Here is a 72,089-nt window from a genome sequence, read left to right on the forward strand (position 1 = left end):
TTTTTCTTTTTAAATATGAATATAAACATGGTATCAAATCATTCCTGTATCGATATTTCGACATTTTTATAGATTTGACATTGATATGAAGGATAAATGATTATATTTTCATTATATCGTGAAATTAATGAAACTTGAAAAAAAAAATAATAAGCATTAAAATACACAATATAATATAAATAATACACATTTTAACTTGTTTAAAAATATAGAACACTTATTATTAGTTTAAACTTTTTTAATAATTATTTTAGAAATACCAATAGATGTCGACATTTGTTATAAAATCGCACATTGTGAAAAATCAAGAGATCTTATACTCTTTATTATATAGGTGACTACTTCTCTTATTGTCAATTAGTTTTGAAATGAAACCTTTTGAAATTTCTATTGACATTGATATTTTAAAGTTTGAATGGATGTGATATAAGTCAAAATTTGTTTACAAAATACACAACACTATTTTATAAAAAGAAAGATTAATTTCTTGGTCTACCATTTAAATGTTTGTATGTAACAATTTAGATTGTTTTGCATGATTCAACTTTTTTTTTTTTTATTGTTTTAAATGATAAAACTGATGAAAATATTTTAAAATATAGCAAAATTTTACTATTATATTAATAATAGACAGTAATAGACATCTATCAGTGTTTATCATTGACATTAATAAATGTCTATTAGTGTTTATCATTAATAGACAATGACATTTTACTATATTTGTAGATAAGTTCACTCATTTTTCTATATTTGAAAATAGATTTTTTTTTTTTTTGCCAAAATTGAAAAAGGAAATACAAACTATATTGACGGACTACAATTTCATACTTTATTTATATCTTTCTAATAAATTAAAGATCAAATAATAGAAGAAGAATGTCTAAAAGATACAAATAAAAAAAAAAAACCCATAATCTCCGTTGATATAAATAAAAAATATATTTGCCTAAATTTTTTAATATTTAATAAAAATAAAACTTAGAAAAATAATAATAAACGACATACTTGAATTGTCATCCAAAAGTTAATATACGAACCAATTCTTCGCTAGAGCCATTTGTCAAAGCTAATTTTGACTAATTCATAAACAATCTTAAATATTAAAATAACAGCGGTAATTAGTACAAAAATTCTAAAAGGGACTTACAATTTATTGGGGGAAAACTAAAATTGCAAATTATCTTTTAAAATATAACATTATATATTAATTTCGTATAATTGATTGAGAAAAATCTAAATTGAACAACATATTTTCGGTTAAAAAATTAATATGTAATTTTAACTTAAAGTAATTAAATATTAAAAGGAAATTTGAAAACAGAATAGAAAGAAAAAAAAAAAAAAAAAAGAAGGGTGATGAATTTGTTTTTGAAACGGAAATCGGTTTTTGAAAACTAGTTTATATGGTTTTTAGATTTTCTTTAGGATTTAAAGAAAAAAAAAAACACAAAAATGAATTAATCACCAAACAATACTAATTTTTAAAAATGAAAAAACAAAAACAGAAAATAGAAAACCAACCGATTAACAAACACGTTTTAAGTGGGAGGAACCAATACATTCAAAGATATTCACACGTTATTAAAAAGAATATTTTAATGGTTTGGTGAGAGAACTAATTTTCTTTTAACACACTTGAGTTATAAAATATATATCATCCATCATAAGTTAAAAGGTTGAATGTACTTAAAAAAAATAAATAAATAAAAGTTCAAATTTTTATTTCTTGAACTTCAAAACAATCGATAATTAACTTCATTAAAATACAAAGGTTAAACCATTATGGTAATTTTCTAATTGGTTCATATATTTTGTATCTAATAAGTTTCTATGTTTTAAATTTTTTTGTTTTAAATTTTTTTGTTTAATAGATCTCTAAAGTTTTACTTATGTAATTAATAGGTTTCTAATATATTCATTTAAAGTTAATTGATACTTTATTTATTAGATCTAAAATTGAAATTTATATTTAACGGAATCTTAAAATTTCAATTTTATGTTTAGTAGACCATGCATGAATTAAAAAAATATGTTGAATATGGTTAATGACTTATTATTTATATAATAAAAATTTAGGAATTTATTGAACAACAAATTAAATTTAAGGTTCTACTTATTCAAAGTTTAGGAACTTATTCGATATTTTTTTAAAAAAAAAAAAAACTATTTGATATAAATTTGAAGTTCAGGAATTTATCAAATACTTTTGAATATTCAAATATCTGATTGACACAAACAAAAAGTTAAGCTCAAGAACTAAACTAAAAAATTAACCCAAGAAAAACACGGACGTAATAAAGATAAACTTATTACTTAAGATGTGTTTGGTTTAACTTTACGAGTGTTTACTTTTGAAAATAAGTCATTTCAGAAGAAAAAAGGAATGTTTGGTAATCCCTCAAACTAGTTTTTAGAACACCTTCAAAGTGTATTTTAAACATTTTTTTATGGTTAAATTATAAAAAAAATACCTCTGAACTTTATACTTTGTGTAAAAAATACTCCTAAAGTTTCAAAAGTTTCAAAAATACCCTTAAACTTTCAAAAAATACCATTGTCGTTAGTTTTGGATGGAAGCTGTTAAAGTTTTGCTTCAAAATTAATACCCTTAAACTTTCAAAACGCTTCAGAAATATCTTAATAAAAGTTAAAAAATACCTCTACCGTTAGTATTTGAGCAAAACCCGTTAATTTCTCGTGACAAAAATGACTTTAAAATAAAGAATAAAAAAATACTTCTACTGATCAATTTGTTTGAAATTATTTTAAGTTTGAAAAGAACCAATTTTAAAATAAATTATAAGATATCCTCATTTATTTCATATAGGTACTCTCATATTTCTTTTAATTTTCCAATTATTAACTTATACAAAATTTCTCAACAACAAAAATAAAAACCAAAATTTGAAGGTAAAACATAAAATACCACAAAAATTCATAAAACTCCAAAATCAAAATCTCCTCTTGAAACATACCAAAACGACAAATAGTCAAATAAAAAAAAGTATTTGACTATTTGGAATGTGTGCAAATTGGAAGGAGTGCCTCTTCATGTGTTCATATCAAATGGAGATTGCTGCGGTACCGTAGGACAAGACTACAATGCTTGCCCAACAGATTGTCTCTGTGAATGGCGCGGGCATAATTGTCGTAGCGCTTGTGCAATGTCATGCTCCCCTTGCCCAATTTCACCGTTTTTGCCTCCCGTTGCTTTCTAATTGCTTCATTTAAGCCCGAATTGCATCTGAAACGTCCCGACAGCTTCCTTTGCCCGATAACCTATCTAAGAACTAAAATAAATATTAAATTCTTAAAAACCAACATGATTTAGGTTGATACTTTTTTTATTTGACTATTTATCGTTTTGGTATATTTCAAGAGGAGAATTTGATTTGGGAAATTTGTGAAAATTTGTGGTATTTTATGTTTAAACTTAAAATTTTGGTTTTTATCTTGGTTGTTGAGAAAATTGATGTAAGCTAAGAATTTGAAAATTAAGAGAAATATGAGAGTATCTATATGAAAAACATGAGGATATATATATATATATATATATATATATAATTTATTTCAAAATTACCTCTTTTCCAACTTAAGAAAACTTTAAATAAATTAATCAGTAGGAGCATTTTTTATTTTTTATTTTAATTTTTAAATTCATTTTTGTTACGAGAAATTAACAGTTTTTTTTTTTTTTTCAAATACTAGCGATGGAGGTATTTTTGAACTTTTATTAAGTTAAGTGTATTTTTTAAACGTTTTGAAAGTTCAAGGGTATTTTTGAAACAAAACTTTAACGGTTTCCATCCAAACTAATGACAAGAATACTTTTTGAACTGTTTTTTTAAGTTTAAAGGTATTTTTGAAGCTTTTGAAACTTCAGGAGATTTTTGACACAAAAGGTAAAGTTGAGGGACATTTTTTATAATTTAATCTTTTTTATCAAAAGAATTTAAAATAAAAATAAATTTTAAAAAATATTTTTTTCTCCTGTCAATTCTTAAGAATAGATAAATGCATGTAACTTTTTTTCTTTGTTTTTCTGTTAATTTTAATTATCTAATTGATTCTTTCAATGTATTCATTTTTTTAATCTCAAATTTAATTTGCAATTTCAAATATATAAATTACAACACACAACAGTAGATAAAAATTTTAAAATGTTACCATAGCTTTGTACGGAAAAAAGTTTTGTATTTCATATAGAGTTTATGTGAGGAACTTTTTAGTCTGTTATGGACCAATTTGAACCATTGGAAAAAATTGACATTTCAATATAAAATGTCAAAATCGGGACCTGAAATAAGGATGACAAGAGCCAAAAAAAAAAAAAAAAAAAAAAAAAGAAGCTCGATAAAGAAAGGTGGCATGGGCCTAGCTCATACCACCATGCTCGGCCTCATCCCAAGTTCGGGACCAAGGTCGACTTAAAGAAACCGTGGGATTGAAACCCTAATGAAAGCCAATTATGAATGAGGTTCAAGGTTAGGTCTGATGGAAAAAAAATTATAAATATATAATTATAGTTTCATATGAAACTCCGAAACTCACTTGCTTCCATATTCATTTATTTTTTGACTTAGACATCGGAGTGTGTGGCGAGCATCGTATCAGTATGCCATTTTTCTCTTTTACAAGTCACGTTCTTTTTTCCTTCAACAAATTCATTATTGCTACTACGTAGAGATCAAATGTGTTTCTTTTACCCAAATTTTATCAATATAAGTAATTTAAAAAAGTTAAAAAGTCATTTTATTAGAAAAAGAAAAAAAAAACCTTATTTGAGTTGTTTAAATTTTGGAAACTACATATACCTTGAAAGAAAAAAATTGAAAGAAAACACTTTTTGGAAATTCTCAAACAGGTTCTTGTGTGTCTTTTTGTAATAAAAACTAGGGATGACTTTTGAATAGATGGTCTTAATTATTGTAAACCAAAACAGTGGATTTTGTTTGCAATAATGAAATTAATTAAATGCAATTTTAGAAGTCAACACATTACCTATCAAATTAAGGATTGCTTGGAACTTTTGAACACCTTTTTGAGGTATTGCTTTAACTAAAGTAAAAGTGGAAGTTTTCTTTATAAATTTAAATTAATAACTATCTACAAGATTTATAAATTAGGTTTATTAAACAGTAAATCTTTTATACATATAAATATAAAGCTTGACCCTTTTATTTATTTATGAGTTGAGACTTGATTTAGTCTTTTTAAACCATAAATATATATTTTTAGCTAGCTTCAAATATCTATTAAAATCTTACAAATAGAATTGTCTAAGAAAGTATATTCTTATACTAAAATTATATATTACTTGTTGACTCTAATGTTTGTACCACTTTTTAACTCCATTTTTAATCATTTAAAAGTTTTATTTTGAATGGATCAACATTTTTTTTAATCCAATTCAAAATTTTCCCTGGGAAGTATTGAAAAAGCAGGATTTGGGGAGGGATCTTTTTCAAACTTTTTTTTAATGGGACTAATCTTCAATTTATTTTTGAAAAGAAAGAAATAATTTTTTTTTTTGAAAAAATTTGGAGTTCTTGTAATTAAGTTAAAAAAATGAATTTGTTAGTACAGATAATAAATGATCAATATTTTGATTGTTTTTCTTAACTATATTTTCATATCAGTAACTCTTATTCATATATGATTTCGATTCATTTATATATCTTTTCTCTACTCACATGTCAGTATATATAATATTAGTCCAATTAATATTATTTGAGTTTTGATTTGATTTATGTAAAAAAAAAATATTGACTTTATTTTTTAGGACGAAATAAAGTGCCAAGTGGGCTATTTGGGAGCCTATGCTAATTCTCTATTTTTTCTTGAAAAAAAAAATAACAACGATTTATAGATCAAACAATTTATTTTCATTTCAAATATAATGTCAATATATTCTTTTCGAAGGGTAAGACACTAAAAATCATCTAAAAAATAGATAGCTTGATCCATCGATTGTTGAACTTAAAAGGAAAAAGAAAGTATAAACCCACAAATAACTCAAACAATTAGATGTCCAAATCTAGCTATCAAATATATATAATTATAGGAGTTATATATAACATATAATTAACTACAGTAATACTATTTGACATTTCTATTTGTTATATTGTTTACTATTTCTATCAATCGTCCGTGATTCTTTGTTACCATGTTTACTATTTTCTACTCAGACTAAAATAATACGCACCTCAGACACAAACTATTAAATTTTATAGACTATAATAGTCAACTCAACGCCCCAAACGTCCCATAAAAGTTATGGATCACACACAAAATAGTCTCTCCTGATGTTCATATAATCACAAAGGGTCAAAGTTAAAAAATTGAAGATTTGAATGTGCCACTTTTGAGTTCTTTTACAATGTTCATGTGGTTCAATCACTTTTGAAAAATGTTGAATGTTGAATGTTAAAATTGATTTATCACCTAAATGGTGGGTAATCTTCTTTTCCAAAGCAATTCAGAAACACACACAAAATTCTAAAAGCAATGAACATTAGCTAAAAGGGGGAAAAAAAAGTCATCATTGCTCTTATTTTTTGGGGCCCAAAACTTGCATAGTTGTAATATAATGGTAATATAAGGTTAAACTAATTTAAAAACTTAAAAAAAAAGGTAAAAACTTAAAAAAGTGATTATATCCTTGGGATTAGAGGCAATCTTTCATTGTAAATTGTAATTAATAATACAAAACGAGTTTCACAATTTGAGAGAGAGAGAGATTAAGATTAGGCCAAAAACTAATGCAAGAGTTAATGCCGATTTTAAGGGAAAGATGTTCCCATGATTACCTTAGCCCTATGTGAAGGAACAAAAAAAAAAAAAAAAAAAGGGAAAAGAAAAGAAAGAAAAAAACTTATTTTTGCCTTAGAAAGTAAGTGGGAGTCAAATTCCTTGCTCCAAAAAAAGCAGTTTTTTTACAAATCAATTACATTCTTTGATGAGAAATCTCAATTTCAAATGGCCTCACTTTCCTTTCTCTCTTTTTTATTCTCTTTTGGAGTCAAAAGTGATATTTTTTCTTCTCATCAATCATGTAACTTGACCTTAATCATCATCTTCATTTCTATTTTCAAAGTTTTCAGTCCCCCCCATGCTTCAATTTTCCTTACATTACATGATGATCCAAATTTTAATTTTTTCCCCAAAGTTTTGAAACTTTCTATTGAATAATCTCATCAATTTATATCAATATTTCTTTTCTTTTCATGTATGAAATCTCTAGGCCCATTCTTCCCTTAGAAATTATTATGGTAGGATTGAAAAGGTAGATTTTCTTATAACATTTGATTTTTAGTTTTTTATTTTTGAAATACGATTTGCTCTATCGAATCCTTCAAGCCTATTTTAAGCCAAACCTCTTCAATTTGATAACAAGAGTTGGCATTAGAATAATTCACTAGAAGAAATTAGGCATTTAATGCTGGTTGAAAAAGAAAGACACACATGTACAAACGGAAATGTGTTGAGATTGGTGTCATAATTCTCTCAGAGTCTCGTTATTTGTAATTATACACATTGTTTATGAATAAAATAAGAGTTATTTCATTATGACATTTACTCATATCCAATAAACAAAACTCCATGGTTATCGTATGTAAACTTAAACATGTATTGAGATATACAAATAGATCATGTCTTAAGTGATAACCTAAATAGGTCTATAGTATGAGATATCCAAATGGACAGTCCATTAAAGTGTTTAAATGTGACTACTTGAACTTGTTCATTTTTCATAAACAAACGTTGTTTATGAGTAGAGCTTAAAAATACAACTTAGACTAAAATCAGTAGCCGGATTGTCTAGGTTAATGAATCCCTAGGTAGAACATTCGGTGGGAGGTACTTGGGGCATAAGATGCTTCACTTAAACCTTTCATGTTTCTCCTAAATAGTCCACACCGTGAGATTTATCTTCGGCCTCGCGGCACCTTTGGCGTGTCCCCCCAACGGATGGTGTTTGGGAAGGTCAATATCAAGGTGGATGGAGAGAGTGTTCATAGTAAGTGGGAGCGGGAAGTGCGACAACATATCCCTCGGTCTCCCTCGTTAGGTTGAATAAAGTTACTGCGTATCGCCTTGAGGCACCCTGGGAGTGTCTCCCTAAAGGATGGCAGTTTTGCATGTTTCTTTATTTGATCTCCTGTAAGAGGATAAGGTAACTTAGTCTCTTGTCCTAATCTGCTTCTTCCCTATGGTGGGCTCATTAGGGCAGGACTTTGACACCGAAAACGAAGGTTTACACTTACGTGGAATTGTTAGAGGTTAACGATTTTGGATTGAAAAATGGTGGCTATTAGGTTTAGTTTCAAGAGTTGGTTCTGCCTAATGGTTGAAAATGTCTCATCCCAGCGAAGGGGCAACTGATCACCCCACCAGTGATGTTTGTCTTGCCTCACTAAGGCATCATTGTAAAATAGAAGTCTTTAACTTATGGTACTTGAAACTGTTTTGCAAAACTGATTGGTTTAAAAGTGGTTAATTCTAATAAAATTTTGTTCGTATTTTTAGCAACATTTTCAAAATGGCAACAACCACGTTGGCATTGTTAGCGTCGAAAAACTTACTGGTGATAATTTTGCAACATGGAAACACATGATCACGATGATCCTAATCATCAAAGATCTCATGTTCGCTCTCATGAAGGCTTGTCCTCCTATTCCAGCTCGAAATGTTCGGAAGGCATACGGGCGATGGACAAGGGCGAATGAGAAGGCCCGAGCCTACATCTTGGTAAGTCTTTCTGAAGTCTTGGCCAAGAAACATGAGCATATGGTCTCAGCGCGTGAGATCATGTAGTCTCTGAAGGGGATGTTTGGACAACCGTCTGAACAGCTTATGCATGAGACTCTTAAATACATATTCAACTCCAAAATGGAAAAAGGCACCTCTGTTCGTGAACATGTGCTAAATATGATGGTCCACTTTAATATGGTGGAGTTGAATGGGTCTACGATTGATGAAGGCAACCAGGTTAGCATAATCCAACATTCTTTGTCGGAGAGCTTCCTGCACTTTGTTAGTAATGTGATTCTTAACAAAGTGAAATATAACCTTACAACTCTTCTCAACAAGTTGCAGACATACCAATCTTTACTGAAAAGTAAGGAGAGGCAGAAGGGTGAGGCAAATATTGCTTCATCCTCTAGGATGTTCCATAGAGGTTCGACCTCAGGAACGAAATCTACACCTTCTAATTCTAACTCTGCAAATGGGAAGAAGAAGAAGGATGGTAAGGGAAAAGGGAAGGCATCTGCTAACCCACCACCCGTCGCCTAAAGTAGGCATCCACAAATTGCTAAAAGAAAGTGTTTCCACTACAACCAAGATGGAACTACTAATGGGAAGCTATTGAGTCACCCTAGATCAAGATCGACTAAGGGAAACTAGAAGAGGAACTGTCCTCGATATCTGAAAGAGAAGAAAGTAGGCAAGGTTGATAAAGGTAAATGTGATTTACTTGTGCTTGAAACTTGTTTAGTGGAGAATGATGATTCTGCCTAGATAATTGATTCGGACGCCACTAACCATGTTTGTTCTTCTTTTCAGGGGATTAGATCTTGGTGGCAGCTAGAGGCTGGTGAGATGACGATGCAAGTAGGCACCAGGCACGTCATTTTAGCTGTGGTAGTGGGAGGACTCCAGTTAGCTTTACAGAATAGGTTTCTTTTTTTAAATAATGTATACATTGTTCCTAAACTAAAGAGGAACCTTATTTCTGTAAAGTATTTATTGCAATGTAAATATACTATCTCTTTTAATGTGAATAAAGCGTTTATTCATAAAGATGGTGTTTTTATTTGCATAGCAAATCTGGAATCGAATTTATATGTGCTAAGGACGTTAGCCATTAATTCCCTCCATAATACTGAATTGTTCAGAATTGTCATAACTCAATCAAAACGTCGACAAATTTCTCCAAAAGAAAATGCCCAACTTTGGCATCTACGTTTAGGCACATCAATCTCAATAGAATTGAGAGATTGGTAAAGAATGAGCTTCTAAATGAGAGAAGAAAATTCTTTACCAATGTGCAAATTTTACGTTGAGGGTAAGATGACTAAACGACCTTTTACTGGAAAAGGTTATAGAGCTAAGGAGTCTTTTGAGTTAGTACATTCTGACCTTTGTGGCCCTATGAATGTGCGAGCCTGAGGTGGCTATGAGAATTTTATCAGTTTCACCGATGATTACTTTAGGTACGGGTATGTTTATCTTATGCAACGGAAGTTTGAATCATTTGAAAAGTTCAAAGAGTTCAAGGTTGAAGTTGAAAACGCATTGGATAGACGGATTAAAACACTTCGATCGGATCGAGGTGGAGATTTTTTGGACTCAACATTCTAGGACTATTTGATAAAACATGGAATCTTTTCCCAACTCTCAACGTCGGGTACACCTCAGCAGAATTGTGTAGCGAAAAGGAGAAATAGGACCTTGTTAGACGGTTCGCTCGATGATGAGTTACGCTTCCTTACCAGACTCGTTTTGGGGTTTTTGCAGTGGAGACTGCGGTATACATACTCAACTGTGTTCCCTCCAAGAGTGTTGCAAGAATACCTCTAGAGTTGTGGAACGGGCGTAAAGCTAGTTTACATCACTTCTGCATTTGGGGTTGCCATGCACATGTACCTGAGGCTAATCCCAAGAAGTTGGAACCACGATCGAGGTTATGCCTCTTTGTAAGCTACCCCAAAGGTACACAAGGGGGTTATTTTTATGATCCGATGGAAAATATGGTGTCTGTTTCAATAAATGCTACTTTCTTGGAGGAGGATCATATAAGGGAGCACAGTCCATGAAGCAAAGTCGTGTTGCGTGAGCTTTCCAATGAAACTACTGAAACTTCAACATGAGTTGTTGATGGGAGTTGATCAAGTAGTTCAGTTCCACCTCAAGAGTTGAGGGAACCTCGACGTAGTGGGAGGGTTGTGAACCCATCCGTTCAATATCTGGGTTTCACGAAAATCCTTGCTATGGTAGCAGATGGCGACATTGAGGATCCATTGTCTTATAAGAAGGCAATGGAGGATGTTGACTGGGATGACGACGTTGATGAACCTTGTGCTTACAAGGAAATCATCCACGCTTCAGTAGACTTTTTAGTGTTGTATGTAGGCGATATCCTACTCATTGGGAATGATGTAAGTCTACTGGCTGCAGTTAAGAACTGGCTAGCGACCCAATTCCAAATGAAAGATTTGGGAGAGGCTTAGCTTGTTCTAGGTATACAAATCTTTCGGGATTGTAAGAACAAAGTTCTAGCACTGTCTTAGACATCGTACATTGACCAGTTGTTGCTCAACTACTCGATGCAGGACTCCAGGAGGGGCTTACTACCGTTCAGGCATGGGGTCACTTTGTCTAAGGAAATATGTCCTAAAACGCCATAAGAGGTTGAAGAGATGAGACGGATCAGTCTAACCCAGGCCATTTTAATGTTGCTGACCCGTTTACTAAGGTTCTCATGGCTATAGTGTTTGAGGGTCATCACGAAGCATGGATCTACAGGATAGCCCGCGATTGGACTAGGGCAAGTGGGAGATTTTCTTGTACTGGGCTTTTAACCCCACTTCGCTTTAGGACAAGTGGGAGATTGTTGGGGTTGATGCCCTAAAGTCTTGTGTCTTGTAGTTTGTAAATAGTTTGTACGAACACTTGTGTTGTTAATATATGATATTTACTTCGCATCTTGTATTTTTGCTCAGTTACTTGTTGATGCTTATTTTTATGAAGTGGAAATGTGGATGATATGCCGATGGTGAAATTGCGTTGTGTACTCAAGTTTCCTCAGTGGAATCCAAGTGTATATTCCACTGAGTTTCTTGGTAAGTCCAGGGTCGAACACAGGGACTTGTGAAAACAAGTTGCGTTGATAATTTTTATGAAAACTTTGCGGTGGCCAAATAAATAAATTATTGATTGCGTTAATGAGAAAGTAAACAAATGTGGCGGATTTGAAAAAAGTCAGTTGTGTGATAGATGCACTGAGTATGTGATGAACGGGCTGAGAAGATCCTTAGCTAGCGTTACTTGGGAATGCATCAGACTATGCGATCATGTTACCACCATACATAACAAGTCATTTTCCAATGCAAATGCGATGCTCCTAAATCTAAGACACATGTGTTGAATGAAAAAGTGTCCATAGATCTTATCCCTAAGTCTCTACTCTTGTCCTATGCGATGATGCAAAATGCATGAAAGCAAGATGATCACATACAATCATATCCTATCTCTAGGATGCATGCGATGCGTTGATAACAAATAGTGCTTATTCCTAAGCTCCTATCTTTTGTTTATGCGTTCTAATCTGACTTTCCCAAGCCTAGATTCTAACCTGACCTTCCCAAGCCTAGATCCTATCCTTAGACTACCCTCTCGAGTATCTCTAATGGACGAATGAAGCACTCATAATATAAGATAATCGCAGAGAGTGAAGATTCCCTAGTTGTGCTAGCTAAATGCTTCTCAACCCATTCAACTAATTTAGCTACTCATGTGAAAATAACAGAGAGTGAACAGATATAGAGAAAGAGATTCCATTTCGATAAATGAGTGGAGTACAAGATAACAATGGAAGTTAAAGATAGAGAGCCTGGTAGCAATTCCTTACTGACCGAGGCTTTTACATTGTAATCTCTATTCGGTTCTAAAGATGTTCCCGCTTCCGCAGGTGTCGGCTCTCTCTCTGTCCTTAAAGCTTTCGGCGCTCTCCCAAGCTTACCAAAACGATCAATCGACACAACCTCCTCTCTTGCATCTGCCTTAAAATGAAAGAAAACTATGAACAAAGACGTGTGAACGGAAGTATGAAATCTCTAACTGCTGAACTGGATCCCCCCTTTTCTGAAGGATGCCTCTGGTATTTATAGAACATCCAAGGCAAACGGCGGCTTCTCTCTCATGATTGTACAGATGAGACGACTTTAATTCCTGACTGATGCACCGAATATTTATCACCAAAAAGCTGAATGTACTTGTGATCATTATCGGCTGTTAACTTAATTCGGATTCGATTGTCATCAGCTTTCTATTCCATCGCGATTAATTAGTCTTTTACCCAGATGCGCCCACCATGTTGTGCTGACTAAGTTGCGGCAATCCTTCTCGGGCGAATGTTTGTGAACACAATCATCGCAAAGCCTTGCGGTGAAGTTGCGCTCGACCAATGATTTCCTATGATCACAATTCTTGTATCGCGTCAACGCATATTCTGCATAAAAACACTAAAATCAACTATTCCTATGCAATGAACGCATGTGACCACAATATTATAAAATTGATGCTTGATGGATGCAATTTAACAACTTTTATCAATGCAATCCAACATTGTTTAAGAACTTAGCACTATGATAACGTGCATTTCTGCCCGTTATCACTTGTTTTATTTGCTTTACCACAAACCAATAAACATAAAATCCCTGGTTATCTATATGTGACTCAAACATGTATGTGGTGAGATACAAATGGATCATGTCTTGAGTGATAACCAAAATTGTCTGTAGTATATGGATATATGAGGGAAACCTTATCTTGGTAACGCTACGGATGCGACCCGCTTTGTGGAATGGTCACAAGTGTTATGACTTGTCACAAATGGTCTGATCGTGATCATTCGTGTTGGGGACATGCGAGCAGGGGTGTCCTATACAAAGAGTTTGTATAAGACCTGACCACGGAGTGTTAACGTCTCTTTATATAACACCGTTAATGACAGAGACTTCACTTCGCTAGGATGACCATAGGTAACATGACCTTAATCCTGAGTGAGTTGGGAACTCCTGCCATTGAGGATGGTCCTTTGATTTGTATGGGTGCGAGTGGTCAGGTCGCCGATTCAAATCTACATTTTGGGGATTTGTCTGATTTGGGAGTTGGGAACTCAGCTACACAAGATGGAATTCAATCCTTCCCCGAGGCAGAGGTAAGTAGATAGATAGCTTCTTTAAGTGCTGATTTCGGGGCTTGAACGATGTGGCGCCACACACCTTCTCTTGGCCTGAGAGGTGTTCACACATAATTGGACTATGTTGTATTGTTCATTAGAGGAATCAGTAGTACTTAAGGAGTGAGATGTAACTACAGGGGCAAAACAGTAATTTGGCCTAACTATACTTACGAGCATATGTGAAGGGTCATCGTACTCATAATTGGTTATATTCAATGGACACAGAAATATATCTATGGTAAGAAGAGTTCAACTATTGGTCTTTAGTGAAATGCCTGACAGTTAACGGATGGTAGATCTCGTGGCTAAAGAGTTTAGTCAACTACTCATGAACTGTTGGAGCTTTGAGCCATAGGTCCATTAGGTCCCTGGGTGGCTTGGATAAAGTCGAGAACTAGTATTTGGGTTAATTTGAAATGTTCAAATTGACAAGAGAAAGTTCGATTATATATGATATAATTGAACTGGTTAATTATATATGATATAATTGGCTAAATGTATGAGATACATTATTTTGGAGGAAATTAGATATAAATAGGATTAATATCAAGTAGAGGAGAAAATACTATAGTAGATATGTGATATCAAACTATAGGATAAAAATATAACATGATTATATTAATTAATTAATTAATTGGTTAATTATATGATAATTAAGCCAATTTTCACGTTTGGACGTGGGTTAATGGGATCTGTCGGTTATTGTAACTGATGAGTTAAAATGAAAAAGGTTTTCATTTTGAATTGTCAGTCAATCGCCCAAAAAAAAAAAAAAAAAAAAAAATCAGAGAGCGCACATTGGTAGAAAGCAAAACGATCGCTTAAGAAAATCGAGAGCATATACGGTAGCTCTTCTCCGCGTAAACGATCGTCCACCTCACGCTAAATGATCGCACACTGTTTCCTACACGATTAGAGCTTCTCTAAACGATCGTATAAGGTGCCAGTTTTACTAAACGATCGTGTACCTTTTTCTAAATGATCGTTTAGTAAATCCTACATGATCGTGTAGCTCCTTCTAAACGATAAGCATTTCTGCTATGCGATAGCGTTTTCTTCCCTCCCACTTGCTTATCGCCTACACGATTCGTATTTCCTCCTTCCTCTACCAAATTCACCAAAGACCACCTTTTGGGTTTTCACTCTAAGAATACCCGGGGCTCTTTAGTGGTGGTGTCATCCCCGTCGCGGTCGTGAGTTCGTGGTGTTCGTGCTGCTGCAGTCGACATTTCCACTGGGCATTGGTAGATCGCTTGGAGGGTTCCACTGCATTGGAGTTCCAAAGATTGAAGATTGTCTTCAACTGGTATGGAACTCTGTCCCTTTGTTAATTTGTTGTTCATAACATGCCGTTAATTAAGATTTGTTTGCATAACTGTATGTTTGAATGTATATTGTTGTATTTCGGTCACTGAGATCGGAGCGATCCAAACGCGCTCATGGAACTCTTAGATATGAGATCCTTCAAAACACCCATTTTAAATAAGTTGAAATAGGTCGACATCTTGTAGAACACTGTTACAAACTCAACCGGTATATAATTCTGTCTAAGGCTGAGGTACTTAAGTTGACGGTCTATGGAACACCTCCTACCTGAGGATTATAGCCGAATAATTAAGTGTTTTTAACTTGTTTTATAAGCATACTGAGTGATGTGAGGTAATAAAATGGTTTATCACCTAGACATTGTAGGTTTAAATCCAATTATACGCGTTATACTTTGATAAACAACTTAGTTAGCTGAAAAGAACCTAAGTATAATTTTACCCAAATAGTAGAACACTTAAGTGGGAGTTCTATAAACTTATATGATAAAGTTATTAGAACACTTCAGTGAGATATTAATAACATATACGATATGTTATTTTTAGCTTTCATGTCTCTAAGAGATCACAATCGAGATTTAAGCGGTACTTCGTGTCACCCTAGGAGTGACCTTCATTCGGTAAGTATTTGCATAAATCTAAATTCTGGTGAATAAGGGGAAGTCATTCAAACATAAATCGAATATACGGTATATAGATTTCAACTGCCATGTCTCCACATAGTTCACGCTGTGAGATTTATATAATGCTTCGTATGACCTTGGGAGTGACCTCCATTCGAAAAGTATTTGTATGTGTCAATAACAAGGTGAACGGGGGAAGTAGTTTATAGTAAGTGGGTGAAGGATATGTGTCAATGTGTCCTGCGGTCTCTTCTGTTAGTTTGGACTGTAAGATTCCTATGTTGTGCTTGCTGGTTTGCTTTAGGTGGCATTTGCTAGTCGTTTAATGACGGCTATCCCCACGGAGGGTTTGTAACATAGGATTCGGAACAACACAAACTCCAGAAATAGATAGGATTTCTTAGGTCCATTCCCAACCTTGACTCTACATTTCGATAGCATCGTTGGGGCCGACCTCTGACGTCTGAAAACAGAGGGTTACACTAACAAAATTACTAAAGTATTAGTAATTTCTGACCGAAAACGATAACTAAACGACTATAAGAATAAGAGTTATTCTGGAGATAGTGTTTGGTCAAAATTGTTTACCTTAGTGAAGAAGTATCTGACTACCCTTCGGTAGCATGTATTATGACTCACTATAGTATCGTTGCAAATATATAATGGTTATGGGTACATTATTACTTGATTTGCTAAAACCCAATTTTGGATTTAGTTGCAATTTGCTAATTAGAATTTGTTTAAAAATTTTCAGCATTTTGAAATCTTCTAGAATACTTGCTGGTTAACGGTAAAATTGAATCAACATACAAATTACTAGTGGTTAATGGTTCTTAAAAGGTTTTAATAGAGGATTGTCCTCGATCTCCCAATTTATCTAAAGTTTTGAATTATATAGATGAGAATGCAAAATTTTGAAAACAAGATGAATATGATTTACTTGTTTTCAAAACATGTTTAGTGGAAAATGATAAGACTTGGATAATTGATTCAGGTGTTGCTAATCATGTCTGTATTTTCTCTCAGGAAACAAGTTCTTGGAGACAGTTGACAGAAGGTGAAACAATCTTTACGGTAGGAACCGGGGAGATTGTTTCAGCTAAAACAGTTGGAGATATGAAGTTATTTGTAAGATATATATATATATATATATATATATATAATCTTAAAAATGCTTATTACATTCCTTCTATGAAAAGGAATCTGATATCTGTCTCTTGTTTGCTAGAACAAAATTATAGAGTTTCTTTCGAAAATGATGAAGTGTTCATCAATTCAAGAAATAACAAAATTTGTTATGAAAAATTAGAAAATAACTTATATTTGTTAAAACCAACTGAGGTAAATACCATTTTGAACATAGAGATGTTTAAAACTACTGAGACTCATAAGAAAAGGAAAGTCTTTCTAAATTCCTATCTTTGGCACTTGAGACTGGGCCACATAAATCTCAACAAGATTGAGAGACTGGTTAAGAACGATCATCTAAATAAGTTAGAAGACAATTTCATTATCGCTTTGTGAATCTTGTCTTGAGGGTAAAATGACTAAAAGATGTTTTTTTGGAAAAGGTCTTAGAGCCAAAGAACCCTTAGAGCTCATACATCCTGACCTTTGTAGTCCGATGAATGTTAGAGCTAGAGGAGGGTATGAATATTTCACAGCTTCGTTGATGACTATTCGAGATATGGGCATATTTACCTTATGCACCAAAAGTCTGAAACATTTGAAAAGTACAAAGAATATAAGGCTAAGGTTGAAAACCAATTAGGTAAAAAGATTAAAACACTTCGATCAGATTGATGCATCAAAAGTCTGAAACATTTGAAAAGTCCAAAGAATATAAGGCTAAGGTTGGAAATCAATTAGGTATAAAGATTAAAACACTTAGATCAGATCGAGGTGGTGAGTATATGAACTTAGAATTCCAGAACTATTTGATAGAACATGGAATCTAGTCTCAACTCACAGTCCTTGGCACACCTCAGAGAAATAGTGTGGCAGAAAGGAGAAACAGAACCTTATTGGACATGGTTCATTCCATGATGAGTTATGCTCAGTTACCAAATTCTGGGGATACGTAGTTGAAACTATAGTGTATATTTTGAACATGGTTCCCTCAAAAAGTGTTTCTGAAACACCTCATGAGCTCTGGAGAGGACGTAAAGGAAATTTACGACACTTCAGAATTTGGATTTTCCCAACATATGTGTTGGCGCAAAATCCTAAAAAAGTTGAAACGCCGTTCAAAAGTATGCCTATTTGTAGGCTACCCAAAAGAAACGAAAGGTGGTTTCTTTTACGATCCTCAGGAAGACAAGGTATTTGTATTGACAAGTGCAACCTTCTTGGAGGAAGACCACATGAAGAATCATCAACCTTGCAGTAAGCTTGTAATAGAAGAAATGTCCAGAGAAATGATAAATACATCAACAAGAGTTATTGATAGAGCAAGTCTATCAACAAAATTTATTAATGATACTGGTATTTCACATCATTCTCAAGAGTTAAGAATGCCTCGTCGTAGTGGGAGGGTTGTACAACAGCCTGGCCGACACATGGGTTTAACTGAAATTCAAGTCATCATACCAGATGATGGCTTAGAGGATTCATTGTCTTTCAAACAAGCAATGAATGATGTGGATAAAAACCAATGTATTAAAGCCATGAACCTTGAAATGGAATCTATGTATTTCAATTCTGTTTGAGATCTTGTAGATTAACTTGAAGGGGTAAAACCCATCGGTTGCAAATGGATCTACAAGAAAAAACGAGACCAAGCTGGTAAGGTACATACCTACAAAGGAAGACTTGTGGAAAAAGGGTTTACCCAAAGAGAGGGGGTAGATTATGAAGAAATCTTCTCTTCAGTTGCCATGATAAAGTCAATTAGAATACTCTTATCCATAGCTACATTTTATGATTATGAAATATGGTAAATGGATGTCAAGATAACTTTTCTGAATGACTATCTTGAAGAGAGTATCTATATGTCTCAACCAGAAGGGTTTATTGAACAGGTCAAGAGCAAAAGGTTTACAAACTTAATCGATCCATTTATGGATTGAACCAAGCATCTAGGTCCTGGAATATGAGATTTGACGCTGTGATCAAATCTTATAGCTTTGAACAAAACGTTGACGAACCTTGCGTTTACAAGAAAATCGTTAACAAAACTGTCACTTTTCTAGTGATGTATGTTGATGATATTCTACTCATTGGGAATGAAGTAGAATTTCTAGCTGACGTTAAGAGATGGCTGGCTACGCAATTCCAAATGAAAGATTTGGGAGAAGCACTGTATGTTCTTGGGATCTAAATAGTTCGGAATCGTAAGAACAAAACATTAGCACTATCTCAAGCAACTTATATAGACAAGATGTTGTCTAGATATAAAATGCAAAATTCCAAGAATGGAATTCACCTGTCTAAGGAACAAAGTCCTAAGACACCTCAAGAAGTTGAGGATATGAAACAAATTCCATATGCATCAGTGGTAGGGAGCTTGATGTATGCCATGTTGTGTACACGTCCCGATATATGCTATGCAGTTGGAATAGTCAGTAGATTTCAATCCAATCCTAGATATGATCATTGGACTGCCGTTAAGAACATTCTTAAGTATCTTCGGAGAACGAGAAATTATATGCTCATGTATGGTACTAAAGATCTTACCTTACTAGATATACTGATTATGACTTCCAAAATGATATAGATTCAAGGAAATCAACTTTTAGGGTCAGTATTCACTCTGAATGGAGGAGCAGTTGTGTGGAGAAGCATCAAACAAAGTTGCATTGCTGACTCCACAATGGAAGCTGAGTATGTAGCTACAAGTGAAGCAGCAAATAAAGCAGTATAGCTCAGAAAGTTCCTGACTGACCTGGAAGTAGTTCCTAATATGCACCTGCCTTTCACCCTCTATTATAACAGCAGGGAGATTGTACACAGAGGAGACGTGATCGTCACACAGATAGCCTCACAAGACAACTTTGGTAATCCATTTATGAAGGCCCTCTCGGCTAAATTGTTCGAGGGTCACCTAGTAAGACTAGGTCTATGAGTTATTTATCATTAGGGCAAGTGAGAGAATATGTGGGTATTTAATGCCTTAGTTTATTGTATTTATACTTTTTGTTCTCTCAGTGTAACTCAATATTGTATATATTTGTATATATTGATCCACTGGAGTTTTAGTCCAAGTGGGAGTATTGTTGGGTTTTGTTTCCTAAAACTCGCAGTTTGTAAGAGTTGAACATATTCTATTATCAATAAAAGATGTTATCCAACATTTCTTCATCTTCAATAAAGGTATTGAATCTATTTCATAGAGTCTAAATCCAATAAACTAAAATCCATGGTTATTATATGAATACTTAAACTTTATGTAGAGACATAAAGATGGATCAAGTTCGGGTAAATAGCCAAAACGGTCTATAGTACATGATTAAGGTTGGTACCTTTTTTTGATAACACTATTGGACGCAGTCTACTCTGTAGCTATTACAAGTTGTTGTAAAGATACTACAAACGAAATGTTCTAGATTCGTTCATGTATTGACATGAGGATGGGGGCATCCTATGTATTGAGTTTTCATAAGATCGAACCGAGAAATAAGTCACTCTTACCTTTTAACGTTGTTTTCTGTTTAAGTCTGACTATTTCGCTTAGATAACCTAGGTAACTCGATCTTAATCCTGAGCTAATTATGAACTCCTATTTATTCGGGATTTTCCTTAGATTTGCATAGGTGAGGGTTGGCTCAACAGTGCCAGTTCAATAAGCCTCCCATTTTAGGGGTAAGACCGGGTAGATAGTTGGGGACATAGGGTAAAAGACAGAATTCAAGCCTACTCGATTTAGGGATAGGAGAAAGGTTGTTCTCTTAAGTAATGAATCCAGGTCTTGAACAAGGGGGTCCAATAAACATATGAAGTTATTTCTATATAAAAATTTTGGTAGATAAATTTATTTTTTTTATTTGCTTTACCATAAACCAATAAACATAAAATCCCTAGTAATCTGTATGTGACTCAAGTATGTATATGGTGACATACAAGTGGATCATGTCTTGAGTGATAACCAAAATGCTCTATAGTAAATGGATAAAGGAGGGAAACCTTATCCTGGTAACGCTACGAATGTGACCCATTTTGTGGAATGATCACAAGTGTTGTGACTTGTCACAGATGGTCTGGTCCTGAAGAGTTCAGTTGTTGGTCTTTAGTGGAATCACTGACAGTTAACAGATGGTGGATCTCGTGGCTAAAGAGTTTAGTCAGCTATTCATGTACCGTTGGAGCTTCGAGCCATAAGTCCATTAGGTCACCTGGGTAGTTTGGATAAAGTCGAGAACCAGTGTTCGGGTTAATTTGAAATGTTTAAATTGACAAGAGGAAGTTCAATTATATATGATATAATTGGGTTGGTTAATTATATATGATATAATTGGCTAAATGTATGAGATACATTATTTTGGAGGAAATTAGATATAAATATGATTTATATTAAGTAGAGGAGAAAATATTATAGTAGATATATGATATCAAACTATAGGATATAAATATAATATGATTATATTTATTAATTAAATTAATTGATTAATTATTTGATAATTAACGAATTTATCCACGTTTGGACGTGGGAAGTGGGCTGCGATAGTTATGGTAACCGGCGAATTAAAAATGAAAATCGTTTTCATTTTTATCGATCGTGCATTTGTATTATCGTGTGCGCCCAAAAGAATTCGTGAAAGCGATCGCGAGAGCCTATTTGATAGAAGCTCGTCCGTCTAAACGATCGTCTGCCTCATGTTTTCTTTAAACGATCGTACATGTTTTTCTTAAACAATCGTTCAGTCTTTCATACATGATCATGTAGCTCTACTATACGATAAATATTTCTGCTATATGATAGCAGAGTTTTATCTCCCACTTGCTTATCGTCTACACGGCGCGTTCTCCTCCATCCTCTACCAAACTCACCAAAGCCCATTCTTTGGGTTTTTGACGCTGAGGATACCCGAATTTCTCTTGTGGTGGTGTCATCCCCTCTGCAGTGTTCGTGTACGTTCTGATCGTGCTGTTGCAGTCGACATACTAGCCGGGTGTTGGTAGATCTGTGGGTGGTTTTCCGCTGCTTAGGGTTCAAACATTCGAAGAAAGTCTTCATCTGGTATGAACCCTTTCCTTGTTTATTATTGTATTCTGAGCATGCCGATAATGAGGTTTATATGCAGAACTATATGTGTTGAATGTATATCGTTTGTGTTTCGGCCACTGTGAAATCAGAGCGATCTAAACCCGCTCATGGAACTCTCGGTATGAGATCCTTCACATACTTCAGTGAGAGTTGAAATTTATATATTGTATATTTGATTTTACATTGAACAACCTTCTTTCATTCAGTTGATCTTGATTTATGCCAACCCTTTCTGAATGGAGCAGTCGAGGTTCATAATCGACACGAAGCGAAGCATGAATCTCGATGTGAACTCTTAGGACGTGAGACGTAAAATCAAAATGCCACTTTTGATTTAACTGTGAACAACTTCCTCTATTCACCTGATCCTTATTCATGCCTATACTTTCCGAAAGGAGCAGTCAAGGTTCATAATCGACATGAAGTGAAGCATGTATCTCGATGTGAACTCTTAGGGACGCGAGAGCTAAAAATAACATATCGTATACGTTATTAATCTCTCATTGAAACATTCTAATAAACTCCCACTGTATTCTAATAACATACCATATATGCTATTAAACTCCCACTGAAGTATCCTATTATTTGTTTTAGTATATTTTTACTCAGTTTTGTTTCGGCTAATTAAACAACCTAAGTCTAGGTATTTATCCAAGTATAATGTCTATATTTGGATTTAACCTACGATGTCTAGGTGATAAACAAGTTCTAAAACCTCACATCGCTCACGTTTTGTTCATAAAACTGGTTAATGAAGCTCAATTATTCGGCCATAATCCCCAGGTAGGAGGTGTTCCATAGACCGTCAACTTAAGTACCTCTAACCGTAGACAAAATTATATATCGATTGAGTTTGTAACCAAATTTTACAAAATGTTGACCTATTTTAACTATTAAAACGGGTGGTTAACCTATGTGAACATGCAACTTATCTTTGTTATGGCTTTTAAATTTTTCTAACCCAATTTTATAACAACTTACAAAATTTTAGACATATTAAGCATCTATAACAAACATCAAAGGCATACAACATTTAATATAACATTTATAATAAAACATTTGAAATCCTATATATTATAGCACTTTATAACATACTTCCAATGCATGTAACATGCTTCCTATGGTGGGATTTTCAGTCTACATGGAATACTTTATGCACATACAAGATTTTTTTTAATTATGACATACATTACATGCATAAATAATTAAATATAGACTAATATGGTTTTAGTTTTGGCATTATCAAGCGAACAAAAGCCTAATTATTACAAAATTTAGCAAAAATCGGCTTACAAATGCTTCTGAATTGCTCGAACCTCTTTAAAACGGACCGAAACCTCTCGAACCGGACCACCAATGCTCAAAATTGGGCTGAACTGGGAAAAAACCATCGAGTACCATCAAGCATCGAGTATGCCCTCAAGTATCGAGTATTTCACTTAAATACCATCGAGTGCATAGCGTACCATCGAGTATGGTATCGTGCATCAAGTATTTTACAAAATACCATTGAGTTGCATCAAGTACCATCGAGTATGGCATCGTGCATCAAGTATTTCATAAAATACCATCGAGTATGAGCATCGAGTACCATCGAGTATTTCATAAAAAACCATCAAGTTTTATCATCGAGTATGGGACATCGAGCATCGAGTATTGAGCAGTGGCTAAAAATCCAGTTCTTGCTACTCGAACTTCTTCACTTCTTTCTTCAATTACTTCCTAAATACAACTCTAATGACTCCAATCAAACTACAAACACTTAAACACACATTAAGGTCTATCAAACAAGAGCCAATTACAAGAATTACAACATAATTGAAGAGAAAACTATGCCAAAACTCAGAAAAACCATATCAGTTCATCATTTTCATACAACTTATGAAAAACACCCACCAAGACTCAAATTAACGATAATTGAGTGCTTAACTCACGCTCTGATACCAATTGATGGGATCTAATAGCATGCAACAAAAGCAAACAGAATCAGTAAGCATCCTAATTACATTTAATTTGAGTTCTAAAAACATGCTTAAACAAAAATTTAAGAAGAGGGTTTCTTAACAACATACCTTTGATGAATTCTCCCAATTCCAAGCTGCTCTTCACGTGATTTCATCTCTAATTGAACAGTGAACCAGCAAGAGATCTTCTCTACTATTCTCAGCCTCGAATTTGAGTGATGGAACTCCAAATTGGAGTGAATTTGTTAAGGGAAAAATGGGTTTTTGTCAAGAAGAAGAACACTGTAGCAAGAACATTTCCAATTGCAAAAACATTTATAATATCTTCAAATTGAAAAGGTTTATATATATATATATATATACATATATATATCACATGCAAGCATTGAAGTTCAGCAACATTGACACTTCAATCACCTGAAATCCAGTGGGCAAGGTGTGTAATTGGAGGTGATACACCTCCTACTTGATGTTTTGTGGAACTTTACACTAACTCCACCAATTTTCAATTTTGTTATTTTAAAATCAAATTTTAATTAATTCTAAAATTAACTAAAATTTAATTTAATTAATTTATAATTAATTAAATTCAAAATATAAAAATTTAATTTCTCAAATTGAATTGAAAATGGAAATTAATTTGATTTTTAATGAATTAAACATATTTAATTAACTATACAACAATTTAATATCAAATATTAAATTAATCACACACCTAATTTTAAACATGAATCCTATTCATATAATTAAGATTTAAACATTATAAACTCACCAATTCCGTTTTATTTCAATAAAATAAGCGTTAATTAATTATATCAAATATAATTATACAAGCCCTAATTTGAATTTTGAACTCTTCAAATTCAAACCCTAATTTCAATTTGAACATTTTCAAACTGAAATTAAATTTGAACAATTCAAATTGATATCATTCCAAATTCACTCAATTTATTAATTCAAGGTGTTCATGTTTTATGAGCTAGTGGAGGGACCTTATGAACCTACAGATCATGAGTTTCAATGATTTGAGATTAATTGGTTAAAACTCTTTAGACCAAATTAATCAGTATTTGTTATCTATCAAGTCACACCACTATAGCTCGATAGTTGCACTATCCTCACTGTAAATTAATTTGTGTCCATTTGATTTAACTATATCAGTAAGTCGACCTTTTATAGGTTATTCGTAATAACGGCTGGGTCAATATTCTGTTTTACCCCCAATGTTACATCTTGCTTCTTAAGTTCCACTGATCCTCTAATGAACAATTGGTTTGTGATCCAATCACTAAATTGGTTCCCTCTCGGGCCAATGAGAGGGTGGAGCCCCTTGTTCGAGGCCTGGATTCAGTACTTAAGAGAACAACCTTTCTCCTATCCCTAAATTAGGTAGGCATGAATTTCTTATTGCACCCTATGTCCCCAGTTATCTATCCGGTCTTTGGTCTTACCCCTGAAATGGGAAGCTTATTGAGCCGGTGCTGTTGAGTCAACCCTCACCTATGCAAATCTAAGGATATTCCTAAATAAACAGGAGTTCATAGTTAGCTGAAGATTAAGATCGAGTTACCTAGGTCATCTAAGCGAAATAGTCAGTCTTAGAGAGTAAACAACGTTATAAAGTAAGAGTGACTTATTTCTTGGTCTGATCTTACGCAAACTTATTGCATAGGACGCCCCCACTCCTCATGTCAATACATGAATGAATTAGGATCACTTCGTTTGTAGCACCTTTACAGCAACTTGTAACAACTATAGAGTAGGTCGCATCCGATAGTGTTACCAGAATAAGGCACCCGACCTTATTCGTATACTATAGACTTTTTTGGCTATTTACTCGAAGTTGATCCACTTTTATGTCTCCATATAAAGTTCAAGTATTCATATAATAGCCATGGATCTTTGTTTATTGGATTTAAACTTTATAAGTGCAATTTATAGATTCAATAACAACTTTATTGATGTAATGTCGAATAACATCTTTATTGATAATAGAATATGAACTTTACAAACTGCGAGTTTTAGGACATATAACCTAACATAAATGGTATGTAGTAGATGAATAAGGCTAGTGACACTACGAATACGACCCGTTTTATAGTTGTTACAATTGTTGTAAAGTGCTACAAATGACCTGATCTTGATCGTTCATGTGGAGACATGTGAGCGGGGACATTCTATACAAAGAGTTTGTATAAGACTAGACCACGAAATGAGTCTCTCTATATAACACCGATACTAGAAGAAACTTACATTTCACTAGGATGACCATAGGTGACTTGACCTTAATCTTGAGTGAGTTGTAAAGTCCTGTTTATGAGGGCAATCCTTTGATCTATATGGGTGAGAATTGCTATGTTAGCCGACTAAAAAAGCCTACCATTTTAGAGATTTGTCTGAGTAAGAAGCTGAGGACACAAGTACATAAGTTGGAATTCACTCATTCGCGTTCTTAGGGAAAGTAGATAAATTACTCCCTTAATTGCTGATTCCGCGTCTAAATTGCTCCATATCTTGAACAATGAGGCCTCAATCTCTCACTGGCCCGAGAGGTATTAGTTTATAGTTGGACTATAAACTATTTTTTCATTAGAGGAATCAATGGTACTTAAAGAGTTAGATATAACTATAGGGATAAAATAGTAATTTGACCCATCTGTAGTTATGCGTGATTCGTGAAAGGTCAAGTCACTATTGATTGGTTATATTCATGGACACAAACATAATCTACAGTGCAAATAGTGCAGCTATCTGTTGTTAATGATGCGACTAGTAGTTATTTAATATTGACTAATTTAATTAAAAAGTTTAATTAATTAATCTCATATCACTGGAGCTTCTAATCTGTAAGTTTTTAAGGTCCCCTTGTTAGATCGCTAAAGGACAGTAATGAGGAATGATTTGAATTGTTCAAATCAATTGAGGGAATTTTATATTTTTGAGATTAATATATATAGTTAATTATAATTGTGATCTATAATCCAAATTATGTAAGAGAAAGATATTTGAATGAGATTCAAACATTAAATTAAAGTGAATTAGATTCATGAAGAATTAATTAATTATAATGTTAGAGAAGTGGATATATCTACATATGTGATGTTTCTTTGTTAATTAATTAACTATATATTAAATAGGATATAATATATGGTTATTTAATTAATGTGCTAATAAATTAAATAGGTTATTTAATTAAAAGGGTATAAAAGGAAATATTTGGAAAAGGGGTTAACCTTTCTCCACATAAATATATCCTTATAGCCCATTTAGGGCAAGGGTTTTATTGTGCAAAAATACCTAGCCTCCACACTGAAATACTCTCTACTATTTCATCAATTTCTCTCAAACTCTTCCTCTTCTGCTGGTGTCTTTGATCATGAAGAGGTGTTTGTGATCAAAGAAAGATGATTTTTCGAGAAGTATGGGGTTCAACAAAAGTGAGCTACGTTTTCTCATTTCTCCATCTTCAATAGCATACTGAATATGATGTTTATTTTTCATTGTTCATTGTATGGATTGGTGTGATTTTGCTTCTTTTAAATGGAAAACCAAATGCAAGGCGGTCTCACGCTTCTACGGGAATTCGATTCTCTTAAATTCGTATAAGAGGTAATACTTGCTTTTCCTTTTCTTCGCATTTCAGAAACAATAGTCAGTGTAGAAAGGTGGGTGTTAATCTGTATTTTGAATGTGAGGTTTACAATATTGGATGTTTACATTTTTTGACACTTAGCTTTACGGTTTAATGCATATAAAATGTAAGAGCCCGTATTTTTTAGGAATTTAAAATTTTCTATCGAGTCTGTAAGTCTGTTTCGATCGAGAAGCAAAAGTTGCTGAAGAGATCGATGAAAAGTGGAGGTTTTCGGTCCAAGTTTGAAACAAAACGCAACAAAATGGAGGTTTCTAGACTACAACATTGCAACAATACTATTGAAGCATTGCGACACTACAAGGCGAGGCAAGGTAGATAGTATCCATAGCTTGCAACACTACCCCCCAGTGTTGCAACGTGCTGAACTTCACAGGCGTGCGTGAGGAGTCCGATGGTCGTGAGTTCGAGGCCCTTTCGTGGTGTTTGTAGTAGATTTCCTTTGTTTTTTTTCCTTTGTAATTTTGTTTATTTTTATTAATTAAACTAATATAAATTAGTTATTTTAATTTAATTATTTTTTTTTCAGGTGCCAAAATTTTGTCCAATATTTCTGTTTAATTTATTATGCATTTGATGTATGTATAAATGCATAATAAATTAATGGATGACTTTATATTGCATAATGTATGTCATAAAGATTTAAAATGCCGCCTTAGGATAAACATTTTGATGCATCATATTTAATATAAGTATGATATTAATTATAATTGCATGATTTTATTAGCATGCTCATGCATCATAATATAAGTGTTATATTATTTTGATGTATGTTTCATTAAGCATGTTGATGCATCATACAAAGTTATAATTGTTATAACATATGGTGGAATGATGAATATGTATGTTTTTTTTTTCATGGATCACAAATGTAAGTGTTATATATTTTTTTTTTAATGAAAATATACTTTGCGTTGAGCATGACACTACTTAGATAAATATAATTATTTGTTTTAATAGGATTAAAACGAATTCCATAAAAGATTAAATTTATAAAATAATTGACCATAAGGGACCTTTGTATTAGAAGCGTTCTGTCTAGACTGAGGTATTTAAACTAACAGAAACGGAACACCTCTACTTGAGAACCGACCTGGAAGGTGAATTGGGCAAATATTTTATAAGCATGCAATAAATGATTGAATTTATTAAAGAGTTTAATAATGAAATCACATATATTAAAATATTCAATATAAATGTTATATTGAGCAAATTAACAAAAGACTTAGTTAAAATTAATTAGCCGTTTTTTCTAAGTTAATGAACCCATTTTTGCAAAACATTTAGTGGGAGGAAAAAGACGTATGTGATGTGTCATTTTTTTCACCCACATTCTCCCTAAAAGTTCATAAGGTGAGATACATGCTTGGTCTCGTGGTGCCTTGGGTGCACCCTCTCTTAAGAAGGTATTTGCATGAGTTAATATAAAGGTGAATGGAGAAAGTGTTTATAGTAAGTGGGAGAAGGAGATGTGTCAACATATCCTGCAGTATCCTTCATCGGTTTGAAATGTCATTTCGATGCTCGACCTTGTGGCGCCTTAGGAGCGTCCCCCTTAGGAAGGTGTTTGTATGGGAAAGGGACATAACAAACTCCAAAAATGGATAAGATCGCTATAATCAATTGCACCAATTATGTTCTTTCTCGAGGCAGACTGATTGGCACAGGGTTATAGGGTTGAAAATGAAAGGTTACACTTACAAGAAAACATTAAGGTAGTTAATAGTTTCTTAACCAAATCGATGATAATTAAATATTATAGGAATAAGAGTTATTCTGGTGTAATATTTGATTGAGAATGTCTCAATTCAGTGAAGGAATAACTATTCACCCTGAGGTGACATTTATTCTGAATCACTGAAGTCTCATTGAAAAATAAAATGATGTTGGGTTCATGTTTTGCTAAACTAATTGGATCAAAATGAATTTTTTCATAAGTGTCTAAAATAAGTGATTTGTTTTTTTATTAACAGAATGACTAGCGTAGTAATCTCTATGCTTGGCACCGATAAACTAAAGAGCGATAATTATGCGATATGGAAGAATATGATTAACACGGTTTTAGTAAAAAACGACTTAAAATTCGTTCTGGTGGAGGAATTTATTAGGTAAAAGGATAAAAACACTTCAATTAGATCGAGATGGAGAGTATATGATTGAACATGGAATCACATATCAACTCTTAGCGTCCGGTACACCTCAACAAAACGGTATATAAAAAAAGAGAAACAATTTTGTTCTAGGGTTATGCAATGGAGATTGTAGCATACCTTTTGAACCAAGTTCCATCAAAGAGTGTTTTTGAATTGTCTTTAGAATTATGGAGAGATCGTAAAAGTAGTTTACGACATATCAGAATTTTGGGATGTCCAGCAAATGTGCTTGTGTTAAATCTGAAGAAGTTGGAACCACGTTCAAAATTGTGCCTCTTCGTAGGCTATTACAAAGAAACGAGAAGTGGCCGCTTTTATGATCCAAAAGAGATTAAAGTGTTTGCATTGACAAATGCAACATTCTTGGAGGAGGACTACATTAGAGAGGATAAATCAACAAGTAAAATCGTATTCAATGAACTCACCAAAGAATCTACTGATTGAAGAAGGCAACACTTCAACAAGAGTTGTTGATATTGCTTCATCGAGTCAAGCACATCCTACTATAGAGTTGTTGGAGCCTCGATGTAGTGGGAGTGTTAAACCCAACCCATTCGTTATTTGGGTTTATCTGAAACTCAAAGTATCATATAAAATGATAACGTTGAGGATCCATTGACCTACAAACAGGGAATGGTTGATGTAGACAAGGATGAATGGATTAAAGCCATGAATCAAGAAATGGAGTCTATGTACTTCGATTTTTTATGGGAACTTGTAGATCAACCTGATAGGGTAAAAGCTATAAGTTGTAAGTGGTTCTACAAGAGAAAAAGAGGTGTACATAGAAAGATGCAAACCTTTCAAGCTAGATTAATAACAAAAGGTTATACCCATGTTGAGAGGGTGGACCATGAGGAAACTTTCTCGCCTGTTGTGATGATAAAATCTATCCGGATTCTCTCATCCATTACCACATATAATGATTATGAAATATGGCAAATGGATGTCAAGACTGCTTTTTTGAATGGTAATCTTGAGGAGATAATCTACATAAGCCATAAGGAGTCATTAAACAAGGTCAAAAGCAAAATATTTGCAAGCTAAATCGTTCCATCTATGGATTAAAACAAGCATATCAATCTTTGAATATAAGGTTTGATGCCGTAGTCAAAACTTAACTTCAATCAAAATGTTGATGAACCTTATGTTTACAAGATCATTAACACTTAGTAGCATTCTTGGTGTTGTATGTGGATGATGTCCTACTCATTGAAAATGATGTAAATATTTTGACCAAAATTAAGAAATGGTTGGCTGATCAATTCCAAATGAAAGATTTGGGTGAAGCATAATTTATTATAGAGATCTAAATCATTAGTGATCATAAGAACAAATCTCTCTCAAGCATCATATATTGACAAAATTCTTGTAAAATATTCGATGCAGAAATTCAAGAATGGTTTACTACCTTTTAGGTATGGAATTATGTTTTCTAAGGAATAATGTCCTAAGACACTTCAAGCAGTTAAGGAAATGAGACTAATTCCTTATGCATCTGCAGTAGGTAGCTTTATGTATGCCCTACTCTGTACTAGTGTCACACCCCCTCCCAGATTACCCTTTTAGCCTAAGAAGAGATATGACTGCAATAGTTACCAACCCTTTTACTGGCACTTACTGCTTAACCAACCTGTTTAACCTATCTTATGAAGGAACTCGATTTACAAGATCCATGAGCAAGAACGGATTGTTCAAATCCTATTTCGATTGAAAACAAACGTTTACAGTAAACATACAGTTTATGCATCTTAATAAAACTTATAGCATGCTTTTGAACAACAAAAGAGTTCAAGTAATTATACCTTTGAAGAAAATTTCTTCTTGTACAACCCTCGAACTGTCACAAACACTTCGAACAATCACGAACCCCTCGAACATCAAGAAAACTCAAACGAAAAAGTGAAGACACTACCACTTGGTGACCTTGGTATTCTCAAAGTGAGAACCCAAGGGTGGTGGGCTCTGACTATTTTGGTAGGAGGGAATTTGTGAGCTTTAGGAGGAAGACGATTGAGGAAGAAGAAGACTATCGTATAACAAGATCACTCAATCGTGTAGACTAAAAAGTATATCGTATATGCTCTCAATCTATCATATAGATCCAATCACAAGTGGTGTAGCTTAGATATGGAATAATAAAATCCTATTTTATTTATTCTATTTACCATAAAAAACCAACCTACCTCCCACTAAGGTAGTTAGTGAGAAAAAGTGGATTAATTATCATGTTGAATATGGAAAACCTCTTCTTACCTTGTACATATGATTTTATTCCTTGTAATTTGGGTTTATTTTTATTCTTACCATATGTACATTTTTTGACCGTTACAAGTTTTTCCATAATTAGCTATCATAGTTGTATATATAAGGGATGCTCCCTCTTATAAAATGATCACAAGAAATAAAAGAAAGAGTTCTGTATTACAACATGGTATCAGAGCCAACTTTATGAATATTTCCTATAGGTTTCACATTCAAGACCTTAGAAAAGAAAACAGAAAATTTCAAACATACCTAGTAGCTGGAATCAATGCACCAGAAGAAACCTCTATCGATTCCTTGTGTGAAGCTTCACGTTCGAAGAAAAACCCATCAAGCCCAGTCAACAATCCAAAAATTTGAAGAACAAAGTCTTCGATCGACGAAACACAGCCTTTGACCGACGACCAAGAACACGTTCATCAACCGGAAGTCATCAACTGACGACCAAGAATACGTGGGTGCCTATTTCCCAAAATTGCATCTCCGCTCGTGAGTAGTCGGTGGTCGTGGGTGGAAAACGAAATCGCGGAAGTCATCGAGTGAACGGGTTAAGTTGCATCGGGTCGCATGAACAAAGTCGGGTCGAACCGGGTCTGTGTCTTCTGGGTCGGATTGGGTTGACGAAACCTCGAGTAAACGGGTTAAGTTGCATCGGGTCGTGTGAAAGAAGTCGGGTCGAATCGAGTGAAATCGCAGGTCTGGACGAATTTTGATCAGTTTTTTATTTTTTTTCCTTTTCCTATTTCCTTCTTAATTAATTGTTTTGCCAATCAAAATTTGTTTATGCCATTCATAAATTCTAACAATACTGAAGGGACCGTACTTCCAATTACTAATCACAAATTAAATGGAAGGAATTACCTATATTGGTCACAATCAGTTATGATGTTCATATGTGAAAAAGGAAAGGAAGATTACCTGTCAAGCAAAAATCCTATCCTAGACCAAGCTGATCAAAGATACAAGACATGGAAAGCGGAAAATAATATGGTTATTTCATGGCTAATCAACTCCATGACGACAGAGATTGGTGAAGGTTTTTTTACTCTTCTCAACTGCAAGCGAAATCTGGGAAGCAGCTCGTGAAACTTATTCTGACCAAGAAAATACTGTAGAGTCATTTGAAATTGAAGGCAAAATTCATGATCTACGACAAGGGGATATGCAAGTCACTCACTATTTTACTCAACTATCTCGACTTTGGCAGCAACTGGACATATTTGAAAGCCATAAGTGGGAATGCACTGTAGATGAAGCTACATTAAAAAAGATAGTTGAAAAGAAACGAGTGTTCAAGTTTCTGCTTGGCCTTAATAAAGAACTCGATGAGGTACGTGGTAGAATCTTAGCTATTAAACCATTACCTAACATCAGAGAAGTTTTTGCAGAAGTGAGAAGAGAAGAAAGTAGGAAGAAACTAATGTTAGAAGTGACTACCAGTTTAGAATCTGAAGGATCAGGCTTACTTGCTTGAAACCTTGGCAATGAGGTATGTACAAATACTCATGATAACTGTTACAATCGAAACCAGAACTACACAGGAACTGAGAATCGGCTATGAAGACCAAGACCATGGTGTGAACACTGTAAAAAACCAGGACACACTAAAGAAGTGTGTTGGGATATTCATGGAAAACCTCCAAATTGGAAGCCGAACAAAGGTGCAGGAAACAGATGTGGAAAGGCCTATTAAGCAAGTACATCATCAGAAGGTAACTTCAACCCTAAATATAATGTGTTTACTAAGGAGCAGTTGGACCTTCTCCAAAAACTATTCGGCCAACTGAAACCTACTAAAAAAAATATCAGAAACCAGCGTAGCAACAATGACACAATCAGGTAACTTTCTTTAGGCCCTTAATGCAACCAAAGAAAATTGTAGTACTTGGATTATTGACTCTGGTGCATCAGATCACATGACAGGTGACATCTCACTTTTAACTAACTACACACACTGTAACAGTCAAATTACTGTAAAGATTGCTGATGGTACCTATTCTAAAGTATTGGGAATTGGCAATGTGTTTGTATCTAAAGATCTAGTATTAAAGAATGTGTTGTATGTCCCAAATCCTAAATGCAATCTTCTTTCCATAAGCAAACTAATGGAAAACTGCAGTGCAACTTTCTACTCACATAATTGCATATTTCAGTATTTGAATTCGGGAAGATGATTGGCAATGCTAAGGAAACCTCGGGTCTCTACATACTAAATGCTCTTAAACCACAAGTCAAGGAGTTAGGTCTTAGCAAATCTCATTTTATTTCTAAAGACTATTATGATAGTATATCTAGTACATCTAATTTTGTTGTCTCTAAAGATAATTATGTTAGTACATCTACCTTTGTTGCTTCTAAAGACAATTATGATAGTACAATAATGTTATGGCATAATTGTTTAGGACATCCCAATTTTCTATTTTTGAAATGAATGTTTCTATATATTTTCAATAAAAGTTCTCAGGTGTTTCAATGTGAGTCTTGTGAAATGACAAAGTTGGCTCGATCCTCATATCCGGTAAGCACATATAAACCCTCTTATCCCTTTTCTATGATACATAGTGATGTTTTGGGACCTAGTAGAGTTCAGAATGTAACAGGAGCTAAATGGTTTGTTTCATTTATCGATGATCACACTAGACTTACTTGGGTGTTTTTAATGAAAGAAAAATATGAAGTTACTTCTATATTCTAGAATTTGTTTGCCATGATTCTCAATCTATTTAACACCAAAATCCAAATCCTTCACACTGACATGAAAAATTTTCTAAACGAAAAAGGTACTTCTATATTCCAAGAATCCTTCACACCAAAATCCAAATCCTTTTCTATGTACATTTTTTTATTGTTATAAGTTTTTCCATAATTAGCTATCATAGTTATATATATAAGGATGCTCCCTCTTGTAAAATGATCACAAGAAATAAAAGAAAAAGTTTTGTATTACAACATATCGAATAATTAATAATATAAATAAATATGATAACCAATTCATCATATTATATTTATAATCTATAGTTTTAATATTGCATCATATACAATATAAACTATAGTTATTTTTCTCTATTTTATGATATTTAATATAAATCATATTTATATTAAATTTAACAACTATGAATCTTGTTCATAGAAAATATATTTGAATCACATTCAAATATTTATTCCTCCAATTAAACGACAATGTATCAAATACATTATGTCAATTATATCATGTATAATTAAATCAATTTAATTATATAATATATAATTAAATTTTCTCTTATTAATTTAAACAATTCAAATTAACCCAAAATTTGATTCTCAACTAAAATCCTTTTGAGCTACCAAGGGGACCTTATGGACTTGTAGCTTGGAGCTCCAACGGTAAGTGAATTTTTAATTAAACTCTTTAATTACATTATCCACCATCTGTTAACTGTCCGGCACTCCAATAAAGACCGATAGATGCACTATTCGCACTACAGATATATTTCTATATCCATTGGATAATACCAATCAACAGTATGATGACCCTTCACAAATTGTTCATAAGTATAGCTAGGCCTGATTACCGTTTGGCCCCTATAGTTACCTCTATCTCCTTAAGTACCACCGATTCATCTAATGAATAATAGATCATAGCTTCACTATGACTAAACCCCTCTCGGGCCAGGAGAGGGTGTGGCGCCATATTGTTCAAGACCTGGAATCAGCCCTTAAGGGAGCAATTTATCTACTTACCTTGCTTCGGGGAAGGGGTGAGTTCCATCTTGTGTAGCTGAGTTCCCAACTCCCCAATCAGACGAATCCCCAAAATGGTAGGCATATTGAGTCGGAGGTATGGCCACTTTCACCCATACAAATCAAAGGACCACCCTCATAGGTAGAAGTTCACAACTCAATCAGGATTAAAGTCATGTTACCTACGGTCATCCTAATGAAATGAAAGTCTCTATTATGAATGGTGTTATATAATGAGACTAAACATTTCGTGGTCCGGTATTATACAAACTCCTTTGTATAGAATATCCCTGCTTGTAAAATTGAAAGCTTTAAAATAAGCATCATACATAAAACTGACAGTAAAACTGAAACCTTTAACTGGAAACATAAACTTAGATAAACAACATTCACATTAAACATTATAACATAACATATCATATTTGTACATAACTGGACTATTTCTCGGTTGAGAGCGACCCTCTTGCTCTGTTGGTAATGATGCCCTAAACTCTCGTTGGGTCCTGTAGTTTGTAAATACAGTATTGAACAAATGCTTGTGGTGTAATAATATATGATATTTTTCTTCACTATTGTCTATGGAACATTGGATGTTTTAATTGCTTTACCACAAACCAATAAACTAAGATCCTTGGTTTTCGTTGTAACTTAAGCATGTATGTGGAGACATACAGATGGATCATGTCTTAAGTGATAACCAAAAATGGTCTGTAATATATGGATATAGGAGGAAAACCTTATCCTGGTATCGCTACAGATGTGACCCGCTTTGTAGAATAGTTACAAGTGTTTTGACTTGCTACAGATGGTCTGATCCTGAATATTCATGTGGAGACATGCGAGTGGGGGAGTCCTACACAAAGGAATTTGTATAAGATCGGACCACGAAGTGTTATAGTCTCGATATATAACGCTGTTTTACAAAGACTTCACACCACTAGGATGACCATAGGTACTATGACCTCAATCCTGAGTGAGTTGGGAACTCCTAGCTTTGAGCGCGGTCTTTTGATTTGCATGGGTACGAGTGGCCAGATCACCAACTCAAACCTATCACTTTGGGGATGTGTCTGATTTGGGAGCTGGGAACTCAGCTACACAAGATGGAATTCATTCCTTCTCCGAAGCAGGGGTAAATAGATAGATTAATCCCTTAAGGGGTGATTATAGGGATTGAACGATGTGGTGTCACATACCTTCTCATGGCCCAAGAGGTGTCCACACATAGTAGAACTATGTTGTATTGTTCATTAGAGGTATCTGTGGTACTTAAGAAGTTAGATGTAACTACAGGCACAAAACGGTAAATTGGTCCAGCTGTACTTATGAACATCTATGAAGGGCTATCGTACTGTTGATTGGTTATATCCGATGGACACAAAAATATATATATGGTAAGAAGAGCGCAGCTGTCGATCTATAGTGGAATGTCTGGTAGTTAACGAATGGTGGATCTCGTGACTAAAGGGTTTAGTCAGCTATTCACGTATCGTTGGAGCTTCGAGCCATAGGTCTATAAGGTTCCCTTGGTAGCTCAATGGATTCAAGTTTAGAATCAGTTTTTGAGTTAGTTTGAAGTGTTCAAATTGACAAGAGGGAGTTTGATTATATATGATATAATTAAACGGGTCAATTATATATGATATAGTTGACATGATGTATAAGATACATTTATTGGAGGAAAAGGATATAAATTTGATTTATATCTAGTGGAGAAGAAAAGGACTATGGTTTATATGTTGCATTTGATGTGATATTAAACTATAGGTTATAAATATAATATGATTATATTTATTTTTTAATTTAACAATTAAGGGATAATTGTTGGCGGTTTTTTCTCCCTAATCGAATGAGATAGTGGGAGGTTGCATTCAGTTCTCGTAAATGAAGGATAAAATGAAAATAGTTTTCATTTTGCAAGACATCAGACATTCTCTTACCGATTGAGTATACTACCCATTGCCTAGCAAACCGAGAGCATACACAACAGCTCAAAGTTTACTAAACGATCGTGTACATGCGCACATTTTCTAAATGATCTCATAGTTTTACCTAAACGATCATCTAGCTTTTTCTAAGCGATCGCGTGCCCGAGCGTTTTACTAAACGATCGTTTATAAGATCAGCCCCAGTTTACTACACGATTGTGTACCTTTACCTAAATGATCAAGTAGCTGTCTATATGATAGACTTTCGATATCTCCCACTTGCTTGGTCGTGGTAAATGATCATTCCTTCCTTCTTCCCTCTACCAAATCCAACAGAGCGTACACCTCTTGGATTCTTACTCCAAGAATACTGAGGTTTCTAAGTGATTGTGTCCTTCATTGTTGCCTTTTTTCGTGAGGAGTCCGTTCGTGGGTAGATGAAAGCAAGATTTGGTGGACGATAGGCTTGGGATCTCAGCGACAGCGAGATTGGCTGGATTGACGAGAGCGAGATTGAAAGTGAAGAAGAGTTCTTCATCTGGTATGTATCTCGTTCCTTTGTTGTTGAAAGTTCAAAGCATGACGTAATTTGTTGTTAAATGCATAACTAGTATATTTGATTGTGATACTTAGTCTTTTATTTGAGAGTGAACCCTCTTTTCAGGTCTCTACCTTACTTTACTGCATTACTACTTAGCTGGGAGAAGAAACCCTTTTGTATAACTCTCTATACTATTCTAGGTTAAGGTGTGTCGCATTTGTCTACTACCTTTTACTAGTTTTCCTCATACTATACCAGGTTGAGGTGTGTCGCATTTGTCTACTACCTTTTACTAGTTTTCCTCATACTATACCAGGGAGGTGTGTCCCCCTCTTTCCATCACCTTGCCTTGTAGTTCCCTAGGATAAGGTTTGTCACCTTTATCCATCACCTTCCTCCTTGTCTTAGCTATCCTACGTGCAAGTAGATTGGATCCTATCATCAGAACTTATATCTAGAACTTAGCTCCAGTACCTTCACATTTAGTTCTTTAGTACTGAGCTATCATATCTAAGAATGAGCTCTAGTACCTTCACATTTAGTTCTTCAGTATTGAGCTATTCATATCAAAGATTGAGCTCCAGTACCTTCACATTTAATCCTTCAGTACTGAGCTATTCATATATTCTAAGGCACATTCTTACCTCTATATGGATTAGTTGCCCTAAGGCATTCAGCACTAAAACATACTCCTGATCATTGAAGTAATGAACATAACATACTTAGTAGAATTTTAAGACAATGCATAAACATGCCATAAAAGATAGATGCATTACTTTGGAAACTATTTGAGAATAGTTGTCATAAATAGCTTTCAATAATTATGAATTGCTAAACCATTCATAAAGCATTTACAAATCATTTATAGAATTTAAATTCACTCACTGTCTTTGGTAATTCTCTTAATGTACTCTTCCTTTTGATGTCAAACCTGTGGACATCACAATGCGTTCTATCCATTAGCATTGCTGCACCCCCCCCCCCCCTTTTGGGATTAACATTCCATAACTAGTTTACTTTGTCTTAGTGTGCAGCCTGACCTTCCAATGTCAAGCTCACTGTGCGTTGAAAACATTGAATTCTCTTATAGGTGCTCATCTTGCTACGTGACAGTCACACACACCATCAACGTATACCATGCGTCAATCGCATGGCTTAGGCATTCCCTTCCACCACACACAAACATGCAACTTGCCTCTTATGCGTCCAAGCTTTCAGCTCACGCCTATACAACCCATCGCCTAGCTAGCCTTTGCGTCAGTTGTTCAGCCTATGTGCCCAACTTGTGGCACATCAATGCATGCCCCATGCGTTTGTCTGGTCGCGTGCCAACACGCTCTAGCGCCCCTTTGTGCCTAAGACCTCGCGTGCTTGCCTGCACAGCCCTGATCACTCCATCGCACAGTCCAACGCCCACACATCACTCTCTTGTGCTTATGGCTTCAACATGCATTGCATGGTCCAACGCATCTCAGCCCGTCCTTGTGCCTAGGCCAACTCTCTTGCGCTCAACGCGTGTGTTCAACATCACCTTCTAGCCCTTCAAACTGCTTGCTTGTTCAACCCAAGCAGCTGCCTGCTTGTCCAGGATTTCCAAATTCAATTTATAATTCAAATAACTAATTTTCAGGCCTTTTCTCAAGAAATTTACTTCTATAAACTTTCTCTAAAATTTCTTAACAAGATTATCTTAAAATCTAAACTTAGAACTCCTCGTGGTTTGGTAGAAATTCTCAAATCATCAAGACTCCTCGTGTGTTCAACTTGAGAGCTCGACCTTCATCTGATTCTTCCATTGCCAGCCTGATTCCCTTGGAATTTCCTTCCGGCAACCAACCTTAGCAACTAGACACACTTAGGGTTTGAATGTCTTTGGAATCACTCCATTTGCACGATTGAATTGCTCAAACTCTCTCTTTGAAGCTAGGTTTGTCCTTTTATACTAACAGTTGCTTGCTAACCCTTAGTTGTTAAGCTGCCACCTCATCCTTAAGGAGATGACAACAATCCTAAGCATGACAGCTAGCTTAGCTAATCGGTCACTAAGCTGATCCTTTCGTCTTGGTCATTAATGTAAGGCTCAACTTCCAAGCCAATGCTTGCAATCACTTGGTCATATGCCTTCTTCAGACAGTGCATCGCCCAACCTTGGCCAATGCATAACTTACCTTGAGATTCTCGCGTCCCTCTACAGTCGCATGCTTAAGACCATTACATACCTCATCGCACAGCTTCCTAGCTTGATCGCATTTCTCTAGCGCACATCGCAGGCAAGCCTAGTGTACATCGTATACCCCATCATCTTGCGCCCAACCTTGTGCTCAGCTTTGTGCTCATTGCCGTGCAGCCCTGTGTGCAACCATGTGTTTACCTTTGCGCAACGCCCATACCATGCACCCAATAACCTTAAAAAGACTTGATTGCGGCATATCCTGCCCCAAGCCCCAGTGCATTAATGCTTCGCTTAGCACACTTAGCCGCATGCTCACTAACCTCGCAAGCCCCTCGACTGCCGCATGCCTTGTCAACGCATAGGGTTATAAGCGCTCACATGTCTTCCTTGGCGTGCATAACTCCAACACCTAACTCCCCTTCTCTTGGCCACACTTGGCTCCCCTAGCTCATCTAACGTTTAAAGGTAAGGTCAACGCATAAAAGCTCTCCTCCAACACCAACACAATTTTCTTTTAACATTTCCTTAGTCTTTGCTTCGCATGCCTATTACTCACTTATGTAGGAAAAATGGAGTACGAGGTTTACTACTAGGCTCGACATTTGCCATGCCATAGGAAATGTCAGCAGATACCAATGGAATCCAAGATTTGATCATTGGACAATGATTAAAGCGACTCTCAAGTATCTTAGGAAAACGAGAAACTATATGCCTGTGTATGGTACTATGGATTTGATCTTTATAAGATACCAACTCTTATTTTTAGACTGGAAAGGATTCTAGGAAATCCACATCAGTATCAATGTTCATTCTGAGTGGAGGAGCTATAGTATGGCGCAACATTAAGCAAGGATGTATTGTGAATTCCACGATGGAGGCAGAAGTTGTTTGGTTCAAGAATTTTTTGACTGATTTGGATGTCGATCCAAACATGAATTTTCCCATCATCCAATGTTATGATAATAGTGGTACAGTGGAAAACTCCAAGGAGCCTTGAAGTCACAAACGAGGAAAACATATTGAGTACAAGTATCATCTCATTAGGGAGATTGTGCAATGGGGAGATGTGATCGTCACACAGAATGAGCACAACGTTGATCTATTTACAAAGGCTCTCACAACTAAAGTTTCTGAGGGCCATCTAGAAAGCATGGGTCTACGAGATATGAGTCATATAATCTAGGACAGACGGGAGATGATGTTGGGTATATTGTATGCCCTAGTTTATTGTACTGTATTTGATATTTCAGTGCGATGATTGTAGCTATCAGTTTTTAATGGAGTGATCGGTAGTTAATGAATATTGATTAATTTCCACATAAAGTTGAAGTACTCATACAATAGTCATGGGTCTTAGTTTATTGAATTTAGACTTTCATACAATTTATGAGATCAATAACAAGTATATTGATAATAGAAAATGTTTATCATTTTACAAACTGCGAGTTTTTAGGACATACAACCCAACAATCTCTTAGTTTGGGGTGGTTGGGTGTGGCTCAAGTCTTTGAGCATCTGAGCTCAGACTATATATATTTGTGCTTTGAATGCATGTTTGCTTATTTTGCTTGTTTGTGTTATCATGATAGTTAATGAGATTGATAGCACTGAAAATATAATATCTTACTCCACTTAATTCGAGCTCCTTTCTAGATTTGATGTATTTGTTTTGTGATTTTATAGGTTTTGAGCACCTAAGAGGTAGAGCGGAGTGTTAATAACGAAATGGAGCTAAAACGGACCAAAATGGAGCTTAATTGATGCAATTGGGGAAGAGAGTGCTGAAATTACAAGTTTGCCCTGGATGGCATGGAGCCACAGCGCTGCCCGACACCATGCTCGACATTGAAAGGCAGAAAGCATCCTTTTCGTGAAATGCAATTGGCGACGCGAAGTTACTCTATAGTGCTACGACTCTCCGAAGTGTCTCATGCGCATCCGTGCATCAGCACTACGGTACTGTATCTTAGCGTCGCTGCGTCAATTTGTTAATTATAAAAACATCTTTTAGCCACCTACGGTTATTAGATACCATTCCAGCCAAATTTCATTAGTTTTGTCTCTATTTTCTTCTGAATTTTTTAGTCCTAAATGTATCCAAACAATTTATCCTCGATCCTCATGTCCATTATGAGCTAAGGAGGTTCTAGCTTAGACGTAGATTATTTTCCATGATATTGTAACATTTGAGATTTTTATCATTTTATTATAATTCCATGAATTTTCGTTGGATTCTTTTTCTATGTTTGAATTTTTATGATTATATTTTTGCTTGAGGTTGTATGATTATTAGCTAGGTATTAAATTGCAATACGTGACATATAATTGTGATTTGATCTAATGTAGCAAAGAGTTAGATTAGCTTGTGAACTAGCCTTTAATTTAATAGTGAATAATGCTCTGATTGACCTAGGAAGAATCATGTTGAATATTAATTTAGGCTTTTCCTATTTGATATTCTCCTTAGCATAATCTCAATTCTTAATGCGGTTAGTCTAAATTAATTAGGATGCTTATCATCTAATTAAATTGACTAATTAGATAGTTTGGACTCTCACCTAGGTTTTTCTAAGTGAGTTGGCTAAGTTTAGATGATATAAGATTTAATTCAATGAATCCATGATCAAGTTGCAATTTGGGAATAACTTGAAAGTCTAGACTAGCCTGTTTAATAATTTGAATTCAATCTTTATTTATTCTTCTTGCAATTTATTTTTTGTGCCATTGAACAAATTAAATCCATGTAAACCTTGAGTTTGATGGTTCTCTAAGTTCGATCCACTTACATAGAAATAGTTATTTTATTGAGTCTGGAATTAGGAAACAAATTCCGTCGACCAGAGATACTTTCCTTGTGATTTCTTTTGTTCTAGAAAATGTTTGAAGAAAGCAATCATGTTTTAGCCCCTCTTTAAATTTTTTCTTACCTTTCATGCAAATCTAAGTCCTTTGTCTATCTACATTAGCTCTTTCATGCTTAGAGTTGTATTATTTGCCTCATATTTTTGTTGTCACTCCAAAAGGCCTTGGTGATAGATGCTAGGTTATCTAAACACTCAATTTATCAATGCATGCATGAAGCCTTAGCCAATCAATCTCTTGATTTGTCTCTTCTAAAAAAAGGAATAAAAAAGTAGCTATTTAAGAAAGGATTACTCTTCTTTCTTTGGGGACTTGGTAGTCAGGGGCGGCTACGACACATGTCGTTTCATTCCACCCCTGAGAAATGAGTAAGTCTTGACACCTTTTAAGGATATGCAGCTTGTAGTTGGATGGTCGTTCACATAATCTGTATAGGCAATCCAAAACGAAAGCGACATGTTCAAATAAGGTTTCTTCTTCAAATAAAAAAAGAGACTAGAATAAAAAAAGGATGTGACGAGAGAAAAGAGATTGGTTACCCTTTAAGAATGTCATTACCATTTTGAATCTAGGAAGCTTAGTTCTAGATCTTTCGAGCCAGAGTAAGAAAAAATACAAAATCGACAACCATATAAAACTCTTACGAGAGTGTTTAGGCTTAAGTAGAAATGGTCTTCAACTCATTCATTCATGAATAGGTTTAGAATTTTTTTGAGAAATGCTTCATTGATTGATAGTGATTGGATTTCATTGTTGATTGCAAGCTTGGTCTTAGGAGGATGTTAAAACTTGAGTAACGAACTTTGCAATTAAGTGAACATTATTTGTATGGCTGTATGTTTCTACCTCGCTAGAGGATAATCAAGAATCAAATTGGGGGTGGTTTGATAGCCCCTAAAATATGCTATCTCATTCAACTTATTTTGAACTCATTCCTTATGATTTTATAAGCTTATTTCATGATTTTACAAGTCACAGGTGTAAAGAAGGTCGAATGGACCTTTGGCTAGAAACAGGATAAATATGGGCCAAAATGGAGCCTTAAAGCATAAACGGGGTTAAATAAGAACAAAGATGCTTGAGGTAAATGTGGCCAGTGCCATAGCATGACGCTTTTCTCAAAGACACAATGTTGCAGCGTTATCTTGTGGTGCTGCAGCACCATTGTGGGCAAGAACCAAATGCGCTCGTGCAACACTATGATTGCTAGGCCATAGTGCCATAGTGTTGCTAGTAGCACCATCAAAAAATTATATAAATAAGACCCTAACCGCCTACGTCAGAGAGGATCGACTTTCCTAATTCTTCTTCTACTATTTCTCATTCTCCTTCTCTTCTTACTCCATCGTTCATTGTATTTATGCACTTTAATCATTCTACAATGATTTGAAAGATGATTTTGGCTACACAAATAAATTCTAACTTGGGTTTTAGAGGTTTTCCCATTGATGTAAACGTGTTAGATTTTGTTTAATTCAATCGACTTTTTCATTGTCTTTGTTTTTCACCCTACTAAAATCGTATTGATTGTATTTTCTCAAGATTATCTGACAAACTAGTTGAATCTGTATGATCAATCTCTAAAGATCTATACTTAATTCATAATTGTTAAGCCACTAAATTCCAAGGTAGCAAAAAGTTAGATTAACTTGTGAATTGCTTGGAATCCATCCTATGAGCATTGATTAATTAACCTAGAGAAAAATCACAATGAATATCTAATTAGACATTATCTATTGGGCGTTCATCCTCGATCCCTAGATCTTAATGCAATTAGCTCAAGTGTTTAGCTAGCATTTCATTTAATAATCATATTGACTAATTAGATACTTGGGACAATTGGTTAGAATTAATAATAAAATTGGCTAGGCTTAGGAATGAAGTAGGATCTAATCTCATGAATTCGATGATCGAGTAAACAAATTTGGGAAATATTGAAAATACTCGAGCTAGGCCTTTTAGTCATAGTATTGTTTTCAACTCTCATTCATTCACAATTGCCTACAATTTATTTTTCCGCAACATTTACTCTCAAAACATCTTTAAATTCTTAAGCAACACCATTCAAACCGCCCCCTCTGGTTAGCTAGGAACTTTAAGCATTCTAATTGAGAAACTTGTCGGTTCTCATGGATCGACTCGTACTACTAATAATACAAATCTAAGTAGACACAAAGTTTATTTGAACAAGGGGATTCGACAAACCCTTGAAATCACCCTTCCATTTATCTGCATACTTTTATTGTTTCACAGCTCATAATCAAATTGTTTTTACTTTTGCACAATAGATTCAGTTGCTACAACGATATGACCTATATAACCTATCTTACAAGGTTGGTTTTATAGATCAAGATAAAGTGAATTTGATTTTAATTTTATAATTATTAATTCACATTATATATCAGCTGATCCTTCTGATCCTAACCTTAAAAAAACATCACTTATATATGCTTGTCCTTCTGTAAGATATTTTAATTGAAAGTTTGTTAGGATATTTGAAAATGTGGGATGATTGTGTGATTAATTAATGTGAGTAGTTGAACCAGTTCTAAGTGTAAATATTTTAAATTAAACGATCTAATACATATATGGATTGTATTATATAATTTTGTTGTTTTAGTTATATATCAATTTAATTTGTACTGAATGATCTTTTTTAAAAACTAACTATTGTTTCATTTTAAATAAGATTTATTTTAATCTAATAAGGTGAAATATTCCAACATTTAAGTTCTTTGATGAAGGTAAATACTTTAACGCGAGCTAGTAAATTACTAATTATAATTATTTATTAAATTTAGTGTGAAAATATATTAGTCTTGTATAGAGTTGGATTTGGTTTGATTTTTCCCAACATTAAAAATCATTTTTACTCTCTAAACTTTCATAAAAATAACAATTTAGTCCATAAATTTTAGTTTCCAATGATTTAGTCTCCGAACTTTCAATTTTGTAACATTTTAGTTCCTAAACTTTATTCTGTAATAATTTAGTCCTTGTACTTTAAAATTTATAACAATATAGTCCCCATCGTAGAAGTTAGTGTTAAGAGTTAATGAGATTTCTTGCATAAATAAACGGATAAATTAATTAGAGACTTAATATTTTTTTATAAAATACAAAATCATCATCATAAAATAATAAATATTGACATTTAATTTTGATAAATTTTCCTACGTTAGGGACTAAATTGTTATGAATTTAAAAGTATAAAGACTAAATTATTACATACTAAAGTTTAGAGACTAAAATATTAGAAAATTGAAAGTATAAAGATTAAATCGTTGCAAACCAAAATTTAAGGATTAAAATGTTACTTTCATGAAAGCCTAAGGACCAAACAATTTGTTAACCTTTTTTTCGAAGTTGTGAGTTAACATTAGAGAGTTCGTAGGCACTATTATTATAATTCTTAAAGTTGGAATTGAAGCTCTAATTTTAATGTTGATAATACAATTATGTCTGTTAAACTATATTCCTTCTAACTTGAGTACTTAATTTAGGAAAATAAAAAGAATAGTGAACGTTGAGTTCCTTTTATTTTATGACATTTTGCTTCGTACATTGAGTATTTAATTTCGGAAAATATCTTGGAAATAACAGGAAACGTGGATAGATATTTCTAAAAAAAGGATAAAAATCACAAACATTTTATAGGAGATTTAAGGCTTTGTTTAGTAATAATTTGTGTTTTTGATTTTTGGTTTTAAAAATTAAATCAATCAATATTATTTTATTTCTTCCTTTATTACCTACTTTTTATCAATAATTTAAAAAATCAAGTTAAATTTTGAAATCTAAAAAAATAGCTTTTAAAAACTTATTTTTGTTTTTGGAATTTAGCTAAAAATTTAAACATTATACTTAGAAAAGATGTGAATCATTGTAAGAAATGAGAAAATAGACTTAATTTTCAAAAACCAACCACCAAAAATAAAATGGTTACTAAGCAAGCCCTAAATTAACAATTAAGGTTATCATTTTTTTAATAAGTTAAAAAAAATTAGTAATATTATGTTCATGTTAGTTATAACATTCGTTACATATATGTCATATGCCATTTTGGTTTTGTTGATGTTTGTTCAATTTTAGTCTATGTATTTTCAAATGTCGAATTTTAATTTCCGTATTTTTAAATTTAGTTCTTCAAAATTAAATTTTATTGAAATTTGAATACATAATAATAATAATTTTCATGCAAGAGAATATAATATGTGATATATTTTCAAAATTTGAAGTAATTTTTTTTTAAAAAAAATCAACAACAAACAAGTAGTATGAACTAAACTTGAGATTTTTTACCAAAATAAAATTTTAACAAATTTTTTTTATTATATATTGAAAACGTATATTCACTTCTCAGTATTGATTTTATGGATATGCCAATTGAACTATATCATCTTTGACTTGATATTTCACGCGTCACACATATATATAAATAATAGGTTAATGAAAACATGGTGGAAAACCTAGTTTATAGAGACGATCTTCAATCTTCAAAGTAGATCAAGATATTATAATTAATATAAAAGAACAATATTATGAGAGTTGTAAAAGGGGGCTAATCTAAACTCAAAAGATTCAAACATATTTTAATGTTACCCCCTTTGTATATACTTTGAAATTTTCATTATCATAGAAAGGAGATCAGATCTTTGAATTCATCCTCCTAAGAAAGCAAACCTAAACTTATTATGTAGCTTTAAGGATATAGTGTCCTTAGGAGGAAAGGAAAAAAAAAAAAAAAAAACTTAAAGGATACATTTGAAAAGATGATCATTCAAGTGTCCTTTGGAAACCCTATTGGGTCACACCCAAATCAGCATCTCAAACTCTCCACTTTTTAAAATAATGTATTGAAATCATGAGGAAGATTTCTTTTAAATATTTAAATCACTTGTTAGTTTTATGTGTATACTTTTTAACAAGAACATGTTATATAATATAATTGTTGTTGTTTTTTTCTTTTTTTCCAACCCCATTTTCCATTTCAAGTTATAAATATTTTGCTAATATAATGGCAAAAATATGAACCACCAATTTTGTATTTTTTTCAACAATCATTAAAGTTTGGCATTTGGACAAGGGAATAGATTCCCCCATTAAGTGAGAATGAAACAACAAATTAAAGTTCTTTGTCAATACAACATAAATTAATCAAAGGCTATATATTACCTGTTATGGCTATACTACAACATGGGATGTCCAACTGGGTATATGGGCCAATTTTTAACTATAATTTTAATTCATTAAGCAAACAAGAAATCATTGTTTAGAAGATTTGATAGGTGAGCATACAAATTTGGTACACATGTGGTTCAAATTAATACATTTAATATTCTTGGAGTGGTTTAGGTAGATATTATTGATTTTTTTTTTCTTATTTAACACAATCGAACATAACTCAATTGATATACGAGTATTAGTACCTATGATGTTTATGTGGTTCGTATCCTTTTACCCCAATTATATTAAGATCGATGCAAAATGGAGTTAACTAAAACTTATTATTGTAATTTATTCTTTGTAATTTATATAACAAACTTCCTACCAAAATTTTGAAGAAAGTCAATTGCTTTATAATCAAATTGATTTTGTGTGGTTTTTAATTCAACTTTTGCTTGCACTAATATGAAAAGAAGAGATATTAAATGGTGTGATTGTGTATCATATAACTAAACAAATGTAAAAGTTTATTAGTGCGATTGAGTTGATATTGTGAAAAAATGAGATATTTATAGTACGAAAGAGTTAAGTGGAGGTCGAATTGACAAGTTATAAAAGAATAATGATGAAGATATTGAGAAGAGAGCACTAAGTTAAATGTTTTCTTTTAACAACAATCTTAATACAGATGATTTGGGGTGAAAGATTTGGTTGTGCATAGTTGAATTGATTAATTCAAATATTCTCGATTAAAAGGTCTAGGAATCAAAATTTTCACCTCACACATCATTGATATTGAAAAAAAAAATGAAAATTTTGAAGCATTAATTAATTTTTATGGAGAAATTAAATTGGATAAATTAATGGAATTTTAATTTAGTATATACTCAGTCTTTGAGTTTCTAAAACCTAACAATTTTTGTTCTTGAAATTTGTATTTAAATTACAATGGGATCTTGAGCTTTAAAAAGTGACATATGTTGAATTTTGTATTAATTGATTTCTATTACTTAATATAGTTTAAATCCGTTTTTAAATGGTCTTTAGTAGAGTTATTGTTTTTCGACCTAACAAGAAATAATGATGTGATAGTTGACATACAATTTAGTTTATGTTATAAAAATATTCTTAACTTTATACTTTGTGTAAAAAATATTTTGTACTTTCCAAAGTTAAAAAAAAGCCCTTTAACTTAAAAATATATTTTTAAAAATAATCCTTAACGTTAGTATATGAATAAAAACTGATAGTACCCCTCGTTACAAAATTACCTTTGTATTTTCAAAAGTTGCATCAGTATCTTTTCCTTTTCAGAAAAAGGTTATACCATTTATTTACACCCCATCATGGTCTCCTTCTTCCATGCTTCAATCTACGACCTAATGCTTTTCTATTTTTCCTTTTTTTCTCCCCTCTTCTTCAATACTTTTGGTCTTCCTTTATTTTTCTGTCCCTTGAGTATATATATTTTTTTACCAATTTTGTTGCTTCATGTGTCCTTTGTTTTTATATTAAAAGAACTATAATTTTCAATTAAGGTATATAGACTTAGCAAGAAGAAAGAGAATTATTAAGAAATTGACAATCAAAGATAAACAGAAAGTGTAAACAATAAAGAATCGACAAAGGAATTTACATAGTTAAATAACAGTATATTAATTACATCCATGGGTAGAGGGAGAGACCAAATTATTATTAGATAGAAAATATTAGATTACAGATTCAACATTGCCCCTAGACCCAACTCGCTGATTAGATAGCGAGGCCCCCTAGCTTGGTCATTTGGAGCATCATATACATACTAGATTCAAGAAATTCCGACAAGAATCATGAAAACACCAAGGTACTATAGAGCACAAACGTTTTAACAAGATTGTACATTAGTAGTTGAGTGTGTGTTAATGCATGTTTGAGTTTAACATACAAAAAACGAGATGTGTTGAGAATTAAAGTCTCATTGAGATTTCAATATATATTCTGAGGATACTAGTAGGAGGGCAAAGAAAGAAAGCATGTGCATTGCCAAATTGTAGTAATGAAGATGTTAGTTCATTAGTGTTAGCTATATTTTTTGGTTTTTCTGATTTGATGTTGGTGACCATCCTCTACATCTTGTTCCTTGTAATATCTTGTAAGATGTCTCAACACCCACCTAGAAAAGCTCACCTTTATGTTAGGGGGGCACTAAAATGGCATCGAGATATGGGTATAGCACATGTTGCTATGAGAGATAACCTACCTCCCAAACTAACAAAAGAAGGTATTAGATCTATGTAGTTCTTGATCCCTTTTGTTAAACCAGTTCATGTACTATTTTTTAACGAATTCCAACCAAGTCAGTAAAGTAATCTGGTGGATGAGACCCGCCTCACCACTCCCCTCCTCCCTTATCGCGAAAGCAACCCAACCAAGGGGAACTCGACAAGATGGATGGATTTATTCGAGATAGTTAACCACTTTTTTTATCATAAGAGAGAGATCATTCAGAACACATTAGCTCCAAAATCGATGGAAGTTCCCCATGTCAAGACGACCTTGGTCACTGCACCCTTACAGTTTATCCAGGATTGATTCCACATCACATAGAGAGGAGGAAGACTAGAGTTACACCATAATTCATTGAGGTTGATTTTGAAGTTACATTTGAGACCGAAACTATGTCATTTAAGAAGTGACTGATTGATTGAAGCTTCAAAGTGTTGGAAATGCCCTAGAACTCCCACTTCGTGTTAAACATTCTATTTTATCAATAACAATGATTTGTTGATTTTGCATCTTATTATAAAAATCCAATAAACGCATCCTTGGATATAGTCTGAATACTGTAACTTTATGTAGTGACATAAACAAGATCAAGTTGACCGTATATAGCCTAAATGGTCTAATAAGTATATGGATGAAATTGGATATCTCATCCTGGTAACACTATTGGATGCAGGCCACTCTATAGATGTTATAAGAAGTTGTAAGGTGCTACAAACGATGTGATCCACAAATCGTTCATGTTGAGACATGAAAGTGGAGGCACCTATGCAATGAGTTTGCATATATACTGGACCACGAAAACAGTCAGTTTTCTTTATAATGACCATTTACTGTTAAAACTGACTATTTCATTTATTATATAACCTAGGTTAATTTGATCTTAATCCTGAGCTAGCTATGAACTCCTCTTTATTCGGGATTATCCTTTGATATGCAAATGGTGAAAGTAGTCCAACAACACTGCTCAATAAGCTTACCATTTTTGGGGATAAGACCGGATGAATAGTTAGGGACATAGCCTTGCAAGATGGAATTCACTCCTACCCTATTTAGGGTTAGCAGAGAGGTTGTTCTCTTAAGTACTGACTCCAGGTCTTGAACAATCGGGGCCCCACCTTCTCATGATAGAGAGGATTTGGTTCATAGAGATTATGAATCAGAATTGCTCATTAGAGGATTAGTAGGAACTTAAGGAACAAGATGTAGTCACAGGGGTAAAACGACATTTTTGACCTAGCTGTGATTACGAACAACCTGTGAAGGATTGACTTACTGATTATGGTTATTAAGTGAACATAATATATCTACAATGAGGGGAGTTCAACTATGGGCTATAGTGGAGTGCCCATTAGTTAACGAATGGGGGTTTGATCAGACTAATAAGTTTAGCCGATTAATCTCGAATCGTTGGAGCCCATGATCTGTAAGTCCGCGAGGCCTCCCTACTAGCTCGTAAATGGATAAGCTTTAGGGTAGCTTGAGAGATTAATTTGAAACGTTCAAATTAAACAGAACAAGAGAATAAATATTTAAATATGATTTAAATATATAAAGATGATTATTATGCAAAAATTAATTTAATATTTGATATTAAATTAATTTATGAAATTAATTTAAGGAAATCAAATTTTGAATTAAAATGATTTAATATCATTTTTTGTTTTAAAGGAAAATGAAATTTCGTTTACATGTTGCACAAAAATGGAAAATGAAATTTCGTTTACATGTTGCACAAAAATGGAAAATGGGTTTTTTCCATTACCATCATCTTTATGCTCACACAAAAAGCATTATCTTCTCTACTTTGATTCTCCAAGCATGAGCTGCAAGCCATGCATTCCATCTATTTGCATATTCATCAAATATATATAAAGAAGATTGGATTTTATGGAGAAGAGGATAATACAAAATTTCGAGAGAAATTTTTCTAAAGAAGAAGTTGTCTTCTTCAGTTTGGCTGCTGTGAGTTTCTCTTGTTTCTTCACATCTTCAAGTTGTTCTTGAGTCCCATAACTCTTCCTAAAGCTCCAAGAGCATGGTAGGGAAGGCTTTGAGGTGGTTCACGTTGATAACAAGTGAAGACAGTAGCTGAACAAGCGTTTTCTTGGAGAGTTCATCAAAGGTATGTTCAGAAAACCCACTTTTTGAGAAGAGCATGCTTTAGTTTTTGCTAAAATTAGTGAATTAGAAAGCTTATGGATCCTTGATACTTCCGCATATTGTTTTACTCTTTCATTTGTTATCAGAGCATATTTTAAGTTTTCAATTCGGTCTAATTTTTGCAAGGTGGGTCTTTTTTCATGAAATATATGAAACTGATGCACTGCTATGGTTTTCTCTGTTTTGGCATTTTAATTCTCTTTAATTTCTCAATTAAATTTTTAACTGGCTCTTGTTTGATGAGTATTTATGTGTTAGCAAGAGTCTATAATTTATTTGGAGTCATTAGAGTTGAAATTAAGATGTAATTGAAGAAACAAGCGTAGGAGGTCGAGCTGTTGTTTGAGATTTTTCAACTTCTGCTTAAATCTGTTGCTGAGGTCCAGTTGCTAAACGATCGTTTAGCTCTAGACGTTACATGATGAGAAGAAAATCTATACGATTTTTTAGTAATATGTGCTGGTCGTTGTGATGTTGAACGCTAAGCGATCGTGTACCTGCAGGAGCTAAGCGATGCGTTCATTTGCTATACGATAGCATTACGCAATCGTTTAGTTTTTGTCGTGGGAACTAGACGATACGTTGATTTTGTTAAACGATGGCGCTATATGATCGTTCAGCAATGATGCGATGAAATGCTACACGATAGCATTGAGCATTCGTTTGGTCGCAGAGCTAAGCGATCGTGTAGATAAATGCTATATGACCTGATGATGTCTATACGATGGAGCTATGCGATCGTTTAGCTACGGGCTGATACTAAACGACGACTTGAGTGCGCTAGGTATGGTGTTATGCGATCGTTTAGTACTATGCGATGGAGTTAAGCGATTGCACTGCAATGGAACTAAACGATCGTCTAGTCCTATGCGATAGTGCTAAACGATTGTTCAGGTTTTAGGAAACACTATGCGATTGTGTACTTCCTCTCAACCCCAGGCGATAACACTAGACGATTACATCCAGGTGTTATATAATTGTCCTTAGCAGCATATTGAGGTTGGACTGAGAGCAACTGGTTCGATCGGTTTACTCAAGGTTCAATCTGGTTCAGCCTCAAATGGTCGTGGTTGGTCTAGTTCAGGCTTTGTTGGTCCAGTTCAGACTTGTCCAGCCCAGTTCAAGTTGTATTGGGTTTGGTTTGGAGCGGTTTGAGCGGTTCAAAGACGGTTTTGAAGCTGTTTGTAATAGTTAGCTGTCTGTTTGCTTCTTTATGCCAAAACGAAAAACCATAACAGTTAGTATTTAATTGTTTATGCATGAGATGTATGTGATAGTTAAATAAATTCATGTATATGCATACAGTATGCCATGTAGATTTAAAACCCCACCGTAGGAAGCATGTTACATACATTGACAGTATGTTATAATTATTATAATATATAGTATGCATGTTAGGGTTATGTTTAGTATAATAGTTATATTAGATACCTTTGTTGAATGTTATGGATATTTAAGCATGTCTAAATTTTGTAAGTTTTTATAAAATTGGTTAGACGTTTAAAATCCATAACAAGAACAGCTGCATGCTCACTTAGGTTAACAACTAATTTTAAATCGTTAAAATAGATTGTTGACTTATAAAATATAGTTACAAACTCATATCGGATCATAAACCTGTCTAAGGTTAGGGGTACTTAAGTTGACGGTTTACGAAACACCTCCTACCTAGGGACTATGACCGAACAATTGAGAGTTGTTAACTAATTTTATGAGCTTGCATGAGCGATATGAGGTAATAAAATGGTTATCACCTAGACATTGTAGGTTAAATCCAATTATAAGAGTTATATTTGGAAATATCACTTAGACTTAGGTTGTATGAAATTAGCCGTCATACCTAAGTAAATTACCTAAACATTTAGAACACTTCAGTGGGAGATTAATAATATATTTGATATATAGTTATTAGCTCTCATGTCCTCAAAAGTTCAGACCGTGAGATCCATACTCGGCTTCTTGTCGATTTTACCTCGACTGCTCCATACGGAAAGTGTTTGCATGGGTCAATAACAAGGTGAATGGGGGAAGTGGTTCATAGTAAGTGGGTGAAGGAAATGTGTCAACATTTTCCTACGGTCTCCTCCATTAGTTTGAACCGTGAGATTCCTATGTTGCACCTGCTGTCGTTTTTATGCAGCACTAGCTAGTCGTTAACCGCAGCGATCCCTACGAAAGGTTGTAACATAGGATTCGGAACAACCAAAGCTTCAGTAAAATGAATAGGGTCTTATAGTTCCGTCTTGGATATTGTCTTCTCTCTCGGAGGCATATTCATACCGTCCTATAAGATCTGAAAAATGGCGGGTCACACTTACAAGAATTACTAAGTGTTAGTAAAGATCTTGTCTAAAAACGATAACCAAAAGAACTATTGGGATATGAGTTATTCTAGATAATAGTATTTGGTCAAGAACTATCTTGCTTCTGTGAAGGAATTCTTGACTGCCCCACAGTAGCACTTGTTCTAAATCACTTAAATATCGTTGCAAATAAATAAAGATTTATTGGGTACTTTATTAGTTTTGCTAAAAATGATTTAGATGCATGTTTAATAGAATTTTTTTAAAATGTTTCTGCAATGTGGAACTCGATTATACAACTGCTTGCTTCTGACAAATTTAACGGAGAGGGTTACTCAAATTGGAAATCAAATATCAATACAATATTAGTAGTAGATGACTTGAGGTTTGTGTTAATGGAGGAGTGTCCTCTAGTTCCCAGTTCAATGGCGACCCAAAATGTTCGGGATGTTTATGATAGGTGGGTAAGGGCGAACGAAAAAGCCCGGGCCTATATCATAGCGAGTATATCTGATGTACTCAACAAAAAACATGAGGTCATGCTCACAGTTTGTGAGATCATGGCATCATTACAGGAGATGTTCGGGCAACCGTCATCGTCTGTTAGACATGAAGCTATCAAATATGTGTATGTGACACGTATGAAGGATGGGACCAACGTGAGAGAACATGTTCTCGACATGATGGTCCATTTTAACATCACAGAGGCTCACGAGGCTATGATAGACGAAACAAGTCAAGTGAGCATGATACTTGAATCTCTTCCTGAGAGCTATCTGCCATTCAGGAAAAATGCTGTTATGAATAAAATCACTTATAACTTAACGATGTTGTTGAATGAATTGCAAACTTATCAATCGATGATGAAACTCAAGGAAAAGGAAATAAATGTTATTTCTAAACCGAATTTCTTTTACAAAGTGTCTACGTCTAGTACGAAACCCGTTGATGATAAGAAAGATGGTCCTTCTTCTTCTTCTAAAGATAAAACCATACAGATGAAAAAGAAAGGAAAAGGGAAAAAGAAAACCGTTGCGAAGAAAAACAAAAACTCCCAAGGGAAAATGTTTCCATTGTGGAGAGGTTGGGCATTAGAAGTGTAATTGCCCAAAATATCTGGTTGAAAAGAAAGCAAAAAAGAATAAAGAAGGTAATTATGATTTACTAGTTGTTGAAACATGTATAGTGGAAAATTCTCACCTTACTGGATATTAGATTCAGGCGCCGCTAATCATGTTTGTACTTTTCTACAGGAAACTAGTTCTTGGAGAAGACTTTCTGAATATGAGATGACTTTCAAGGTGGGCACAGGTGAAGTCATTTCAGTTGAAGCAGTGGGAGATGTGAAGTTATTTTTTGGAGATTATTTTATCTTACTCAAGAATGTGTTCTTTGTACCTAAGATGAAAAGGAATCTGATCTCCATTTATTGTCTTTTAGAAAATATGTACAGTGTATCTTTTGAATATAATGAAGTGTTTGTTTATTCAAGAGGCGTTCATATTTGTTCTGCTAGACTTGTAAATAACTTATACATATTACAACCAATGGAAGCAAAAACTATTTTAAATATAGAGATGTTTAAAACGGCTGAAACTCATAATAAAAAACAGAAAATTTTTTGTAACGCCTATCTTTGGCACCTCAGTCTTGGTCACATTAATCTCAAGAGGATTGAGAGATTGGTAAAAAACGGTCATCTAATTAACTAGAAGACAGTTCTTTACCTCCATGTGAATCATGTCTTGAGGGAAAAAATGACAAAAAGATCTTTTTCTTACAAAGGTCTTTGTGAAAAAGAACCTCTTGAACTTATACATTCAGACCTTTGTGATCCGATGAATGTTAAAGCTCGAGGAGGATATCAGTACTTCGTCAGTTTTATTGACGATTACTCTCGATATGGCTCTATTTACTTAATCAGTCACAAGTCTGAAACTCTTGAAAAGTTCAAAGAATTTAGAGCTGAGACTGAAAATCAATTAGGTAAAAGAATTTAAACACTTTGATCTGACCGAGATGATGAGTATATGGATTTTCAATTCCAGAACCATCTAATAGATCATGGAATTCAATCTCAACTCACAACACCTGGAACACCACAACAAAACGATGTTGCAGAAAGGAGAAATCGAACCTTGTTGGACATGGTTTGGTCTATGATGAGTTATGCTCAATTACCTCAATCCTTTTGGGATATGCAGTACATACTGCAGTTTATATTTTAATTGTTGTTCCATCCAAAAGTGTTTTAGAAATACCATATCAATTGTGGAAAGTATGCAAAGCAAGTTTACGTCATTTCCGCTTCTGGGGTTGTCTAGCACACGTGTTGGTATAGAATCCTAAAAAATTAGAAACATGTTCGAAATTATGCCCTATTTGTAGGATATCCCATGGAAACAAAAGAAGGATGCTTTTATGATCCACAAGAAGATAAAGTATTTGTATCGACAAATGCAACTTTCTTAGAAGAAGATTATATTAAGAATCATCTACCTCCCAATAAACTAATATTGCAAGAACTTTCTAAAGATACTACAGATAAATCAATAAGAGTTGTTGACCAAGTTGGTCCATCAACAACGGTTGTTGTCTCGTTACATCCATCCTAAGAGTTGGGGATGCCTCATCGTAGTGGGAGGATTATTCAACAACCTGAACGCTACATGGGTTTAACAGAAACTCAAAACATCATACAAGATGATGGTTTAGAGGATCCATTATCCTTTAAGAAGGCAAAGGAAGATGTTGACAGGGAACAATGGATAAAAGCCATGGACGATGAAATGGAATCTATGTACTTCAACTCAGTCTGGGAACTTGTAGATCAACCACAAGGTGTTACACTATGTTGTAAGTAGATCTACAAGAGAAAACGAGACCAAACTGGCAAGGTACAGACTTATAAAGCCAGACTCGTGGTAAAGGGTTTTACCCAAAGAGAAGAAGTTGATTATGAAGAAAATTTATCTCCTGTTGCCATGATTAAATCAATAAGAATACTTCTTGCCATTGCCACATATTATGACTATGAAATATGGAAAATGGATGTCAAGACAACTTTTTTGAATGGCTATCTTGATGTAAGTATTTTTATGTCTGAACCAGAGAGGTTCGTCGAAATTGGACAAGAACAGAAAGTCTGTAAGCTTAATCGATCCATTTATGGATTGAAACAAGCGTCCAGATCCTGGAATATAAGATTTGACTTTGTGATCAAATCTTATGGCTTTGAACAGAACGTTGGCGAACCTTGTGTATACAAGAAGATAGTCAACAAAACTGTAGCATTCTTAGTTCTGTATGTTGATGATATCTTGCTCATTGGGAATGAGACAAACTTTCTTGCTGACGTAAAGTGATGGTTAGCATCACAGTTCCAAATGAAAGATTTGGGTGATGCTCAGTATGTTCTAGGAATATAGATGTTTCGAGACCGAAAGAATAAAACATTAGCACTGTCTCAGGCATCTTATATTGACAAGACTTTGTCAAGATATAATATGCAAAATTCTAAGAAGGGTTTATTACCTTTCAGGCATGGAATTCATTTGTCGAAGGAACAATGTCCTAAGACACATCAAGAGGTTGAGAAGATGAACAAAATTCCATATGCTTCTGCAGTTGGGAGTTTGATGTACATTATGTTGTGTACACATCTCAACATATGTTTTGCAGTTGGAATCGTCAGCAAGTTCCAATCTAATTCTGGACACAGTTATTGGACCGCTGTAATAAATATCCTTAAGTATCTTAGGAGAACAAGGGACTATATGCTTGTGTATGGACCTAAGGATTTGATCCTTACGGGACACACTGATTCTGATTTTCAGACTGGCGTAAATTCTAGGAACTCTACTTCAGGATCAGTTTTCACTCTCAACGGAGGAGCTATAGTTTGGAAAAGCATCAAGGAAAGTTGTATCGCTGACTCCACATGGAAGCGGAATACGTGGCTGAATGCGAAGCTACTAAGGAAGTAGTATGGCTACGCAAATTCTTAGCTGATTTGGAAGTCGTTCCAAATATGCACTTACCTATCACACTGTATTGTGACAACAGTGGTGCTGTTGCTAACTCAAAGGAACCCAGGATTCACAAGAGTGGAAAACACATTGAATGAAAGTATCATCTTATTCGAGAGATTGTACACAGAAGAGATGTGTTCGTCACAAAGATAGCCTCTGAAGACAACCTTGCTAATCCATTCACCAAGGCCCTCTCAGCTAAATTTTTCGAGGGCCACCTAGTGGGACTAGGAGTCCGAGTAGTGTAATCTAGGGCAAGTGGTAGAATTTCTATGGTATTGTAGATGCCCTAGTTTATTGTATTTTTCTCATTATGTATCTCAACATTATATTGTATATATTTGTTCTCACTAGAGTTTTAGTCCAAGTGGGAGATTGTTGGGAATGTCCTAGAATTCATAGTTCGTGTTAAACATTCTATTTTATCAATAACAATGATTTGTTGATTTTGCATCTTATTATGAAAATCCAATAAACGCATCCTTGGCTATAGTCTGAATGTTGTAACTTTATGTAGTGACATAAACAGAATCAAGTTTACAATATATAGCCTAAATGGTCGAATAAGTATATGGATGAAATTGGATATCTCATCCTGGTAACACTATTGGAGGCGGCCCACTCTGTAGTTGTTACAAAAAGTTGTAAGGTGCTAGAAACGATGTGATCCACAAATCATTCATGTTGAGACATGAGAGTGGGGGCATCCTATGCAATGAGTTTGCATATAGACTGGACCATGAAAATAGTCATTTTTCTTTATAACGACCATTTACTATTAAAACTGATTATTTTATTTATTGTATAACCCAGCTGTGATTAGAAACAACCTGTGAAGGATCGACTTACTGATTATGGTTATTAAGTGGACATAATATATCTACAGTGAGGTGAATTCAACTATGGGCTATAGTGGAGTGTCCCATTAGTTAACGAATGGGGGTTAGATTGGATTAATGAGTTTAGCTGATTAATCTTCAATTGTTGGAGCCCATGATCTGTAGGTCCGTGAGGTCCCCCTACTAGCTCGTAAATGGATAAGATTTAGGGTAGCTTGAGAGATTAATTTGAAACGTTCAAATTAAACGGAACAAGAGAATAAATATTTAAATATGATTTAAATATATAAAGATGATTATTGTGCAAAAATTAATTTAATATTTGATATTAAATTAATTAATTTTTTAAGTTAATTTATGAAATTAATTTAAGAAAATAAAATTTTTAATTAAAATGATTTAATATCATTTTTTTTAAAAAAGAACATGAAATTTCGTTTACATGTTGCACAAAAATGGAAAATGGGTTTTTTCCATTACTATCATCTTTATGCTCACACAAAAAGCATTATCTTCTCTACTTTGATTCTCCAAGCATAAGCTGCAAGCCATGCACTCCATCTCTTTACATGTTCATCAAATATATATAAAGAAGATTGGAGATATTGGAGAAGAGGATAATACAGAATTTCGAGAGAAATTTTTCTGAAGAAGAAGCTTTCTTCTTCAGTCAGGCTGCTGTGAGTTTCTCTGGTTTCTTCACATCTTCAAGCTATTCTTGAGTCCCACAACTCTACCTAAATCTCAAGAGAATAGTAGGAAAGGCTTTGAGGTGGTTCACGTTGATAACAAAGGAAGACAACAGCTGAACAAACATTTTCTTGGAGAGTTCATTAAAGGTATGTTCAGAAAACCCACTTTTTGAGAAGAGCATGCTTTAGTTTTGGCTAAAATTAGAGAATTAAAAAGCTTATGGATCCTTGATACTTCCATTGCATGTTGTTTTACTCTTTCACAAAGAGCACAATTGGATATAAAAAAGATCCTATATCCATAGAGTCAAGGACGTTTGTGAGAGCGTCTCTAAATCTATTTTCCTCTTCGTTCTTCTATAAGGCATTCCGAGCCGACTACTACGGCTACATGTGCATCTAGTGCAGTGTCTTATAAGCAAGCTACCTTGACCATCTGTAGAAGAAAAAAAGAGAATCGACCGATCAAATGTTGTAGTGGTCGACTGCTCTACATTCAGCCATGCCATTGTGACCCCCGAAAATTTCGCGGATCTCATTGCTGATTGTGATTTGGTTGACCTCCCACTCTTGAGTGGAAAGCTGTCTTTAACTGTCAAAGGTACCATGGGGGAGCCTGAAGAAAGAAAAAGATCCATCTCCATCTGTTAAGGAGAATGCATGGTATCTCAAGCAGTTGAGCAAGAGACTACTATTGAAATAACTCGTTGGGTTTCATTAGACCAAACTCTAAAGTTAACTTCAATGGGATTTGGTAGCAAGTACCCCATACATCTGCCTTGTTTCTTTCTTTTTGAATTCCTTAGGGCATTTTTTCTATGAGCGTTTGGGAGCGAGCTTCCCAAAAAGCTAGCCTGGGGCCGTAGTTAGCATAGGATGAAGGGGATGACCAATTTTGTTGGTAAAGCCAACTTCTTGGGTTTCGAGCGGAGAAGAGCAGACATGGGGACTCGGGACACGGCGCAGCTAGCCAGAAAAGGACATATAGGTAAGTAACCTATGTGAGATACACAATAGCTCTTCCTAAAGGGTCTTATTACTCTCATTCAAAGCCTTGTGTTCATTCTTAACCCTTCAGTCAGGAATTCGCGTTCGACTCTTGCTACAAGGAATGTCATCACTTTTCGACTGTTCTATGATATTTCTTGCAAGATGGAACTTACTAATTTTCTTTGGGAATAATTTCCTTGTATAGGTGTGTTTGCGCAAATTATTTCTATGGATTCTTTCCTTCCCTAAGTGTCGACTGATTTGCTGGGAATTGTTGTTAATAAAATAAGTGTTGTTTTATCAGCATATACTAAATCCCATAAACTAAAATCTGAGGTTATTTCATGTAATTTAAACAAGTATGTAGAGACATACATGTGGATCTTGTTTAAATAATAACCTAAACAGTTTGTAGTTGATGGATATTGTTGGGTACCTTATCTTGATGACAGTACAGATACTGTCCGCTTTGTAGGTGTTACAAATATTGTAAATTGCTACAAATCCTAGTCATTCTATTGGAGTTGATGCTCTAAACTCTCGTAGGGTCCTGTAGTTTATAAATACCTATATGAACAAACGCTTGTGATGTAATAATATGAGATATTTTCTTCACTATTATCTATGAAATATGAGATATTTTATTTGCATTTATCACAAACTGATAAACTAAGATTCCTGCTTGTCGTTGTAACTTAAGCATGTATGTAGAGTCATACAAGTGGATCATGCCTTAAGTAATAACCTAAATGGTCTGTAGTATATGGATATAGGAGGGAAATCTTATCCTAGTGACACTACGGATACAACCCGCTTTGTAGATAGTTACAAGTGTTGTGACATACTACAGATGGTCTAATCCTGATCATTCATGTGGAGACGTGCGAGCAGGGGTATCCTATAAAAAGGAGTTTGTATAAAACTAGATCACGAAGTGTTTAGTCTCCTTATATAACACCGTTCATGATAGAGACTTCATTTCACTAGGATGACCATAGGTAACATGACCTTAATCCTGAGTGAGTTGGGAACTCCTGCCTATGAGGGCGGTCCTTTGATTAGCATGGGTGTGACTAGCCAGATTGTCGACTTAAACCTACCAATTAGGGGATTCTCTGATTGGAGAGCTGGGAACTCAGCTACACAATATGGAATTCACTCCTTCCCCAAAGTAGGGGTAACTAGATAGATTGCTCCCTTAAGGACTGATTCCAATGCTTGAACGATGTATCGCCACACACCTTTTCATGGCCCGAGAGATGTCCACTCATAGTAGGACTATAATGTATTGTTCATTGGAGGGATTAGTGGTACTTAAGAAGTTAGATGTAACTACAGAGGAAAAGTGATAAATTGGCCCAGCTATACTTACAAACATCTGTGAAGGGTTATCATACTGGTGACTGGTTATATTCGATGGACACAGAAATATATCTGTAGTGAGAAGAGTGCAGTTGTCGGTCTTTAGTGGAGTGCTCGGCAGTTAATAGATGGTGGATCTCGTGACCAAAGAGTTTAATCAGCTATTCATGTATCGTTGGAGATTCAAGCTACAAGTCCTTAAGGTCCCCTTGGTAGCTCAATGGATTCGAGTTGAGAATTAGTTTGAAGTGATCAAATTAACAAGAGGCAGTTTGATTATATATGATATGATTAAACCGGTTCAGTTATATAAGTTATAATTGATATGATATATGAGATACATTGATTTGAGGAATTTGATATAAATATGATTTATATCAAGTAAAGGAGAAAAGAACTATGGTTTAAATGTTACATAAGATGTGATATTAAAACTATAGGTTATAAATATAATATGATAAGTTTATTTATATTTCAAATAATTATGAGATAATTGTAGGCGGTTTCTCCTTTAACCGTGCGTGAAGTTGGAGGTTATGTTCACTTTTCATAACTGAAGAATAAAATGAAAAAGTTTTTATTTTGTAAGGGGATCACTTCATTTAGTACACTTCTAATCATTTAGCTAACAAGAGACTGTATGGTAGCCTTCTAAGCGAGAGCCTAAACGATCATGTACATGCGCCACTCTCTAAACGATCATGTACACACACCACTCTCTAAACGATCATATAGCATTTTACTAAACGATCGCATGACAAGCGTGATTCACTAAACGATCAAACCTATTTTTCTAAACAATTATGTACCTGCTGAGATTTACTAAACGATCAAGCACACAAAGTCTATACGATAGATAGTTCATTCTCCCACTTGCTTGGTCGTATAGTGCGATCGTTGTTTTTTCCAACCCTCTACCAAATTCATAATAGAGCCCACATCTCCTGGATTCTCACTTAGAGAATACCAAGGTTACTGAGTGGTGTGTCCGAGAGGTTACTTGTTTGTGGAGTAGATTGTTCGTGATCGATTAGAGGACTTGCTAGATGATCGTAGAGGTAGCGAGTGGTTGTTGGTCCAAGTCCTCACGAGAGCAAGAGGTCTGTAGAAGAAAGGTTCTTAAAGGTATGTCTTTCGTCCCTTTTGTTATTAGTTTCTAAAGCATGCTGTAATTTGTTAGAAAATGCATAACTACTTTGTATGTTTGTGAATGCTTGTAATTTTATCACAATGAATTTGGATCGAGCGCGCTTCCGCTCATGGGTTCTCTTTGATAAGAGTTCCTGCACATTCATGTAGAGACATGTGAGTTTGTATAGAACCGGACCATGAGTTTGTATAAGACTAGACAACGAAACAGTTTGTATAAGACCAGACCACGAAATGATTAGTCTCTTTATATAATGCTGTTAATAATAGAGACTTACATTTCACTAGGATGACCATAGGTGACATGACCTGAATCTTGAGTGAGTTGTAAGCTCCTGCTCATAAAGGCGGTCCTTTGATTTGTATGGGTGAGAGTTAAGGTTGGCAACGGGGTCGGGCCAAGGCGAGGGAGGGTTCCCAGTCCCCATCCCTGATGGGGGATCTTATCCCCATCCCAGCCATTTCAAGGTGGGGACGAAACAGAGATTTCCCATCGGGGAAACGTGTCCCCGCGGGGACCCATTCTCCGTTTGTGATTTTTTATTATTATGTTTTTTTTGTAAAATTATTTTTCATTTGGGCTTGGACACTTTAGTTGGATGTAGATTGGGCTAAATTGAAAACCAAGCTAAATGTAAAAAGTTAAATACCTAATATATATAAAGAAAATATTTAAAAATCTAATTATATATATAGAAAAAATATTTAAAAACCTAATCGGGGCAGGGTCGGGGTCGGGGAAGGGCAGGGACACCCTCCCCATCCCTGCCTCATCCCCGGTTCGGGGACTCTAAAGAGATCCCCAGTTTGACCCCATCCCCGATCAAACCGGGGATTCCCCGCGGGAAATTTTGCCAACCCTAGTGAGAGTGGCCAGATTGCCAACTCAACAAGCCTATAGGGATTCATCTGACAGGGGAGCTGGGAACACAGCTACGCAAGACGGAATTCACTCCTTCCTTGGTGTAGGGGCAAGTAGATAAGTTGTTCTCTTAAGAGCTAATTCTGGGTCTTAAACATAGTGGCCACACCCTCTTCTGGCCCTAGAGGGAGTTAGTCATAGTTGGACTATGACTTATTGTTCAGTAGAGGAATCAGTGGTACATAAGAAGTTAGATGTAACTACAGGGGCAAAACGGTAGTTTGACCCAGCTGTACTTATGAGCAATTTGTGAAGGGTCATCGCATTGTTAATTGGTTATATCCAATGGACAGAAAAATTTATCTGTAGTGCGAAGAGTACAATTGTCGGTCTTTAGTAGAGTGATCGGCAGTTAAGGGATGTTGGAAAATTTAATTAAAGAGTTTAATTAATTATCCAAGTACTGTTGGAGCTTCAATCAATAGGTCCATAAGATCCCCTCTGTTGCTCAACAGGGATTTAATCGAGGATTAATTTGAAGTGTTTAAATTAATTGAGGGAATTAATTATATATGATATAATTAATTAAATTGATTATATATGTGATATAATTAATATAATGCATTTGGTACATTATAATTTAAGGTAATGTGAGAGGAATTTGAATATGATTGAAATACCAATTATATGAATGAGATTCATGTAATTAAATATAAATATGATTTATATTGAGAGGAATTAAATATTTGGATATGATCGAAATATTAATTAGATGGATGTGATTCATATAAGTAAATTTAATATAAATGTGATTTTATTAAATACCATGTATTGTTGAGAGAAAATAAAATCTATAGTTTATGTTGTATTTGATGCAATATAAAACTATAGTCTATATGTTATATTTGATATAACATATAATGTATATATGTAATAAAGTACTTATTATATATATATATATTACTTTATTAATTTAATTGAAATTCATATCAAGGGAAGGAGTTATAACTCCTTCCCCTCATTCTCTCAATAATTACACGGGAGTTTCAAGTTGGTTGTATATTATTCTACTTCCTTAATTCACTCTGTGAGAAGAGTTCTCTAAAACAAACGAGTTCTCAGTAGAATCTTCCCTCTCCTCCTCTTTCTCTCCTTTCCCTCTTCCAAGGGTTCAAGCAAAGCCCACAACTCTTGTTTGAGTCTTTTATAACAAGAGAATATAGAGGGTTCTCGAGTGGTGGTGTCCGTTCTTGAAGAAGGACATCCGCGTGGAGATGAAGTTCTGTCTGTGGCTTGTACAAAGGAGTTCTTGAAGAAAGGGTTCTTCAAAGGTAAGAGTTTCTAAAACCCTATGAAATTTGTTTTAAAGCATGTTGTAATCATGTAAATGCATATCTTGTTGTTGTTTTACGGTAAAACTTTATATTCAATAAAAATAGAATTTGGGACGATTTTTGCATCTGCTCAAAGGATCTTTTTAAAAAATTTCCTTCAGAATCTTAGTCTGTATCTGCTACCATTCTAAAACGGTGAGTATTTAGAGGATTGCTCTTAGTGTTCCAGGGTTTTTGCTTTTGAAAAAGTTTTTGCCCATTGGTTTTGGAGCGAGATTTGCACTCGTCATGAGTGTGTGCTGAAGAAATTGTTTACATTCATGCATGTCGAAGCCTTAAAAGGCTCATGTTTGTATTAATTAAGAGTTATTCTCTAGATTATCTTAAAGTGAAAAATTCATTCATGAGAGGGATTCTTATACGTAGAAAGAGCATAAGAGTTGTATTAATCAAGAGTTGTTCTAGGTATATAGATCTTTCGAGATCGTAAGTACAAAGTGCTAGCACTATCTCAGGTATCGTACATTGACAAGATGTTGCTCAAGTACTTGATACAAGACTCTGAGAGGGGCCTACTGCCTCAGGCATGGAGTCACTTTGTCTAAGGTCATGTCTCCCAAGATGCTTCGAGAGGTTGAGAAGATGAGACGGGTCCCATATGCATCTGTCGTTGGCAGTTTGATGTACATGATGCTCTGTACTTGTCCAGAAATCTGCAACATTATGGGCATAGTCAGTAGGTATTAGTCCAACCCAGGCCAGGGTCACTGGACCGGAGTGAAGAACATCCTTAAGTATCTTAAGTGAATGAGGGATTACATACTCGTGTATGGATCTAGGGATTTGATCCTTACTGGATACACGGATTCTGACTTTTAGAGTGTTAAAGACTCACAAGTCCACATCAGTGTCAGTATTTACTTTTAACGGAGGAGCTATAGTGTGGCAAAGCACTAAGCAGGAGTGCATCGTCGACTCCACTATGGAGGCAAAGTACGTAGCGGCTTGCGAAGCTGTTAAGAAGGCCGTTTGGCCCAGGAAGTTCTTGACAGAATTAGAAGTTGTTCCAGATATGTGTAGGCCCATTACCCTCTATTTTATAATAGTGGGGCAGTGGAAAACTCCAAGGAGCTGAGGAGTCACAGGAGCGGCAAACACATAGAGCGAAAGTATCATCTAATCCGTGAGATAGTGCATCGAAGGGACGTGTGTCAACCTCGTACTCTATTTTTCCTACAAAAGTAAGTAACAAGCGTGTTAAGTAAAATTATGAAAGAAGATAAAGAAAGTAGGGAGATGGAGGAAGAAAATTCTAAGTATTAGAAATACTTAGATGTGTGAGTTTAAGATAATATAATAAGTGGAAATTTGGCTTAAGTATGGAAGTAAAGTGTAGGCATGCGTTGATGGAGAAGAGTGGACGCATGAGGTTACATGTGTAGTAATCAAGGCTTCTAGAGGCAAAGTGTTGAAGGCAGGGATAAGCTATGCGTTGGTACCAAGGGTGAACGCATGAGTGAAAGCTATGATGCGTTGGTGAGCAGCCGAAGGCATGCGATACAAGGGCATGGGGTGAGGCGAGAGCAAACGATGACGCAGTGGGAGGCATGCATCGATGATGGCATGCGGCGAGTGATGCATGTGGCATTGGACGCGAAAATGCTATGCGATGATATGTCGCGATTGATGCGATGGACGCGATGGACACGGCTGTGCTACACTATGCGTTGATGCTATGCGGCCTATGCGTTGATTCTTTACGGCCTATGCGTTGATGCTATGCGGCCTATGCGTTGATAATATGCGGCCTATGCGTTGTTGCTATGTAACAGTAGCACTAAACGATGGACTATGTGATGCATGCTGAACTTATGCTACGAAATGAGGAAGGCTTAACGCATGATTGATATGATAAGAGCTATGCGTGGGCTAGGACATGCGTTGGCTCAGAAGTACGTGACCATAGGAGGGACGCAAAAGCCTCTAAGTGAGCTATGCCTTAGCCAGATTGAGCGATGCATTGAGAAGGAGGTATGTGGCCATGTGGTCGTAAACGTTGGCTTGGGAGCTGACCCTTGCGTTGATAGCAAAGAGGTGAAGATCATCTAGAAGATTGATCAGCTAAGCTAGTTGTCATACTCAGGTTTGACATTATCCTCTAAGGATGAGGTGGCAGCCTGATGTTAAAAGGAGAACATGCAGCTTTTAGTTTAAAAAGAGAAGCCCGACTTCAAGCAGAAGTTTGGAGAAATTCACTCAGGCAAATGAAATAATTCTAGAGCCATTCAAACCCTAAGTATGTGTAGTTATTGAGGTTGATATGCCGAAGGGAGATTCTATCATAATCGAGCTGGAGTATGAAGAATCTGGTTGGAGGTCGAATTCTTGGGTAAGTCGGGCCAGTCTTGACAATTTAAGGATTTCAGCACAACCATGAGGAATTCTGAGTTGAAATTTTAAGTTAAGCTTGTAAGATAATTTAGAGAATGTTTGTGCAAGGAAATTTCTTGAGAAAAGGCCTGGAAAATTAGTTATTAAAATTGAAATTTAAACCTGGAATCTTGAGCAAGCAGGCAGCTGCTTGGGTTGAACAAGCAAGCAGTTTTAAGGGCTTGACAAGGATGATGAACGCATGCGTTGAAGGTTGAATTGGCAAAAGGATGTGCTGAGAAGCATCAGACCATGCAACACATATTGAAGCCATAAGCGCAAGGTTGCATTGGATGATGGGCGCAATCGGATGAACTTATGGGGCATGCGTTGATGTGTCACCAGACGGGCGCATAACCCGAGTGATGGGTGCAATCGGACGAACGCATGGGACATGCGTCAATGTGCAGCCAGACGGGCGAATAAGCCGAGTGCTGGGCGCAAAGGTTGCTATGCGATGGGCCATGTGACGAGCAGTAGGCGTGAGCTGAAGGCTTGGATGCATAGGAGGCTTGAACGCCTAACATACTGCATGGACGCATGGAATGAACGTTGTTTCCTAGTCAAGTTAAGGCCTAAGGATTTGGCTAGGTGTTCAACACACAGTAAGCATACATGATGAGGATTGCCAAAGACTTTAAGTGACTCTAAATGCTTAGAATGTTTTAAGTAAATTGCTAAAACTTATGAATGTTTAGCAATGCATGTTTATTGAAAGCTATTTATGACAATTATTCTCGAATAGTTATGTAGCAACGCATCTCACATTAATGTTATGTTTATGCTATGTTTTACAATTACGATGAAGATGCATTAGTAAGGAATGCATTTGGGTAACTAAGTCATTAAGATATAAGAACATGGAAGTAAGTATAAATAACTCAGTACTTAAGTACACGAAGAAGGTACTGAAGCTCGGACTTTGTGAATAACTCAGTACTGAAGTACATGGAGAAGGTACTGAAGCTTTTTCCTAGAATTTGAATAGCTCGATACTGAAGGACATGGAGAAGGTATCCGAGCAGCTCGATACTGAAGTACACGGAGAAGGTATCTGAGCAGTAGTACCTAAGGTATGGCGGTACTTAAACTAGAATTGTACAAATAAATGAAAAGTTGTTATTGGTAGTGTCGAGATCACTCCACTTTAGCTATGAATTGATGTAGAGGGATTGATTAACGGTTCTCTCTCAACTAAGGATGCAAATTATGATTGTAGGAAATGAACAGAAAGGATTCCTTCCTAGTTAAGTAGTAATGTAGTAAAGGACGATAAAGAGTGAACAAGAGGGCCACACTAGACTGATAGGCTAAGGCATAGTCCAACAAAGCATAAAAATGCTATATGAAGTTGATGATAACATGAATAATAGTTACTAAATTTATGTTTCAGTAAAAGCTTTCAGTTTTGATATGAAACTTATGTATGAATGTTATGCTTAAATATTAGTCACTCACTGGGCTTCTAGATCATGTTTTCAAATGTTTTCCTTTCAGGTAGCGGTCAGTTGCCAAAAGAGTTCGCTGCTGCTACTCTGCCACTTAAAGAGTCAGGTTGAAGGAAGCTTAATTGAAGATCTGTATTAGTTAGTACACATATGCGTATGTCTAATGACTAGTATACTAGTCGGGGCTCACTAAATTGTAATATTCATGTATGAACAATGCTGCGAAACCCTGTAATGTAAATGTGTTAAGTTCTGAGTTAATTTGTTCAGTGTATTGATGATATGTACATTTTAAGGGTTTGAGAATATTTAAAAGGATAGATAGGCAGTAAGTGCCAGCAAAAGGGTTGGTAACTACTGCAATCACCACTCTATCCAGGTTAAAAGGACAATCTGGGGTGGGGTGTGACAACGTGATCATCACGAAGATCACTTTAGAGCACAATGTTGCTGATTCATTTACAAAGGCTCTTGATAACGGGCAAAAATGCACCTTATTATAGCACAAAGTTATAAAACAATGTAGGGTTGCGATGATAAAAATATACAATATTGCGTCTAAAAGCATTAAGTTCACAATATGACGATTGCATGTGTCCATTGCATTAAAATAGTTAACGTATGTATTTTTGTGCAGAATATGCGTTGATGCAAGGCAGAGAATGCGATCCAAAGAAATCAACGGCCAAGCGTATTAAGAGATTGCGTTAACGGAAGGCTGTGTGATCGTTTGCGCTCACGATTATCTGCTCAAGAAGGTTTTCGCATAGAGCCTACACATCATGGTGGTTGCATTTGGGTGAAAAGGGTAATAAATCACGATGGGACAGAAAGTTGATGACGGTCGATTCCGAATTAAGTTGACAAGCCGTTAACGAACTACTGTAGCAAGTACACTCAACTTTTTGGTGACAAATATTTGGCACATCAGACAGAGAATTAATGCCATCCCATCAATGCAATCATAAGAGAGAAGAAGCCTTTCACCCTGAAGCTCTATAAATACCAGAGGCCACCTTCAGTGAAGGAGTTCATTCAGTTTGATAATTTTCCCCATAGATAGATACTTAGCCTTGTTCATAGTTTTTCTTATACTTAGAAGACGGAGTGAGAGAAGGGAAGAGACGTCGGAAGATCGTCGTGGTCAGCTCGAGGGAGAACCCAGGAGGCGTGAAAAAAAGAGAGAGGGCCGACTCTTGCGAGAGCAAGATTATCTTTTGAGTAGGGTATAGAAGAACAGTGTAAAAGCCTTGGGAAGCAAGAGATTGCTACTAGGCTCTTTATTCTTATTCCGCATTATCATTCTATATTTCGATTATATATCTATAATATGGAACTTGCCCATCTACATCTGTTCACTCTCTTTAAAACACGAATGAGTAGCTAAATCTATCGAATGGGTTAAAAAGAACTTAGCTAACATGACCTAGGATTTTCATCGCATGCGATTATCTTGTCTTATATTACGCCCATCACCCCTTTAAAGCTACTCAAGAGAGAGTCTAAAGAAAAAACCTAAGACTTGAGAGAGCTAGGTTAGAATCTAGACTCGAGAGAGTAAGATTAGATCTGCATAAGTAAGAGATAGAGACTTAGAGATAAGCTCTATTTGTCAACATGCATTAAATGCACCCTAGAGATAGGTTATAGTATTATGTGGTCGCCTTGTATGTATGTGTGT

The sequence above is a fragment of the Benincasa hispida genome, chromosome 3 (assembly GCF_027475165.1).
Source record: "Benincasa hispida cultivar pf3 chromosome 3, pf3_genome.v1.1, whole genome shotgun sequence".
In the NCBI taxonomy this organism is placed as follows: Eukaryota; Viridiplantae; Streptophyta; class Magnoliopsida; order Cucurbitales; family Cucurbitaceae; genus Benincasa; species Benincasa hispida.